The following is a 64,863-nucleotide window of genomic DNA, read 5'->3' as shown; positions in this document are numbered from 1 at the left end:
TTTTTCCATGAGCGATTATAGTGTGGAAGTTATATTTGTTTGTGGTCTTTTTTTTCTCTCTGTGGCCTGACCTGAATCACTTCCTTCTTGGTTTTTCTGTTATGTGTGGTTTTTTGTTTGGTTTTTTTTTCTTTGGTTCAGCTTGTTTTTCTTTCTTTCTTCTTCAGTGGTCTTTTGTTCAAAACCTTTCTGGTTTGCTTTGTTTACAGCAGTTCACAATCTTTCATAGGGTCAGGTTCCTATCTTTCATAGGGTCAGTTCCCTCTCCCTTTTTAAAATCTTGCTGCTGACTTTATTTCTTCAGCTTCATGCGCTTCAACGAAGCCACATAACAGTCACAACAGACTGTGGCAGAGCTTCTTCTGTATTTTTATTGCTAGTACTTGGAGATGTTGGTATTCCTCACTGTTAAACCCAGTGACCAGAGAGATGTGATGTGTCAACTTCCTCGCTGGTGCAGATGGGTATAACCCCTCTGAAATCAATGGGATGGTGTTGATTGACATCCTGGCTGAAGGTACCCTGTACAGCTTCACTTCTGGAAAATGCTTTGAAGCAGGCAAGTGGATAAACTGAGGAGTTAAGAGGCTTAGCAAGGAGTCAGTCAGTAGGAGCTCAGCTTTTATGCAGGGCTTCAAAGGATATCTGCTCCAATTCAGCCCTCCAGACAGAAAACTGTTATTTCTTGGAGAGTAAGAAGTATTGGTTAGATTCAGTGTTTGGCTTAGATGAGCTCACAAATGCTGCTTCAGATGCTTAAAAAGCGTAGGCAGTGGAAGTCTGTAGGTTTTGCAATTCGCTGCACTAATTTACAGTTTTAAGATTAAAGTCTGCTTCATTTTTTAAAATGAGTAGTATACTTCAGGGTGAATACTATTGCATCACCTGTGGATGGTAAAATAGGTTGTGAAACAGCTCCATTGTAGTTTCTCTCGAATTGCTTATAATTTCATAAAAGCCAAGAATCAGTGAAATTTTAGTCTTTATTGTGCTGGATCCCAGTGTCACATGTAAATTAAGTTTGATGTCCAAACATACAGTATACCTAAAAGAAAAACTAGGGAGGAAGGAAATAAAACAAAGCCAGATGATTTAATTTAACAGTACTATACTCTTTTTAACTGTATATATATATATATATATATATATAAAATAAAGCTTGTAGGGTTCGGGGCAGAAGGCTTTACCTTTAAGGAATATGCAACTTGTTACAAAAAGAGGTGGCGTTCTGTCCCTTTCTCCAAATTCTCTCCCCCCTCCCAAAAGTTTATAGTGAAGTTGTTTAGACTGAAGTCTTTAAGACACAGAATACATTCCCATCTACTGTTAAGAATTGCTGTCATAGGAACTGTAGTCTGTTAACAGCAGGAGCAAACAGAAAATACTTTAAAGGGATGAAAGCTTTTATTTTGTCTATTTGAGCTGGATCCAATGCTGCGGCCCAGCACAGGATGGGATTTATTTATTTTTGCTGTCCATTGGTGCATCAGAGATAAATGCTGTAGCATTGAATACTGGATTAATAAGTTTAAATGCACCTTTCTTAACGATATTTTTCATGTGTAATGGAGGTTAAAATGTATGTAAAGTGCTTTGGGGGTCACAAATGATGACATGCTAAAGCTTGCAGATGATTGGATTGTTATTGACATCATAAACAATAAAATTCTAAAGCTCTAGAAGGGATAAAGGAAGTGACACAAGTGATTTGGATCCTTTGAATATGTTTCTGACAGTAAAAGACAATGAGCAGTGTAACTCCCATCAGCATCTGAGCACCTTTCAGGAACTGTGACATCTTGGAGGACAGGATGCATAAGTCTTCTGCTGCAGTACAAGCTTAGTGCTCAGAGCAGACATAGACATCCACAAAAGTTATTTCCTATGAGACTTTATTTAAAGTGACCGGTTTAACAGCTGCATAATTACATGCAGTTCCTAGAGGTTATTATGCTGATATCACTGGATTTTCTAGCACAGCTGCTGTGGGTGATTTGTGTAGTTCAATGGGGAGAAAACTCAGGTTTGATATGCTACTTAGAAGCATGTGCTTGCATTTCAAACAGAGTATTTCTCTCTAGCACTGGAACATTTCTATTCTGCAACTTCATTTCTAGACAGAAGTGTTTGGCTGAAAACCCTTATGGCAACAAATGCATAGCAGATCAGATACTTCACTTTTTATTTCTTTCATAGATATCTCTTGCATTTTTAGTATAGCTTTTGGATATGAGTTCTAATTTTATTAAATTGTAATATGCATAGTATTTCAGAATTTAATTTAATATTTGGGGATTGATTGTTGCATAGCTCATAATGAAATGCATTCTTAGAAATCATTTCTGGTTGTCATTATGCAAGAAAATGCTGAGTTCTGGAGACCGTGTAAATGTTGGTAGTGAGGTAGTATTGGATCTTAACTCAGTTGAGAACATACCTACCCTATTTTAGAATGTAAATGTTCTGTTAATCCTAGTTCAGTAGCTACTGTGGATTATTATCTCATGATCAAGCAGGTAGAAACACTGTCAAATGTTACATGAGGATCACAACAGGCTTATTTAAAGTGAGAAAAACTTATACTACCTGTCTTCTCCTCTTTTGTGAGATCCCACCTGGGGTACTGTGTCCAGTTCTGGAGCCCCCAACACAGGAAGGACATGGAGCTGTTGGAGTGAGTCCAGAGAAGGGCCATGAAGATGATCAGAGGGCTGGAGCACCTCTTCTGTGAGGATGGGCTGAGAAAGTTGGTGTTGTTCAGCCTGGAGAAGGGAAGGCTCTGGGAAGACCTTATAGTGGCCTTCCAGTACCTGAAGGGGCTACAGGAAAGCTGGGGAGGGACTTTGTACAAGGACTTGGAGTGATGGGATGAGGTGTAATGGTTTTAAGGGGGAAGAAGGTAGATTTAGGTTAGATGTTAGGAAGGAATTCTTTAGTGAGACCCTGAAACAGGTTGCCCCGGGGAAGTTGTGGATGCCCCATCCCTGGAGTCATTCTAGGGCAGGATGGATGGGGCTTGGAGCAACCTGATCTAGTGGGAGGTGGCCCTGCCCATGCAGGAGGTTTGGAATGAGGTGATATTTAAGGTCCCTTCCAAGCAAAAGCATTCTGTTATTCTATGGTTATGCTTGCAATATAGGCTTGAAGTCAGTAATGCAGCATTTGTCTCAAAGCAGTAGTAGTGGCATCAGCCCTGACACTTACATTAAAAATACAGGCACAATTTGTGTTACCCAGAAGAGTACTAATCCCTGGTTTTGTTTCTGGTGTATTCAACCACTTCCCTGTATAGAAATTAAAACAAAACCCAGGTTTTAGTAATGGACCTGGAAGCACTTGAAAGCTTATCCTTTGAAGATATTTTTCCACAGAAGAGAGGATCTTCTTAAAACGGCTCTTCTTCAAGCTGTCATTTAGTTTTTGCTTCTGATCAAGCACTTATTGTTTGCTTTTTCCCAAATTATTTTTACAGCTTTGGTCTTCCATGCTGACTTTCTTTCACTGCCTATTTTTGATGTCTACAGAACTGAGCAGGGAATAACATTTCAGACTGTAGATGAGCCTTCCTCATGTGGTATGTCAAGGTAGCATTGCATCTGTACTAAAATGTTGTGTATTTCTTTATTTTCACTTTCAGGGATCATTTTGGTTTTTGTCTTAGCATTGCATCTTTTTGCAAAGCTTTTTTTCAGGCTGTTTTATGCCACTATACCTAAGAATATTTTTGTTGGTTACTTCTGGGAAGTAGTCCACAGTCCTGTAAATATGCCATATGATCTTTCTCTTGGGCAGCTGACCTTGCAATTTAATAAATTAGAAAGAAGTAGATTATCTGCACTTGCTTTACCATGTATTCCATAACCAGCATATCTCTGCTCATATTTTGCTCAACTCTAACTCTTGAATGTCTCCTGGGCATTCACAGATTTCCTTCATCTTTCTTATGTTGCAAGACAAAGGATAATTTAGTACAAATGATAAAGACATGGGAGTTTATAAAAATTAAATTCCTGAGTATTTCATATAATTTTCTTTCTTCAACCTCCTATAAAATGTTATTTTCTTCATTTTGCTTCTGGATTTGGATATATTTCTAAAATTCATAATTAAAGGAAATATTTTCTTGTGGAATGCTCACTTTTGGGGCATTCTTAAAGTCTTTAAATGTGTCTTGTTCAAACACTGTAAGGAATACTTCAATAGAAGCTTCACACTTGTGAGAAGCCTGAGAAAGAAAAGTAGTATTAGCCTGCCTGAAGGACAGAAGTGTGCTTTTGGCAGCAAAAGAGGCTGAAACATAGGTAATTCTTAGAAGGGCATTTTTAGCAATGTAAAGATTACCAATTTTAAAGAATCAGAAGAAAGTCAGCCAGCAAACCCACTTGTTCTTGCATATTTTATTTTGTGATTGAAGTATCTGGCTATGAAATGTGATGGAAAATTGATATGGGGTAATGATTTATTTTAAAGTGACAGCTGATAGCTTAGACGTAATTTATTTATTTATTGTTTTATTGTTTTATTTATTTTACTGTGCTACTACATTAAAAAAATCACCTAAACCAAGACACAAGATACTGGGTCACATTCACTCATGGATTTGGATCCCCGTTACCACTTCTACAGCACAAAGTGCCTGAAAACTGATTTTACCCAACAAGCTGAGCTGAGATTGTACCCACCTTGTGACACCAGAGGAATCTGTATGATAACATGGTTTCGGGATAGCTTCTTCTTGAAAGCAGAAGCTTGAAAGTGCATCTGATAGCTGAACATACTCAACACTGTTTGCCCCTCTGCTGCAGAGGGGTATTGCAGAAACATTCCTACTTGGAACAAGTTTTCCCACCTTTGGAAAGACAGACAGGTTCTCCTGTACTTGCTTGTCTCCATTATGAAGTACTAATGTTGATCTTGCCATCTGTATTACTTCAGTGTGAGGTTGCTTGTACTTTGTGTGTTTCTGAAATGGTTGTGCATAGAGACGAAGGTGTGGTGAAGATATCTGATGTAGACAGAGAAATTCTGATGTGATAATTTGAGTTGTATCCTCTGCTGCACAGGAGAGAAGATGAGTTAGTTTGTCTTCTCACTTAGTTTTACCTGCAGCTGCCAGAGGACAGATTGTTTCTAAGTATGGGAAGCATTAGTAAGTAGTCTTGTTAACTGTTGGTAATTAAAGTTATCAGTAATTTAATCTAACATTACTGAAGTTAGATATCTAGAAAAAAAAGCTAACTGCCCATTGACTGAAGAAGCCAAAGGGCACTTCATCCCACCTATTTTACTCCATTTTTAAGCAGTTGTCTGGAGTCTGGAGGTCCTAATTTCTCTCCACTAATTAGAAAAAAAAACTTGGGTAGTATCTAACACTGGAAGGAATTAGATGGCAATATTCCTTTATACTTTTAGCAAGCCTAGGATACCCTCTGTATTTTGCAAGACTGGCCCCAATATCAGTTTTTTTTTTATTTGGAGGTGGCTTCTCACTGTATCTTATTTCTTCAGTCATGGCACTTCAGGCCTTGCTTAGGTGCTGAAGTTCATTCTGCAGAATGGGGACATGCATATTTCTTACCTTGTTCATTGTGAGTCCCACCTTTCTTTTTCCTTGTCTCCTCCTGAGTAAGCAAACTGCCCTAAATTTTGTTTCCACGTTGCTCCTGCTTTTGCTACATATGTACCCAGATTTGGCATTTCTGGTGCCATTACCCAACTCATCTCTGCTTTGCATGGTGCTATGGATGGGGTTACTGAGGCACTGCTAACCTTGCAGGACTCTGCCCCCAAAGGTCCCTAATGCTCACCTTCAGCTGGCTGTGACAGTGGGACATCCTTTGCGACATTGTAGGTCACTTTTTGCAGCTTCACAGCCTGTTCCTTGTTATGTTGAACAGTCTCTAGTGTCTGGTCCTGTAGTTCCTTCTGTTGCATCCAGTTACCTTCACCTCTGGCCAAGAAGGACAAGCCATCTCCTGACATACGTTCACACAAACAGTATTTAAATTCCTGTTACAGCCAATAGAAAAGTGGAGCTGGGTTTGGTTGTCCACATACATGGTACTGATACCTTTGAGATGCCCTGAGATATAGTCTGAATGGCATGAAATGCCTTTGTGTAAGCAGCTTAACTGAGCTGTAGATCTCCATTGACTGTGATCAGAGAGGAGATGCAAAACTTGGGGACATTGTACATACTCAGAGGAAAGGTTTGTCATAGATCAGTGAGTGCCTGAAACAATCCTAATGAGAGAAGGTTGGGTTATTCCTATTATTTGGTTATTCCTATTTCTAATTAATTCTGGATGTAGCTTTGAGCTGTAGTTTTCCCATTATTACCATGTTGGCATATGGCTCTCAAGGTTTTTCAAGGTTGTGTGTATTCATTATTTTGTATTTTCTGTTTAGATTTGGGGTTTTTTTACACATGAAGAGATTCAGGATGCCCTTTATATTAATGCTATCATGTCATTAAAAAGTTACCAGCACACAAGAAAATAAGTCATGCGAGACAACTTGCAATTGTGTATTTTTAGCACGTGAGTGGGCTTTAAGGAGCATTAACTCCTTGCCACTTCTTTTAAAGTCACTTGAAAGCCACGTGAAGATTGCCAGAAATGAAAGTAGGCTCTTAGGGCTAGGGGCTGTAATTTGTATTGTCCTTCAGAAGTGGCTCATAGAATGTAATTCCAGTTCCATCGGGCTCAGGGTACTTCTACAGTATAGCCTTAGTAAGATAGTAGTATTGGGCATTAAGTCTTAAGAATTCACATCTGACTGGTAGATTATCTTTTTAAGATTATTTTTATTTTAGAGTTATTTGGCACTTCTTGGTTTTTTAGCTTTATGCAATTTTTTCTTCATAATGTGTCTTATGTCTGGTACGGGTGCAAGGAAGAATTCTGTGCCCTGTAGTGTGTGGGTGATAGCAACTCAGTCATCTGTTGTGTTGTTGCTTGCAAATACAGAGGACTGGGCTCAGCATCCTAACACGCTGAATTTTTTGTTGATTTTTTTTCTTAGGAGTCTACCATGTTCTTCAAGTATCTCTACAAAACACTAGCAGACCCACCTCAGTGTTCTTTGTTGTTCTTTCCCAACCCGTAGAAAAGGCAGGGGAGAGAGCAATTTGTAGGCCAGTATGAAATAGGACAAGATGGAGTGGTAGAGAATAATTTTTTCAGTCTGTGTCTCTGTGGTGTCACGTTTTCTTTTTTGGTCATTTTTACTTCATGTGTTGCAGTTAAATGGGCCTTCTGGTTGTTCCTTTATTTATAAACATTAAAAAAATGGTTTGTAAGGAGGCACGTATGTTATTCTTGTGTTGAGCTTAGTTCAAAAAACATTTTGTTATGTTTGGCCTATATGGGTGATATTAAATCTGAGATAATTGCTTGAAGAAGCAAATGTTTTTTAAGGAATAGCTTGAAGAAACATCTCAAATATTGTTCTCCAAGCCCATTTCTGGATATGACTGGTTTTGAAATGCTTAAAAGATGTTGTAGAGTGTTTTTCACCCTGAAGAGTAAGATTTGGGCAAAAGGATGTTACAGCAGTGTAATAATTGTATTGATGGTGCTTCTGCAGCCTGTATGCTTTGACTCCTTCCTTTTGTACCATTCTTGTGTTTTCCCTGTTGTGCTGTACTCTTTTCCTCTGTCACCTTATACCTACATTACTTGCTTTTGAGAAACAAAGTTTGTCCTGTTAAATGCTTGTGCAGTTCTTGCTGCAGTGTAGGTACCTCTCAGAGGTACTCACAAGGCAAAGTGTACTTTGGGAGTCTCTCTTGAGATGCTTGAATTCACCTCAGAGGATTTTAACTTTAGGAATATTCTCTGAGTTAGTGCCAGGAGAAATCAGTCTTTCGCTAGGGAGTCTGAAGAGACTGGTCTCTCCAGACTAAAAATTGTCATTGACCCCCATGACAATAATGGTAACAGTAATGGTATCTATATCAAACTTCTCGCTGTCATTTAACCCATTTTTCTAGAAATAACTATCTGATTAGTGCTTCTTAATGTGACCAGGTTGGTGTTGAACCTTAATTCTACGTCAGGATATGTATTCTGAATACCTTATTGCACTTGGCAGTCACTTAAATCTCTTACAAGTTCTGTTAATCTTAAACTTTCGTGATTTTTTTTTTCCCCATAATTTGGTGTTTTGGACATAAGAAAAAACTAATTTACAGTATGATTTATTTTTGAAGGGTTTTGTATCTTTTCCCTGCTCTGGGTAGAAGTGTTAACACCTTCTTATAATAAGCATGTAACTGTGACATCTGCTATATTTATCCAAAAAGCCATGGGGGTCCTGGAGGCTAGTGCTGCTTTTGACCTCAATTTCAGCCTTTTTCCTTTTCCAGTCTGATTCAATACAGGCAGCAGGTATACTTGTGGAAGGAGAAAGGGAGTGTGGCATCTTGGAACATGGTGTCAGAGTCAGAAACTGTAGACAGAGAAGATCCCTTGCAAAACCATCTTTCCAGATTTTTGTTTAACTTGTGAATGAGAACGACAGGTAAATAGAGTGGTTGGGGAAGTTATAAAGTATATAAGAGTGTTTCGTGGGTATAGAGGAAATTTGGGCCTAACTGATAAGGTTAGGAGAGTTGTAGTTTAGGGTTAATATTTGAATTACTTTATCTTTTTCATGTTATGACAAATTATCAAGAACATTATATCTCAAAAGAAAAATATATATGAATTCCACTTGGGATGTAGTAATTATCCTACACTGTCAAGAGAAGGATGGGAAATTTTCCTTCTATGAGTCTGTTGTTTACAGAACAGGTTCCATACCTGTTGTAATTATATCTGCTGCAGATGGTAATAATGTACAAAAGAAAAACCAATTATGTATGCTAGCAGAAATTTTAAATTTAGGAAATGTAATAAGCTATGATTTTCGTGCAGCCACCTATTGTGCTGAGAAAAAAATGCATTTGACTCAAATTGTTGCTAGCATGGTTGTTTAGCAGTGTAGTGCATGTCCATTTAAAACTGTTGTATGTCCTGCATGCCATGTGGAAATGAAGTTCTCTTATTAACTGGAGAAAAGCCCTACCCACCTTCTCTGAAGCAGTGCTACAGCCACTCAATAATAGTTTCCTTTTGTTTTATTTCTAGTCCAATGAGTAGACTAAAGGAATAGGACAATTTGAGAAGTAGCTGAGGTTTGATCTGAGAGGGGAGTTGAATTAAAAGCTGTTCTTGAAATCAAGCAGAGAAGGGTTAAATGGCCTTGCTTCTTATCTTAGAGAAACCTCATTGTGAAAATGCAGAATAAAAGGATGAAGTCACTGCTTTATCTTCCTCTGTTTTGTTCGTGGCATCTGAGTCCTTGAAATCTTACAATGTAATAATATATAAAATCTTTCTGGTGTATTTGTTTTTTAATTTATTTAATTAATTTCTTTGTTTACACTGTGGTTGAATATTTGCCCCAGTTAATACAAATTTGTGAAGCATTTGAGTTGATGTGATTTTAATTTTTTTTTTTCTGGAATGGCACTTCTACTGCTATCTCTTTCAGCCTTTAATTCAACTCCTCAGACCAAAGCTGCAGAAAAGGGAGCCTGTCCAGCAGAGTTCTGTGCTTCTGCTGTGATTGCAGTGACTCAGCTTCTGTATTGAATGCAGAGGATGATAAACACCATGGCACTGACAATCTTAGGCCTGCTAGTACAAAGATACAAAGACTCAAGTGATCACAAAGCAATTGTTGTTCTCTAAGGGATGAAAACAGCATTTCCAAGAGTGGATGCACTGCTGTCGTTGGAGTTTTAAAACTGCTTTTAGCAGTTTAGACCCATCTAATATATGGCTGCAAGAGATTAGGGAGATGTATTTCTGAACAAAAAAAAGCCCTGATAGGTTACCTAGTTTTGAAAACAGGCCTCCTTATCAGACTGGAGTTAAGAAGCACAATACCTGTACTTCTTTTCCTTGTAACAAGCAGCTTGTTGACAAGATAAAAGCTTCTCATGTTCTTAGTAGCCTTGAAGGGTAGGTTTGTATATAGAACATATGCAGGCATGCCAAGGACCTCACTCCTTCTTGTTGGGCTGTCAGGACATAAGTAGAGCCTAAGAGTTGATCTTGATGCGTACAACCTGTCTACACCATGCGTGCCAAAGAGCCTGTCTCCACTACATTCACATGCTAGAGTGCAGTGCCATGTGGGTAATATACATCAACATATCTGTCACTTGGATCCAACTTGAATGACTGTCATGGTACTCCTTGTATCTTAACCCTCTGGTGACACGTTCTGTAGCGAACATACATGTTTCTGTGTGTTAAACATGCTATAAGTGCTTTCAAGTTAAGGTTCATACAACTTCATTCAAGCCATCTTAAATTTCAGGCTTGAAATAAAGAGGTAATTGAAAAAGAGAAGCATCTCCAGAGCATGTGATCTGTCTTCCTCCAGTGAGGAGCACAGTTGGTTAGGTAGGACTGAAGGTCAGATTTGAACACTGAAAATTAGTTGAGGTGTGTACAGACTACAGAGTTTATTAAAGCTGGAGGAGGTGCAAAATATGTGTCCTCTACCTCTCCCTTCCTGTGTGGTTAAAATTCAGGTTGGCTTCTATACCATAGCTTTTGTAACAATTGTTAGCCATCCAGCAAAATTAATTCCAGTCTTTACTTACATTGTGGTAAACTGGAATTAAATCTGTTGAAAACACATTCCACCACTGTAAAGTTAACCTGAGACAAGAAGTGAAAGATCTCCAATTTTTTGGCAGGATGGGAGGTAACTGAATAAATATTATTTTTTAAATGGTGTTATGATAGTCTTTTATAATTACATCCCATGTATTCGATAGAAGTTGTAGAAAACTTATAGTAGTAGAAATGTAAAAGGGAAAAAAAATTTTGATCCAAAAAATAATGATATCACGGGAAGTATTTAACTGACTTTCTTGTGGTTTGTGCATTGTCCTTGAGTTAGCTCCTTATTAATGGGAAACGTTTTGTTATGAAAGTCAAATAACTTTGAGAGGGGTCTCCTGCTTTCATATATGCAGCTAAAAGTATGATAAGCTGAGATTCCATGTTTCTTGGTTCCCACATGACAGTAAATTCATGCGCTTAATTTGGCTGACAGTGAGCAGTGCAAACTGTTTAAAAGTGTGCAGATTAATTCCCCATAGTCAGAGATTTATCTTTAGGAAGACTTAGCTTGTTTTGACACCACAGGGTTCTTCTGACACACAATCATAGAGCTGCATGCAGTACTTTTGCCATTGTACAAGTGTTGGGAAGGTCAGGTCTGTGCTGGTCACCTGAATAGTTTTTTTCATCAAGAAGGAAAAGGTATGAATCCATGAATCCATGTCCTACTTTGGCAGAAGGCCCTGGTTGTTCTGGAAAATTTTCCTTCTATTGGTAAAAGTTCTTTAGTTTGTGGCAATGCCTGTAGAGTGATAACATAAAGAACTTTGTAACAACAAGAAGTAATCTGACACAGAACTTCCCCAAAATGAGTTTGTTTGCCAGCCTTTTTTACAACTGAGAAGAGTTGTCACTGAGCCTACATGGATACATCCCCCATATGAATAGAGGACATTGAACTGCTTCTCATTCCTCTTGGATGCTGAAGCAAAATGCACACATCAGGGTAGCCCCATGGGACAGAGCTGTGTGGCGTGGGAAGAGGATAATCTGTACCAAGAGTCACATACCCAGTATGTGTAGCAGATGGATTGCTAGTTTGAAAGCCTACTCCTGAATAATAGATAACCATGTTCAAAAGAATAGTAGGCCAGATTTCTTTTAAGTCAACTTTATAACTAGATACTTCTTAGGATGCTGAAGTGTTTATTTCAGTGCAGAGATTTATGATCATGGACACATGTTAGAAGCAAACCCCCACCCTCCTAGAGTGTGCATTATTAAGCTCGTATACGAAGTTTCTGTCTTCATTGATCCAGAATCCTGGCTGGCAAGGGTGGTGAGTTACAGGGCTCAGCACACCCCAAGGGACATGGCTGGGAAGATTTGGAGAGCTGCTACTTACCAGCTCCTTTCTTTAAAGGAGATTTTACATTCTTTCAAAATAGGAACTCTGGTAACTACTCTGTCTCAAAGGAGAAAAAACAGTCCTTGTGATTTAGTACTGGGATGTGAAGTGCTGGTTCTGAGGCACAAGTAATTTCTGCCTTCTCTCCTGGTTAAGGCAGTTTAATTTGAATTTTTGTTGAATATCTTTATTAGATTATGGGCCTAGCTCTAGGCTGTAAACTTTATTTTTTCTGCATAGCAGACTTGAAACTTAATGACGATGACACATTTTGTACAGAAACAGGAGATATTAACTGTGTATATTTTGGTCAGTAATCTATAGTTGTATATAACCTTTGCACAGGAACAACAGGTAAAATAAGAACCTCACAAACAACCTCATTTTAGCTGGGGTTGCCAAGACTACATCTCCTTACCTCTGGTCGTTGATCTCATTACAGTTAAAGGCACATCTCTGAGAAATGATGACATTATGCCAGTTTTGAATCAGAGAAAAAAAAAAACAAATTTAGGTCTCCATCCTGTTTTTGATAATTCCATGCTCCACAGAACTGTGCCATTAATAATCTGTCTCAGTTATCAAAATGCTAGTCACCAACACTTCACATAGTGACATCTTGGGCAAGCATTTCGGATGAGGATGCTGCAAATGTTGGATTATGAAGGTGATTCCTGCAGCTGCATACTCCTCTCTGCTGCTTATCTCCAGACATTCCCTTGACTCCTTCAGACCTGGAAGGAATATGCTGTGCTACTCAGTGGAGCACATGTCCTCTGGATTGAAACCGTGTGAGTTAAAGAGAAACACAGTTTATTAGGGCTCTGCAAACAGTAATACAGTGAAGAGATGTCTTGAGAGCCATGTGTACTACTTATCAGACCTGGGAGATGATGCTTCAGGCCCAAGAGTCAGCAGTTAAATCAGATGACAAAAGACATTTTTCCATTCAAAATTTAGTTGGTTTTACTATTTATGGGGTGTTTTGGCAAATGGAGTATTTAAATCAGTGCTGAGTGATTGCAAAATATGCTTCCCACAGTATTCTCTGGGATTTTGCTGTATCACACTGCCTTTGAAATACAGACAAAGCAGTTACTAAAGGTAAGGAATTCACGAGGAAAATGAGGTTGATATGAGTTCAACAGTACTTAGGCAATGAGCATGGGAGTTCAGATTTTGCTTATGATGCCATTAGAGAACATGAATCTCTCTTTTCCTGGTACTCACATTACAGTGTGCATCAAATGAAAGACCCGTGTTTTGTAAAGGAAAATGTAAACTATTTCAGAAATCATGCCAACCAAAATGTTTTCCTTTTGGATTAACAGGCAGTGAGTCACATGTGATTCATATTGATCATGATGCTCAAATGACTTTAAGGTGGTTACATGATGTCTGACACAGCTCTGCTTATATGTAATGCTATTCCATGCCATGGACTGCAATAGCAATGTTTGTGTGAAGACACCTGTACTAAATTGAAGGACTGAAGTCTCCACTCATAAATTAGTATGGTGGGGAACTTTCTGCAAGTTTATTTGAACTATTTGAGACCAGATAAGTTATACCCACCAGGCTGGGTGCAGGTAGCTGCTGGTGAAGCTATGCTTATTGTGGAAGTGATGTTAGTTTCTTGCTAAGGTCCTGCCTTTCCTCAGGTAGATGCACCAGCCTTCTTAGAGCTTCTGCAGGGCTCTTGAAACTTCTGCTCTGCTCGTGGTATGAACAAACCTAAAAGACTCTTGTGGAGCCACTATATTGGGTATAAGATGGTCTTAGATTGCTGTGGTTGTCTTCTCATCCCTTTATGCAGGGATGTAACTCAGTTGCTCTTTTGCAGGGATATATGTCCCATTCTAACTTTGTGCCTACAGGAATTGGTGCCGCTTTAGATCTACCAGCTGAGACAATTAGATGGTGGTTTCCCTGCCCATATCAGTCGATATATGCTGGGTGAGTTTAACCAGAGATCTGGTAATTTACAGCTAGTATAGGTGGAGGCAGGAGGTCTATCCAGCTGACACATCAAGAGTTGGAGGAATATGCTTCTGTGGACTTATGTGCATTGTCTGCACATCAAGATCTCTACCCTTTAAGTGACATTGTGAAGTGATTACCATCTTGTTCCCTTTTTTTATTGCTATTTCTTAAAATGTGATGGAAGTGCTGTTTTGCTGTGATCTCTCTATGTAGGCAAACCATCAGTATCAGACATTGAATTCATTTCAGCTGCCTTTACACACATTGTTGAGGCTGTTCTCTAACAAGCATTTCTGTTGGAGGCACCATTGGCTTTGGCAGCCCCACCTTCCTGCTCCTGTTTTTTCCTTCTCCATCTCTGGCTTAAATACCCTGCTGCAACTGGGCTCTATCCTCCTGGTAAAGGGGGTTAAGGATCTCTTCCTTGTTGTAAAATATAAAGTAACAAAAAGGTGGTGTTAACTCATTGGATAGTGGATCTGATTTAGCATGAAGTCTTCTTGCAAGGATGGTTGTACTTATTGGCACAGTGTACCAGTAAAGCAGATAGGATGATGTGGGGAGGACTGGCTAAAGCATTAGTCTGTATGAAGGTAGTAAAAGCTTCCCTTTCAACTGGAACTGCTAGTGAGAAAAATGTTGGATATTAATTGGATATCTATAGCTGTTTTAATAGGATGGATGCAAGCACCACGATGCTTTAGCCCTGTAAAAGAGGTGTCTTTTTCAATTGCTTAGAAAAAGAGAAAACTGGATGCAGTCTCTGGAATCTGTTTTTAAGCTTTGTTTATTGTTCCCTGTAATGAATGTTGTCAGAGTGAGTTTTGTTCGAATATTTGCAGAGATCTGTATCCTAGCCAGTCACACTGGGCTGCCTTTGTGGGCAGTGGAGACAAAGAAGCCCAGCTTAAGTTCTTTTAAAGAGGAGGTGAGGTGAATTATGCCCCATCCCTTCTCTTTGGTGTATATTATATCCTGTGGTGACTAGGTCAACCTTCAATGTCTATACCTATAGGAACATCTTCGTTGTGTCTGTGGCACAGGATTCAGCATCTCAAATCATCACAAATAGATTTTGGAAGAGAGTGAGAATATGGGGAAATGGTGTATGTCCCTGCCCCAACAAATGGAATAAAAATACAGGAGTCTGGCAGTTTATATAAAATGGCACTTGCTGAATAGGGAAACTGATTACGGAATGGCTATTTGGGCCCTAGGTCATGCCTAGGGCATGATGCTTCAGCATAATATTTATCCAGTTTCTCAAGAAAAAGATGCTGAGAAGCCAAGTTTGGCTATTATCTCTGCTCTGAAAATTTGCTTTTAGACCTGTGCATGCTGGGAGAGTCATACACACAAAATGAAAATAAATGCGAAGACAGTAAAGTTCTTCAGAACACCTCTGTGCTTGTCTGTTTATACAGCTGTTTGGTAAACTGTTTGACTAAAAAAAAAAAAAAAAAAAGAGTGATAGAGAGAGAGGCAGCCCTCCCCCCCAAAAAAAACCCCCCAACAAAACCTCCAACCCTCCTCCAAAGCAGATAGCCAAGGCATTGTATTAGTTTCTGTAGTTTTGTAGGAGGTGCCTCGTACCTCTCAAATCCATCTCCTTTCTAGTCTTTTGAATACTTTGATGCCATAAAATAATTTTTATGTCAAAGTTGGGTCAGAGAGTGGTGGTTAGTGTCTCTCTGCCCTTCAGAACACTGCTGTTTTAAAGTGCTGTCATTTTTTCATTATATAATGTGACCAAAGACAATTGTCAGCATTTCACTGAGTTTCATTGAACTAGAGTAGTTGTGCATCTGTTGCATAAATTATGGAAATTTTCCCTGTTCACACTGATAGGTAATCATTGGCACAACTGGAATATGCCTGACAAGGAGCACCATTCCTGAATCATACTTAAATCTACATTTTTGTCACCAATTGCAGAATGCCAAACACCACTTCTGATTGCATTGCTGTTGCTGTACTAACTGAAAGTCCTATAATCTACTGCAATTTAGACAGACTTTCTGATTGTACCTTTAAAAAAAAGTCTATGCTGTTTTTGCTGGGGCAGCTCTTCAGGTGTATGAATTGTTGGAGTAATAACTATACTAACAGTTGTATACTAACACATACCAGCTGTACGTGCTACATGAATAGATCCTTTTATATCATTAAAAACAACCAACCAACCAACCAAAAAAAAACCAAACCCCAAACCAGTCAGGATGGCTTTATGTGAATTAAGTTGGAAACAAGCTTTTTCAGGTGCCCAGTTCTCACATACTTCTTAAACATTATTTTCCAGTTTTTCTATCCTTAGAGGAAAAATGGGTAATCTTTATAAATTTTCTCAGCTTCTTGTATCTATCACTGTTTCCAAACAATAATGGCAGTTGTTTTCATTGGACATTTCAAGCTGAGCCTGGTTGCTTTTTTTAATTCTTTTAAAGTCTAATGAGACAAGTATTTGTTCTTTTTTTAAACTGTACATGGCAATCCTGGATGTTGACTACTACTAAAACCACTGTGGAAGCTTAGAACTTTGTAGAGAAATTACGTTTTTTCAATAGACTCTGTGGGCTAGATATGGCAGTGCAGGGAAATGGTTTCAGGCCATGAGAGGTTCAGCCTGACTGCTGTGACTGAACATGTGTGTTCCACATCTGAAGTGCAGCTCTGTGCTGAAGGTCAAGTTCCTTGCTGGATAGATGAGGGAGCTACAGCTGTGGTTAGGAAACCATACATGCTGGGACCATGGCTGATGGCTGTGGGAGACTGGAATAGGATACTTCTTGAAAAGTCTGAATATTTACTGTACAATAGCATTCAGCAAGATGGGAATATGGACGTGCCCCAAACTAATCCAGGTCTCCAGGGACAACTTAATACTCTTACTGTCACCAGACCTGAAAACATCTCTGTTTTGGGCCCTACGCTTGAAATCTCGTTACCAATAAAAAGGCATTTTTTTTCATAAACTAAGATTTTAGGACTTGTAATTGAAAAGGAAAGCTTTGAAGCACTAAATTCATGTAAACAATGGAAAATGTTACAGTCCTCTTGAACATATAAGCTGAACACGGCACTTTGTGAAGCAGACCTAAGAATTGCACATATTTCTAAGGCTCATGCGTTTGGGAGCTGCTGAAGTACTTGAAAGAGCACCTACTAAGGTTCTCTTTGAAAACTTAGATCACTGATAATATGTTCCTGCGTGGTGGTATTGCAGCCTTGGTTGCACCTGAGTGTTTAGGAACCTTTCTTCTACCTCAGACTGCTTCAAGTTCTTATAGGAGCTCTGGGTTTTCAAGATTCTGGTTTTTCAGAATCCCTTTAGGCTGATGAGTTGTAGGAGCCCACATTTCGTGAGCAAGTGTCCCAACAACAGCACTGTAGAGCAAGGAGTGGGACTGCCTTCCTCTCCTCTTCCTCTGGCTGTCTTTCCAAACTCATTAGCTATGTGTCTGTTCCCACACATACATTTAACTGCAGGAGATTTCAGAGAGTGAATCCCAATTTTACAGGAACTGAACACAAAGGTTTAAATACTTGTCTTTGAGAGGGAGACATTAGATATGCCCCACTGAGCTGATACCCGTTTGGCTGCTTCAGATACTCAGGTATTTCAGATAGCACTTTGAATTCCCTTACAGCACTCATTAATTTCTCCAGTGCTTCTGTGTCCTATGCAGAACTGTGCAGAGGTTTTGCTTTTAAGCAAGGCTGCTGTGCAATAGGACATACACAGCCTGCACCAGAGAGGTGATCTGGGTTTCCCTCTCTGAAGGGTGTTGTCAGGAAACTGCTGTGCATTCAGTTGCACCATTGACAGTACTGTAGATATTCTTCCAATTACTGACTCAAAAGTGTTTGTTGTTCAGGTTGTGCAATTAGTACTCCTACTCAAGTACCTGCATGTGTGCACTTCAGTTTATTTTTAGATTGAGCTTAAAATGTATTTTTACTCTGGCCTGAGGGCCTTTATAAAACTTAAGCTAACTGAGTGAATAAACAGGTTAGATTGCACCTCAGATATAATTTAGTAGTACAACACACAGTTATTTATGACTATTGTTTGCTGTTCACTGAGTTTCACAATGGAGTGCATGTACTTCTTTTGGCTTCTTGGAAACCTTGGTACCCTTAGTTAATATGATGCCTGATTAATTTAATCTGATTCACCAAATACAGGACCTGTACATGACCTGTCTCTGTTTACATCAGTGTAACCATAAAATTAAAACAACATAATGAGAATCTATGCTGTTTATGCCTTCTGTCCCAGCTTATGAACTTTCCACCTTCACTTTCAAAAACATGTTTACATAGCAATTGTATGCTTTATGCAACTTAAATGAAAAAATCCACCCAGTAAAGGAGCTGCTTTAGACATGGCACAGCATGCTCTGGTTTTGCAGGGTGCTCTGCTTATTTTGGGCTGTGCAGCTCTGTAGATGTTTACTTGCTCAGGTTTTTATGTACATTTTCCATCGGTTCTTATCAACTGCTGATAATTCACAGAAGTCAGTATGGTGAATATTTGTGTTTATGTAGATGTTCTTATTTTTTCATATAAGTCATTATCTATTTCAGCAGTTCGATAGCTGCAGAGAAGTTAAAAAAATGAGGTTTTAATTGGGGTTCAATCCTTCAGTTATTATAGTAAATATTTTAAAGTTAAAAAGAGCAGGATTAGTCATGTTTCTATTCAGCCTCAAAGGTTAGAAACTCTTTGTTTTTAAAGTTTCCTCAAGTTTCTTGTTGCATTCATGGGCAACCAGAGTTGGGACTTTAAGAAGAAGATATAAATATGTAAAATACAGAGCTTAACAGCTGGGTTTTTAAACTTAAAATAAATATCTTTAAAAAATTGTCTCATCTAGGTATACCATAGTTGTATTTTATCATGCTAAGCAAGGCAGTCTTAGAATCAGCTTGGAGTAAAATTAACTCTTCTAAAATTATTATCTATTGCATAATTTGGGGATTTTACAGTTTTACATGAATTTGTCTACATGTCTGAAGCACTTGCTTCCTACATACCTATTTATGGTTTTGGCACTGGCACAGGGCTTCAGTAAGTCTAATTTTGCTGTATTTCTTAATACTGTAGAAGTACTCAAGATGTACTTTGGTACTTCTGTGTGGAACCTAATGAAAACAGTTTTCTATGTTTGAACCTGAGCAATGAAGTTAACCATATGCCTCAAAAGTGTCAATTCATTGCTAACTCTTAAACACAATGAAGTTTTATTCTGGGCACGATAGCAGACATTCTAGAATTGGGGCTATTTTACGTTAGTATACCTAGGGATTTGCTACATAGTGAGAGCAGTGTACATAGAGTTTCTTGGCTGTTTCCTTGAGAACACATGCTTTCTGAAAGAGGAGTTTGAAAGCTGTTTTGCCATAAATACCAATTATTTTCTTTGCGTGGGTTCTCGCTTTCATAGTTGTGATAACTGTTGCTTTGTGCTTAGTGGGCCAGCTCACAGTGCTTATTGTAGAGGGTAATGAATGATGTTTATTTGTGCTGTATGGTTGACCACATCTGGGGGTGAGAACATGGTGGCAGCTAATTGTCCTGGCAAATGATCAAGCTGCTATAAAACAGGATCTTGTGTTAGGCAGGAAAGTAAAGTCAGAAGGAACTGGTCATGCTTTGCTCCTTCTGCTGGTTTCTGGTGGAAATGACAAACATTAGCTGTGGATTGATACTGAGATCTACTCTGTAGCATGCATTTATTTAAGTCATGCCTCTCTCTAGTCAATTTGCAGTTACTACTTGTAAGTTAATCAGTTGTGGTAATTTCCAGTTTGTAGAGTTGTGGCCATCTGCATTCACAATTATTTTGATTCTGGGCCACTTATGTCCTTCACTTTTGAACTGATCGTGACAGTAAATGTTAAGAAAAAATAGCCCTGCTATTTTTTGTTGGTGTTCTTGGCATCAAGCAGCTTCCTAGATGTGGGACTGCTGCTGCTTCTAGTTATAATCCCAAGTAACCGGGCAGTTACCTTTGCTCTAGGCTTAGTAGCACTGAGTAGAAAAGGCTGCTTATTCCTTACAAACCAAGGAGTACTTTTGAGTGAGCCAAAGCAAAAGGAGTAGGGGGGGCAGAAATAGCATCTGTTGGACTGATGAGAAACCAATTGCTCCAAAAGGTTGAACAGATGAGACTGACAGACCACCAGTGAGATACCTTTCCCTGCCATTCCCATGGCCTTGGTATTGAGGTTAACAAGAATAAAAAATGAAGTTTGTATGTTCTGCCAAATCTATTTGTCAACAGTGAGGTTTTAAAATAGAGCTTAAATAGTATTCGTATATCTGTGTTTAAAGAGACTTGATCACAGCTCTAAATAACACAGCAGATTTGTGGTATTAACTAGTCATGTGATGGAGAACAGCTTTTGAGGGCTTTTGGTCTCTTCTAGTTTTGAAAACCAGTTTATGACATCTGACATGGCAAAATACACCTGCTAAGACTAAGGTTATGCAATTGACTACTAAGCTTAGGTATAGGTATGTTCCTAGCCCCCTCCCTTGTATCACTGTACATAACACTTGTCAGGACATAATAGATCCTATGACAAATAAACATGCAATAGTATAATTTGGGTTTCATCTGTACAAACTTTGCTTGTACCTGAATGAGTTTGATGAAATGTACATTTTTTAAAAATTTGCCTTTTCCTTGCACTTAAAAAACGTTCTCTCTACTGTTATTTTGTGAAGAACATGTAGATATTGTTTATTTTACCCTTTGAAAACATGTTTAAGAAACAGGCAAACTGAAGGACAGCTATATTCATATATTTTGCTGGATGAGATAGGAAAATGTAAATTAAATAAATAAGCTTTCACCTTTTTTTGTCTACTCTCTATAGTGTCACTTACTAGACCAGATGCCTTGAAAGCTTAATGTCAGCAGTAGGTAGGAAAAAGAGGTGCCCTGTTCTATTATTTGGTTAATCCTCCAGAAACAGTTGAAAAAAACCCCAAAATCATGCTTATGTAATCAGGAATTAGATTCTGTAAAAAGAGAAGGAAAATATGGTAGCTTAAAAGCTTGCTATGGGATTACAGTTGTTTTTAGCACTTGACAGCTAAGCATCTTTTACTGCTGTGTCTCTGAACTCCTATAACTGATAATTTAACTGCCAATTCAGTTGTGTGATGATTGATTGCCATGAACAAGTCCTTAAAGAGCAATACAGATTTCATCTGGGTTTTTCTCCTAGCTGTAGTGGTTTTTAGCTCCTCTGTTGCTTTGTGTGTTGGCACATCGTGATGTATGTGATAAATATATAACAAAACAGGGTATTCATAGAAAATGGTAAACAAGGCATTTGCTAGCAAAGTTTTTTTGAGCACACTTTTAGATGTAGAAGGCTGTGCTGGTCCTGTGTTTCACAGCTGAACTTTGTTATTTTTATTTTGCTGGAGAGTAAAAAATGCATAATGAACAGATTAAGATTTGATGATTTTTTTTTTCTCTAGAAGCACTATTCTATTTATAACTATAATATTTATAACTCTAAATCCTTTTTTTTTTTTTTTCCTCTTGTCCCTCCCATGTGTAACAGCTAGCCGATGGCGGAACCTCTTCTCTACACCTGTCTCCTTGGCTTTTCCCTATAGTCCTGTTGCAAGACTCACCCCATATACCAATGGCTTTAACAGTCCCAGCTTCTCTAAAACCTCCAGTAAAGCAATACTAACACCTGAACGGACAGGTAATGCTTATCTTTTCATTGATATATGGTGCTTACAAAATTGCTTCATTTAATCTCATCTTGATAGTGTTTAGCAGCAGTACCGATGGGATGATTTTGTAGACTGTCATCTCACAGGGGAGATTTTTAAAAAAAAAAAGTTGTCTAAAAGTTGGCAATTAACTGGTATAATGTACCTATCTTCTGTGTCACACAGCATGTTGCAGGAGGGCCATGCTAGTAAGCAGAGCCTGTCTCTCACTAGTGGTTTACCTTGAGGGTAGTTGTGACTGTGTCAGCTTAAACAGTTCCCAGCTTTGCCTGCCCTTTACTGCTTATTTCTCCCCCACTGTGATGCCTCCTTATGTCTACAGAAACATTTGTGCAGCTGTGCAATTAAGTTGCAGGGAGAACTTACCTATTATGAAAATAGCTGGTAGAATCATGGTTGTTTTCAAGCTAGCATTGTTGCTGCAATCCAAGGTTTATTTCACATTTGCCACTTATTTTCCAGGGACACAGGAATTTTTTGAGAAATACAAACTTTCTATGGGCTGTAAATTGCAAAGGGTTGGATTTTTCCTTCTTTGTTTATGAGTGTCAGGAGCCAGTTTGTATCTGTGACTTCTCTTAAGCTGCAGTGGCAGAGGGGAAGATAATCTTCTGGGGAAGAGGTATTAACATTTTATTGCTTGCAGGAGCAGGTGTGGTGTAAGGAAGTTACCACTGGTGTCACACTGATCTGTGTGCAATTTTCTCTACAACACATAAAATCAGTGCAGAAAGCCTTGTTGGAGATAAGGACACTGCTGGTGAGATAAAGCTCCAGACTTGATGCCTAATGTAGCTCTCTACATGTAAATGAGATGTTTAGGTTCCCCTATTCTGTGGAATGTAGTTCAGTTCTTAAATGAAGCCATCTACTCCTGTTTCAGATACCCTCAGGTACCTTGTTCAGCTTCCCACTACTGCTCCAAAAGGGCACAGCTAAACATCAGCAAAACCTCAAGAACCATTGTATCTTTGCAAATTTAAGAAAGCAAATAGATTTACTCCTTAAAATGCTCCCAAAGCAAAGAAATCCCCTGGATATCCTTTTCTATTGGAGCTATTGTTAGAGAAGAGCTGAATTTGGGATGAATTTTAGGTGGCTGCTTTGAGCAGTGCTGGAGGATGCAAACACATCTGTGATACAAGCACAGCTGATGAGCCATCATCATAACAGTTCTTGCCCTGCAGGCTGTGGGCCTCTAGTGGTCTGGGGGGTATTAGAAAGTAATTTACTGTTTTATTTGAAGAATTTTTCTTAAAAGTCGGGCAACAACTAACTCACACAACTAGTTGCAAATAGGTTTGTATTTTCCTGTCATGCAGGAAGAAAGTAGAGTCCGGTGCTCTCTCCAGAATGTAGCTTCATGAAGAAGGCAGGACTTTCTCTGGTATTCTGTAATACGAGAGACTCTGTCTTGATTGTATTCCTTGATTTATCTGAAGATTATGGACAAATTAAAAGAAAATACAGTAAAATTCAGGCAAGTGGCTCTGATATGGAATCTGAGTACTGAGCAGAAGTTGGTGATCCATACACAATTGCATTTCAGAATAGACTACAGAGAACACAGTCCCATGAGGATTCAAAATGCAGATGTGTTTATACTACAGTAACTAATCTGAGCTGTAACAGAACTGTGTTGGGTAAATTATTCATTGTCTGGGCTACATGATGCTATTCTGGGAGCAAGCAGAGGAATTCAGAATCCAGTACTGCACTTATTACTTCTCATGTGTATCAAAGCACTTTGCAGTTTGCTAGTGGATTGCACTACACATGTCAAAGTCTATTTTTAATGCAGATTATATTTTAAGCTACTGTAACACAAAGGGTAGATAATAGGGATATAAAGTTGGTCAGATGTATTCACAGACTAACAGTCATGTTTTCTTGCATAGGTTACATTTCTAGGAGTTCTCCTTTGAGCCCACAGTCATCAATAGACAGTGAGCTGAGCACCTCGGAGCTGGAGGATGATTCCATCTCCATGGGATACAAGCTGCAGGACCTCACTGATGTTCAGATCATGGCTCGTCTACAGGAGGAGAGTAGGTGGCTTTTCTTCTTTTCTCAACAGTCTGAAGGTTTCCCATAACAAACAAAACTGCTTCAGTCTGGTCTCAGTCTCAGTGGGTCTTTCTGATACAGTGTTCCCTCTTGAGTGCTGGATGGAAAAACTCTTCATCTGCCCAGGGAAAGTGCACACAATGTTTGGTTCAGGTTAATTGTGCTGGATCTTCCAGAAAGTGATGCTTGTGTATTTCTGAATCCTAAGTGGCAGCTCCATACCCATTGAGAACATGTAGTTTTAGGGGATTCCTAATATCGTCCTATATTAATGACAATTATTTTATTTCTGGGAAGGAAGGATGCTAAGGCATTTTTCTCATGCCTGCATTTTGTGAGAAAGGTAAAAATAAGCACCTCTCTTGGCTTTCTTTGCCTCTACTTGATTTTCTTAATTGTTGGATGAGCATTAAAATAAATCCCTTTTTAAATCCTAAATTGGGGCATTTAAATTTAACATTTTGGTTGAGAGTAGTAATTATACACAAATCTAAGCCCAAAAGCTTTTTTGGTATAGATTATAGTTTGTCTAGATAATAATTATTGGAAAATGTCATTTTTCATAAACAAATGGCTTTTTGATTTAGAAGTCACTCAGACAATAAGTGCAATAGTATGTGGCACATCAAGGAGAAGATGATGAGATGAAAAACAAGAGAAATTCAGAGATGGTGACTGGAAGAGAATACAAAGTAGTAAGGAACTAAATGCAATAAAGAAAAAATGTGAAGAAGAAATTAGAGCTGTGGTCTGTCTGCAGGTCTGAGCAGGCCAGAGCAATAACTTGTCAGCATTCAAACTTAATGAGTGTCTGGTAGCACTCTTTTTGCTCAGCAGAGAAATTAGCAAGTGTGAACTTCCCAGGACAGTCAGCTGATTTACCAGCTAAAAATTATGTGTGGTCTCAATGTGGAAAATTTCTGGTGTTTTGTCAAAGTTGTAGTATCAATTTTTAAATGGAATTATTACTATAAAAGATTCAAAGGATTGCATTACTTAAATGATAGCACTCATCTCCTTCAGAGTAAGATTTAAGAGAGACTTTGGTACTCAGCTCTTTAAGGAAAAACACTGTATCTTCTAATCTATGTCAGGTCTAATAGTTGTACATCATCATTTTAGTAGCAACTGGTACAGAATGTTTGAGCACATGGTGGTTGTTGTCAACTTAATCCCTTGGATGGTAATAGTTTTATATTTGCATGCAGGCACGCTGTCTTCACAGCCACACACAGACAAAAAAAAAAGAAACAAAAAAAAAGAAAATAAAAGGGGTGGGGTATGTGGGGGGAAGCATATTGAGAACTTCCCATAATGCTAGCAAAAACATCTGTCAAATCTGAGGGCTTTTTGTAAATCCAAGAAAGTTGTTATCTGCAGCTATTGGTGGAATTGCTCAGCTCCTGGAAATGTGATGTAGGTCCCCCTTTTTCCCTGGCAACTGCACAGGTGGGAAAAGGGAGGGTGTACAAGTGCTGAGGATGTTTCACTCTCACTTGACCCAGAGAAAAAATGCTCTTCCAGTGCTAATAGTGGGAAGGCTTTCAGTACCTGCTGAAGAAGGGGATGGTAGGATGTGTTCATGTCTAAAACACAGCGGTGTTACCACTAAGCCTTGCCTGTGAGACTGCCTGCTAACAGGAATTAATTCTGGTTCAGGAAGGATGGAGAGTTATATCTACAAGAATTCTAAATTTAGGAAATGTCATTGTCAGCATTTTCATTGCATAAGTATAAAAAGATAATAGCAATAACTCAGAAAACTAATTGGCTTGCATGAGTATAAAAGGATAATAGCAATAACTTGGAAAACTAATTGGCTAGGTGTTAATTCTTCTAATTTAGGGTGTTTAAAAATGCTCAATATTCATGTAGTCTTGCTATTGGCAAGGAATTAAGCACCTCGTAAAAGCAATTAATCTTATTTTGAGAGAAGCATCTAAAACATCTCACAAGTACTGAATTTTGAAGATGTATATATGTACGTATGTATGTATTTATTTATTATTAGAAAGGGATCTCAAGTGAAATAGGCCAGGCTTAGGTGCCTGGAAGGTAGACACTCAAAGTTAGATCAGATGAATCCTGCCTCAGATCTTCAGCTTGCTGATATGGTAAATCCAGTTCTTGCTCTAGAATTTCGCCTGCCTACTTACTTGCTAAGCTTTCAAGATTGAAGTGCATGCTAAGAGTTAATCACATAGCAGAAACTAAATCCTCCTCTTCTTGGTATTTGCAGGCCTTAGGCAAGATTATGCTTCAACTTCAGCATCTGTGTCAAGGCACAGTTCAAGTGTCTCTCTGCAAGCAGGAAAGAAAGGGACGTGCGGTGACCAGGAGTACGATCGCTACAGTCTTGAGGATGAGGAAGAGTTTGACCACCTCCCCCCTCCACAGCCACGGCTGACTCGCTGCTCCCCCTTCCAGAGAGGGATTCCTCACTCACAGACTTTCTCCAGTATCCGGGACTGCAGGAGGAGCCCAACCTCCCCCCACTTCCCTTCAAATACTTATCAGCAGCCCTACTACTCTCCTCAAGCCCAAACTCCAGAGCAGCAACCAAACAGGATAAATGGAGGTGGGTTATGTGGTATTTTCTCTGTGCAAAGTGCCAGTGCCATTTTAAAGGTCAAGTTGTGTCAACAAGGTGAAGCAGGTTTTGGTGTGTGATCAGTCCCTCAGTTCTGACAAGCAGTTTAAGGCTGTGCAAATGACTGAGGTGTGTGTTACTGTTGAGTAGTTTGTCACCAAGTGTAATCTGTGACTTGGTTATGCAAGCTGTTGCTTTGGTCTGTTTTAAGTGCTGCAAGTGTGACCACAAGGGAAGAAAGAAGAAAAAGTAGAGTATCTTCCAGCAGGCTAATAGTTTGTTACAAGAAAGGATGAGGCTTTCAAGCTTGGCCTATGCATGTCCATCATGAATACAGTAAAATTCAAAATAAGGTTTTGTGCTTTTAGTTCCCTTCCGTTCTCCTGAATTTGCTGTTAATGCAGTTATGCTGTAAACCATGATGAGTGCTGATAGCAAGGGTCTACACTCTGTCTCCTGTTCCAGACTGTTAAAGCCATGGGAGATAATGTCAGTCCCAAACTGCCCTGAAGAGCCATTGTTGCTTTTTGCGCTGCATTTGAGATGTATTCCAGAGTGTCTGGAAGATTTGTGTCTTGGTGCTTACTCTCAACTTAAGTTTCCCTCTGTTGTTGCTGTTACTTTCCTTTCATTCCTTATTATGGTCACAATTTTCTTCCTCCAGCTGCATCTTATTTTTCTTTTCCCTCAATCTTTTTCCCAAGCTAACTCAAAACAGTTCTCAGACACGTTCCTGTTTGTAACATTAGAGATTACAGCTCACCCTTGGGCAAGAAAATAAATGTGGTGTTGTTCAAAACAGTTGCTATTTATGGAGCACTACAGGTATGCATGCTGCTTTCCTGACAAATAAGATGTGGCAGGCTGGTGCCAAAAGCACTTGCATTCAAAGAGAGATGTGGCATGGAAGTATAATCAACAAGTAGCAGTATATAAAGAAGGATGAAGTTAACAGAGGGTAGAGCAAGGTAGGTGTTTGGTGCTGCATATGTATTAATTTCTGTTTTTTCTTGCTGGTGAGCTACAGAAATGGGACAGCCCTCATAAGCTTGATAAAAATGTTGGTGAGATAGAAAGGAAATGGAGGATAGGAAAGAAGATGGGCAACATGTGGTGCTGTGATCTTTTATATGGTCCCCAAATGCTTTTTAGGTTTGGGGTTTTGGTTTGTTGGGTTTTTTTGGGTTTTTTTTTTGATATGTGTGTGTTTCATGTCAGTGTAAATGTAAGCATTGGATTCTCACATGGAAACCCCAAAAAGTACTTACAGGACACTAAAAGTACTAGACTCCTAGTTTATTGACTAGGAAGCAATAAATGTAAAGGCCACCAATTTTACCACTTTTCTGCCTTTTTTCACAATAACGTTTTGTTGGATAATGTGGTTGGTGTTGCTCAGGTTGACACACGTAACTTCAGTCACATGCTTGCTGGGTTGGCAGACAGTCCTATAGTAGCCAGTGCCATTATCTTTAGAGAGGATTTATCTCTTCAACTTCTGCACCTTCAACATGAGTCTGATCCATTCAAGTGGCAAATATTGATGGTGAGAAACATTTTCCTTCGACTGTGTTCTGTTGGCAGATGAGGAGTCAAGGGTTTGCTGTACTGTGTGTGTCTGAGTAGTATTATGACAACATCTCATTGGCACTTCTCATCTTGGCAATAATTTCATTGTCTGTCAGGAATTCCTGCATGTTGAAATTGATGTAAGGTGCAGAATAAAAATTTGCCTGCAGCTCAGTATGATAGACAGTGTGTTTTCACACTGTTACCGTAATCCAAGGCAAATGAGAAAGAGGGGTATGATAGATGGGCAGGGGTTAGACTATTTAGTTATGGCTTTCAGTATATGATAGGAGCATCATCCATAATTAACCAAAATCACACATGACACATGCTGTGCTGCTCTCAGTAGTTCCAAAAGTCTTCCCCAATCTCTCTTCCCTTCCAGTTTTGTTCTTGGGTGTGCAGTCAGCTGTCTGGCCACTGGTTAGTCTGATCTTTTACAGACATCTTCATAAAAGAAGAATAAGGGGCAAGTAAATGTTGAATTTTGACACTTATTCTGGGGTCAAAAAACAGTGTTTAGCTTTCACATGATGTCTCCCCAAAACATTGTTTAGCTCAAATACAATTTTTTGTCCTTAGGAGCAAATGGAAGCTGTCCTACCTGCTTTTAGTGGTTTTTTTAATATGGTATGCTAGTTGAGGTTCCTATTCTAACTCTACTTTCACTGGAACGAATATGCTGAAGGTGTGAGAAGCTTGGAGAACTTTAATAAATAGTTCTTCTAGGAGTATCTTGGTTGCCTGATGAGGAGTGCCTACATTTAGATGCTGAGATATGCTCTTGTATGCATACAGACATTTAGTCCTGGAATGGCCCTGCTTGGCTTCACCATCACCATCTGTCAGGGCTATTTAGATGACATGGACAAACCAGTGTCTCTCAAACATCAGGTTGTATCTATACATGGGCACTGACTTGTGTATAGGCAATCTCTCACTGTTGCCAGTGGTTGTTCTTCATCTACAGGATTGCATTTTAGGCAGCAGAGAGATTACCAGCCTGGTGTTTCTGATGCCCTGGAAATAATCTTTTGCCTGTGCTTGGGGTGAGAGTGCTCTTGTAGATGTTTTCCAGCTGTGTTTGGGGCCATAATTTTGAATTTACACATTGTTCTTGACAATGGATTTTAGCAAAGTGCTGCCCCTTGCTGTAATTTTGGCACTCTAGCCTTGTTTTAAATTACTATGCATCTGTTTTAAAAAAACACTACCATACATCTGTTTTAAAATACCACACCACTGAGACCTTCCTCTCAGGCCTGGGTTCTTTTCTCACTTTATTCCATCAGTACATTGTCTGTCTGAATGGTGCCAGTCCCGTTTTTCAGCCAGTCCCCAGCAGCTTGGTGCACTGAAAGGCTCCTGGTAAATGCTGACAGAGAGTGGCAAATGTGTGCACATGTACATGTAAGATGTAAAATATATTGAAATGTGTTTAAGGTGTATTTGGGGCCACTTGTAGCATAAGCTGTAGACATACTTATTGTTACCACTTAAAACATTTTTACCACACACCATTGCCTGTAGTGTGTCTTATCTTTGCTTTCTAATAAATTTTCTTTCCAGTTCTGGCAAGAAAACAGTGATAGAAGAAATTTGCATGAAATCTGTTTTTTTTTTTCCTCTTATTTAATTATGCCCTTTCCCTAAATCACCTGAATTGTCTGTGATGATGAGGTATGTCAGAAAAATTCCATCTATGAACTTTTTAAGGCATTCTGGTTTTCAGGGTTTTTGTAATTGGTTAGTATGTCAGAATTAGATCAGATTAAGCAGATCTGAGAGAGGAAGGGGCTGAAGAGATTTTAAATATCTGTTGCAATTAGCTAAAGTGAGTGTGTCTAGTTAGTGTACGTTTTAAAATTAAACAGAGCTCTTAGTATGCTGGCAATGGAAAGATTTAAGTTTACAACTCTTTCCCCACCCTCTAATTTGAAGTTCATGGTTAAATACTTAAAATGTTGTAATTTACTCTTAATATTAAGAATAATTCATATTTTGTCATTTTCATGTAAGAAGTATCACCATATTTCATAAAATTTGTTCCTGCTTCATATTGTCCATATATGTACATATTACTTGTATGTAAGTAATCTCATTTTAACTTATTACAAAATATTTTTTTATTTCTGTTTGGTCATTTTTTTCCCTTTTTTTAATATGTTGATTTTCATGCCATTTATTAGTTCTGACTTTCTGAAACCGGCAATAATAGAACCATAGTGCTGTGAAAAAAGCCAGAATAATCAGGATCCAGGGTAGACAAGATACTGAAAAGTGAGATTGATCTTCTTGTGTTCATGTCCACTTCCAAGATCTTCAGATAAGCTTACTGACAAATTGTGATCCTGATGCCCCTTATTTCATGTGCTTTTTAAAGTGCCTGTTGGCATAATATGTGGAAATTGGAACCTTTGGGAAATCAGAAATTACTCCACCTAAAGAAGAACTATATTGTAATGCAGAAAAAAGGACAGATGAAAAATACATCCCTTGCTGAGTAGCAGTACGTGCGATCTGGTTACTTTAAATTCATATTTTCCATTAGCTTTTCATGTTGATTTTTAACTTGTTAGTTAGGTTAATACCTTCATAAAGAGGTCATGGATACCATTCACTTTAAAAATCTTGCTTTTATTTTCTAGAAGTTACATATTTTGAGTTAATTTACTGCCTGTTCCTCTGGAAAATTTTTATTCTTAATGATTTGCACATTTTTTTCTGCTCATGACTTTTCATTCAGCAATGAAGGGAGAATTCTCCATAGGAAATTGTTACAGACACTTTATGAAAAAAAAAGGAGGTAAAAATGTTACTTAATCACCTTTGAAGTGATGTTGAGAATAGTGGGTAAAAGTCATGGAAGGGTAATGGAAAAATCTTTGATTTGTTGCAATAGTGTGTGGAGAGAGACACTGGCCAGTGAATCCAGTGTGAGAAAAACGAATAATTCTAAATGAAATGAAATGAAAAAGTGTTCAGTATTAGTAAAATGTAGGTATTGATAATTGTGAAGAATGGTGTCTCTCTCTTAACTGAAAGACTTCATTTTAGGTTGTTAATCTTTATTTCTGTTTCACCATACTGGCATCCCTTTTGTATCAGTTGACAACTTAGGACTTTTAACTAGACCCTGGTGTATTTGGGATGTCATAGATGTTATAAGTAATGTAATACAGATACTAAACTCAAGTATTCAAGGATGAGGAAGATAAATTAATCCCTTAAAGTGAAGTTGTAATTGAGTCTACAGGTTTGTTAACAATTTTGGAACAAAGTGATTATCTATATAATGCAGGACATAATATTTAAACTAGAAAAGCACAGATTTTTTTCGTAATGGGTTTTCCCCAACTTACTTATGCACACAATAGAGATAAGGCAGAGCTGAATTTGCAGGGTTTGTATGAAGGATTTAAATATATGTAAGAAACTTCTAGCTTACCTTAAATGGTGATACAGATTTCTCCAAGACACCAATAATTATGATTCACTGTATCATGTTCCTTAACTTTTGGCCAGGCCTGTGGGTCCTTTGTTGAAATAAAACATTGATAGTGCTTGCAGTGAATAATAATGAATGAATAAATGTGTGTTAAGACACTAAACATTAGAATCAACTTGAAGAAGAGCCTAACTGGATGAGGTATCTTGGCAGAGAGAAGATGATACTTAACAAGAACCACTGCAGAACTCCAGGTCTGGCAGCTCACCAAGTGCACACCTCTTCTGGAGCAGCTTTGCATGCTACATTAATCTTTGGCTGGTGATAGTACTAGGTCAGGGAAATTTAAAAAAAAAAAAAAGCAAAAAAACCCACAAAGAACTGGTGGAATGGTGCAGCCACCAGCAATGCTGAGAACAGAAGACTGAAGGCAGGTGCTGCCTCTTCTGGTGTCCTGCCAAAAGAAGCTGGGCCGCCCATCCCAGGTTGACCAGAGAAGAAATAGTGTTGGGGGAAGAACTTCCTAGGAAAAAATCAGAACTGAAGCAGCTGGGTAAGAGGCAAACTGCTGTCTTTACTGCATCTTCATGGAATGATTGACAAATAAGGAACTCTTTTGCCTGCTTTTTGACATCTTTCTTACCACTGCTGAATATGATCTCTACTGTGGAGTGCTCTTCTCATGGACATTTTCAGTTGAGGGCAGAGGACCCTGTATTTCCCAATTCCTATTTTTTCCTGTGCTGTGGACAACAGGCAGTTCAGTATGGATGTCACACAAGGGAAAAAGCATAAACATGCCTTATAGGTTTTTTAGTCTATTATTCTGCTGCAGTTATGGGAAACAAGGGCAACCTGTGCCACCTTGATCACTCATGAAGTGACCAGCATGTGTTTATATGCATGAACCAATCTGAGAAGGTGGTAGTCCCCAAGAACTGATTATTAACTCACTTGCATGACCTAGCCTTCCTTCACAGTTTCAAATATCTCTGCAATACCATGCCTGTAGGTCATGCTATTACATCCCAAAGAAGACTGGCAAAGGCGGAGATACATCTATCATCTTTTATATGGCTGCATCTTACTTAAACATCACATTTAAGCCTACATTATAGCTGAGACTCAGTAGTAAATCACAATACCTTTGGGTGCTGTAAGAGGTATAGGTTTGGATTTCCTTGCTGGTGTTAATTTCCACGTCTTCTTAACAGAACAAACTGTAAACAGCTAATGATTTTTTTAAGCATGCCACTGAACCAGAGTAGTGCTGAAGAAGTAGTGGATATTGTATCAAATTCCATTGTATATTATAAACAGGACTATTTGGGCAAATTTCTTCTAATATGGGAATAAAGCTCAACTTGTCTGTTAATTTTCTTGTTAGTCTTGGGAGAGCAAAGAGCTCTACAGAAGGAAGGTTTGCTTCTAGCTGCTTGGAAAAATATTTCTTTTTTTTCTCCTGTATTTCCAGCAAGTTTGTGTCTAGTTACATCTCAGTGGCCTGAAATAATATTAAAATCACATAACTCCTACCTTCTGTGTCTGTATTTCAAGCTCACAAGATCCAGCATTTCATTCACAACCCAATTGTCTGTAGGAGTCTTGCTGTTCTTAGGAGGGGAACAGCTGACAGAAAAAATTTTGAGATGAAAGAGGATGCATCATCCAAGGAGATGAAAGCTGCAAAATGCCAGCAAGACGAATGTTTATGGGTTTTCCCAAAACACAAAACTGGCCTGCTATTTTTGTTACTTTTCAGGGCCATTTATCTCAGCAGAACCAAGGACCCATTAAAGAAGTAAAATAGATGCTGGATGGGTGAAATTTTGCAGGTGCAGCAGGAATCTGCTGCCTGAGGACTGAATGAATCAGCAGAGCAGACTGCTGGAACAAGAAGGGATGAGTGAACACAAGAGAAAAGACATGGCCACCCATGAGATGGAGGAAGCCCAAGCTACTTCTGTGCCTTTTTTCCCTGCTATTGTAGCTGCATCCATGGGGCAGTTCAAGGTGTAGATCATGGCAGTGGTGGCTGATGCAGTCCTTGAGTAGAAGAGGATGTAGAGTCCAAGGAATTCTTTTTATATAGCATGATATAAGGATAATATTAGACAAAAAGCTATTTGATGCAGTACCATCGTGCCTACCACCATCCTGTGGTTTAGACTGTTTTTTTTTTTTGTACCAACTGCTCTAATGTTAACCTAGGATTGCAGGACCTATGAAGTTAAGGGGTGGGCCAGGGCTTCAAAAGTAACAGTAGCTACAGAGGTGCCATATTCATAATTTTCTACCAAGAAGACTTGCAGAATCATGAGTATTTCAGAAATAAGGATGTTGGGTAGCTATAGGCTTGCCATTGTTAGCATCCCCAGAGCAGTTTTGGAAGGCTGATAACTGCTGTGTCATTGCTATATCAGTGATATTAATACCACCTGACTGAAGCATGGTGGTAATCCCTTTGCTAATGTTCATTGCTGTACCACTGAGAGATTCAGCTGTCAATGTCAGTGAGGAGTCATGGAAGCACACTACCTCTTAATTCTGATGAAGGATTACCCTCAGGCTGGTTCTTTCTTAGGATTGGGCTGCCATCTAGTTTCCAGGAACTTTTCCTGCACTGAACTCCTCTCTCACTTACCACCCAGACCTACTGTTTGTTTTCAGAAGTATTAAAAATGTAGTCTATTTAATTTATGGGAATACTTCAGCTATTTCCTAGATAGCAGTAATTTTCTATGTCAGATCATCTGTGGTAACTGAAAGTCCACCTTAATTGAGATGGAAAGAAAGGGTGTTTCATCATTACAGGACTGGGGTGCATGATACAGATTCAAGGACAGATAATCACTAATAACTGGGACTCAGGACGCGAGGATATTAAAAATGTTGGACCAAAACAAGGATGTTTTTGACTATTTGCAGGATTCCGTACCAGTTCTTATCATGAGCAGTAGTCATTAAAAAAAAGCTGGAGTTGTAGCTTTGCTGTGATTCAGTTTGCTGGATTTATATAGGCATCTTGCATTTTGAAGTTACTGGTGGTGACTGCTAATACCTTGTATAGATAGAACTGTACTTGTATAGATAGAACTGTACTGTCACTTCTTGTTACTCATCAGTCGTTAGCAGCTTTAAGGATTAGAGGAGCTCAGGATGATGCTAAATAGGTTATTTATTTATATGGACTAATAAACAGAGACTCCCAAGTCCATTTGTTGGTTCCATGGACTGAGCTTGCCCTGTGTGAGCTAAGTGGTCAATGCCAAGCCAATTGCAAACCATGTGTGTTGTGTTGTTCCTGTGCATAAATCCAAAGCAATCATGAAATGCCCATCTTCACGGTGGAGAGAGCAGTTGTAGTTCCCCGTTAGAGGACTAGCATAGCCTTGCTTTCTCTTGTAGTGTGAAAACTGGAAGCATGGATCTGGAAGCATCAAAGCTTATAAATGTCTGAAGAGCAGGTGTCAGGACAATGGTGGTGTCCAGTGACAGGATAAGGGGCAGTCGTCACAAACTGGAACACAGGAAGTTCAACCAAAGCATAAGGAAAAATTTCTTTACTATAAGGGTAACAGAGCACTGGAACAGGCTGCCCAGATAGGTTGTGGAGTCTCTGTCTCTGGAGACATTTGAAAAATTCATGGATGCAATCCTGAACAGCCTGCTACAGGTGAACCTCCTCTGGCAGGGGCTAAATTGGACTAAATGATCTCCATGGTTTAATGCTCAATTAAACAGCAATTAACCAAATGACAGATGCTCTCTATTAATCCACCTCCCCTCCATGATAAAGAAAGGGGAGAGAATAAGGGAGAGAGACTTATGGGTTGGAAACTAAAGTACACAACTTTAATGAAACAGTAATGGTAAAAAAGGAAAAAATGTTAAATATATACAAATATACAGAAAAACAGTACCACGTTCCTCCCACCTTCCCCCTGGTAACTCTCATGTCACCACCAAGGCTGCAGGGCAGCCCTGGGAAAGTCCAGGCTGGACTCCTGGAATCAGCAGCAGTTGGGAGCTGGAGGCAGGAACACACAGATTCAGGCTGACACGGATCAGGACCAGAGGCAGACACAGGGATGGAATCCTCCCAGGGTGCTGAAGCAAACAGGGACAGGGGAAGAAGGGCTGAAGAGAAGAAAAAAGGGTGAAGGCAAAGTCAAAGGGGGTTGGATCCTTGTGATCCTTCAAACTTATACTGAGTATGATGTGTATGGGATGGTCAGTTTTGGTCATCTGTCTTGTCTGGTCCTCTCTGAAAGAGAGTTGCAGGTGTTACCCTTTTACTCTCATCCACTTTCTGAAGCATAAGATGTTCTTCAGAACAGAGCAGTGGCCTTGGTTCTGCAGGCCCGTCTCTAGCTATAAGTATAAACATCAAGCATCATCAGTCCTAGAAGCTGACACTGACTGAGAAACTTTCTGTGAATTTCAGCAAGTCCAGCTTAGCTGAAAACAAAATCACAAGACAGAAAATCAGCTCTATCCTGGCCCAAGCCTTCCCACCCCTAACATTTTGTAATTCTGTCTCCAGCCAGGAGCTGGAGCCTAGGGCTCAGGCAAGAGCTGGTGGCCTCCATACTGACCACAGTACTGGGAGAAATGTAGCCATCTCAGCAGGGACAGCATTTATGCTCCTGAACATGGCCATGAGGCCAGCATTAATGGTGTTCTCAATAGCAACAAGTGACTGCTCTTTCCTGAGAGCCATGCTTTACTGAAGTCTGTCAGCTCACAGGAATCAAGTGAGACCAGATCATTCAGTGTGAGCCTTTGTGTCCCTACCAGTCTCTTGTGATGATACAGAACTGGGTTATTTCCCTTTAGCCCTATGGCCAGAAGAGGACAAAAGAGCTTCACCTTAGTTTACTTAATGCTGTTGTGTTTGGGAAGTTTTCTCGAGATGTCAGATTTCATTTTGGCTTCTCTCTCCAAATCAAGTGTGACTGGTGTTGCAGACATCATCTGACCTCTTAGATACTTGACTTAGCTATTGAACTTCTCCCAAAACATTTTCTTTATGTGAAAGGCCCTACAGGTGTGTTCTGAAAATTCAAATCAAGTACCACAGGTGGGACTGGAGTGACAGCCACCAGATCTGGCAATCATGGTACTCTACCAGGGCTCCAAGCAACCAAACAGTATCAATACTTAGCAGGTTTTGCACATGGCTGCCTGCAGAAATTTAACGTGCTAATAAGGGTAGGTACCAAATGGAAATTTTTAGCAACTCACTGGCATCTGAAAGCAAGACTTCAGTCACTTAGGATGAATTAATCTCCCCTGTTTTCAGACATCTCTGGTGTAGGTACTGGTGTCTGGCTTTGTCACTGTAGCCTTCCTTTGTATTCACTGCAAAGAAACAGGCACATTTAGGGCATGATTCATCTGACCTACTTTACACATTTACACAAAGCTCATTCTTATTATGACAATTCAGTGTTTAAATCCTTCTTATTCCCAAAATGTATCACCTATTGGTATCTTTAAAATTATTTGGAAATAATGGTGCTGTTACAATAGTCAGAAAGGTTTAATTTGTATGTTGTTGATAACATGTTCATAGTTTTCCTGCAGAGCAAAACCTTCCATTGTGTTGAAGTAATTTGTTTTGATTTTGTTCTTCTGCAGAAATTATTCAGAGGCTGCTTGTGTTTGCTGGAAAGTCTGAGATAACTGAATGCTGTCTTCTTTTGCTTCAGATAAACTTAGAAGAAGCATGCCCAACCTTGCTCGGATGCCAAGTACCCCCACCATCAACAGCACTGCTGGCTTTGCTAGTTCTCCAGTCACTGTGAGGAACAGTCAGAGCTTTGACTCCAATTTGCATGGAGCCACTAATGGGATTTCGAGGATGCAGTCGTGTAGTAAGTACTCGTGTTCTTTGACTGTGTGCTAGGAGACAGTGGAATGGTAAAATGAATGTTCTGGTCACTGACCCTCTGCTTTATGAAAAATTAAAAGCAGACTGTGTTCCTTCTGCACCACATTTTGATATAGCTCATTTTTTTTAAGGGTTCTATTTTGAAAAGCAAATTCTTCTGATCTTGTTATGCAATATTGAGAGTTTCATCAACTCTTTTTTTTCTTTGCCTATTCATATATTGCACTAACTTAAAAATTAAAATTAAAATAATAAGTAGTAGTAGTAGTAGTACTGTTGAAGCACCAACAATGCAATTAGTTCATTTAAGCTTACATTTTTAGTTTTGATACTAGAACTGAAAAATACTTTTCCTCGTAATTTATCCAGTGCTTATTTTACGGAAATACGGTCCTAAAATATATGACCTCTTTCCCACTAAAGCTGAGCCACTTTATTCCCAGCAAAGGAGGTAAAGAGAGGGTTATGTTGTCAAGTATAATAAACTTGTTGAATCAGGGAATTAAAATGACTCTCTAGTTAGTTTAATTTAGGTGGCTTCTTGGTGGGGAGATGGAGGGAGTATTCATCTAGTGGATGTTGAATTGTTAATGTAGAGTGTGAACAGGATCAAGATCCAAACCCATGTTTTGTAGCACAGTGGCTGAGGTACATTGAGAGAAAATGGAAATGGAAAAAGTGGATTTTGTTTGACATGGGCAGGAGAAAGGATTAAATATATGTCTCCTGTATCCTGTGAGGTTTTGAAGGGAGGGGCAGAATGTTTTCCTGAGGGTGTTTTTTTAAATTGGTTACATTTTTGTTTTAATTTCAATAATTTAAGCTTTATGCTTAAACATCAAAATCAGACATTAGAAATTTTTGTTGAAATTTTATCATCAGCTAATAGTATTTCCTATATAACTGTTAGGGTAAGTGTTCCATAGAAATATATTGCCAGTATTGTTTAATTGAATGAAACATCTGTATTTTCTCCTGTGTCCAGTGTGTTACTTTATGTGCTTCAGGCTTTTGACAGTTAGCTTTTTGCTATGTGGACTGTGAAGCAGATGTGTGTCTGATGTACGCCAGAGGGCAGGATTGTGTGGAAAATCCATATATAAAGGTTCTGGAACCTGTTGTATTGATTTTAAATTATGGTTTACATAACATCAGCCTTAGAATATACTGATTTATTAAAGACCTTTTTTTTTCACTTTTATAGACGAAGCTTAGATTTTTGTGATGTTTTATAGTGTTCCTTAAACAACATGGTTATCGCAAGTAACTTCACAAAAATCTAAGTGATCTAACAGTGATTAATTTATAACTTCAGTAATTTGTCCTGAAGTTCTGATTGCATAGGTAGAATTAGTGTGTTTTTAACAACCAAATGAAACCTCTTTGAGGGGAAAAAGAATATGGGGTGGGATTTTTGTTCAGGGTAAGGATGGAACATCATACCGTAGTTACACGGAATATAATACAATATTGGATTCAAGGGGTTTTCCAGCAGTTTATAATCGGCAAGTGAATTGCATAGTGATGTGGTTAGGCCTATTCAGATCTCTCTAGAAATCAGCATTACTGCCTGGTCTTACCTGTTTCATACTGACCTTGTTACTTGCTTTCCTACCACTCTTTGCAGTTCCATCACCAGGACAGCTTCAACACAGAGTTCACAGTGTGGGACATTTTCCAGTGTCTGTCAGACAGCCTCTCAAAGCTACTGCCTACGTAAGCCCAACTGTACAAGGTAGTAGTAGTAGTAGTAGTAGTAGTAGCAGCAGCAGCAGTAGTATTCCAGTGTCCAACAACTTGCAGTTATATTCTAACACTGGGATCCCTATGCCAAACAAGACTGCCAGTCAAGGGATTGTAGGGCGCAGTGCTCTTCCGAGACCATCGCTGGCCATCAATGGGAGTGGCATACCCAGAAGTAAAATTGCACAGCCAGTTCGAAGGTAAGAGTTAAACAGGCATTCCCTATGTGGATGGCTTTGACTTGCATTGTGGGTTTGGTTTTGTTTTTTTCTCCTGAGTAGGAAGCTTGACTGTAAAAGAGAACCGTTTCTAGCTCTCTATACCGAGGCACTGAATGGGTGAAGATTTCAGTCCAGAAAGAATTAGGGGCAATGTCTCCTGGTAGTTTCTAGTTGACATTGGTAACTGATAAAAGGTAACCATATATAAATAAGAATGGATCACCAGAATGGATCACCATCTTTCAGTACTCAAAACACTCAAAACTCAGAACAAATTGAAATACTGTATATCATTGCTGTATGTGACTTGCTTTCTTCCAGACTTGTGCCAACTGCTGTTTCAAGCTGACAGGATGAGCAAATTTTAGAGTATGCAAATAGAAAGAGTTGCATTCCTCTTGTAGTAAAAAGCAGTAGACCATAAAAATGCAACTCGTGACATTACAGCATTGTGAGGAAAGAAACATCCTGTATAGGATGGTCTTGGGTTGAACTTGCATCTGTTGAGTTCCAGCTGGGACACAAAGGCAAACAGAGAATCCTGAAGTATTATGTATTTGAAGTGAACTCTGCTGTGAAGTAAATGCATTTTTGTATTTTTTTCAAGAGAACTTTTTCTCTAGATGCTCTTTTTTTCCTCCTGTTTTTTTCCTTTAATGTTTTTTTAGGACAAGCAATAAGGTAAGCTCGAGGAAAGAAACTGTTTTAATCGCCTTATCACAGCTGGGAGTTAAACTCTTAGATCTATGTTCTGTAATTAATAGGTGATGAAGTTTCTCAAAGACAAGCTTCTATCAGCTTCTCTGAGCTCTTCTAACTATTTCTTCCTATAACACATCCCTCCTCATGTGAGGGCCTGCTGCGTGACCACCTGGTTTTTGTTGGATGAACTGTCACTGTCAGCTCTCACAGTTTGTATGCTTTTCACTAGGTACTGGCTGGATCCAGAATAAATTCAATTGCTTGCATTCTCTCTTTGGTTGAGTTACTTGGGGATTAGACTGATGTGACAGACAACAGATTTTGACCAACTGTGGTGAAACTTTGATAAAGAGCCATCAGGTTTTTTCTTTGATGAAGACTGTACCCTGAGATTTCTATTATGACTGCCTTTGCTCTCTGCTGGAAATCTCTCTGTTAGAGTTCTTTATAGCAGAAGGTTTTCTTGCTTTGTTTCTTTTCCCTTTACTCAACTCCATGTTCTCCTGCAAAGCTCTTCAATCTTTCATAGCAACATGGGAGGAAGAGACTTTCTGGGTCATGAAGACATCCTTTGCTATTTCATAACTTTTCATACAACAAGACAGTATTAAAGAAAAACAAAATTGAGACATTTCAGTGGGAGGGTGAGATACTGTACTCTCAACACTGTTTTTATTAGAAGCTGATTCAAATCAGCAACAGGGCTGTTGTCATGGTTCAGGCCCAGCTGGTAACAACCAAGCCCTCTGCTCACTCACCCCTCCCACCTCACTGTGGGACAGGGAGAAGCAAAAACAACTAAAAGCTCCTGAATCGAGACAAGGATAGGGAGGATTCCACTCACCAGTTATAGTAACAGGCAAAACAGACTCAATTTAGGTGGAAAAAACCCCAAAACAGTTAAATGTATCATCAGTCAAATCAAAGCAGGACAAAGAGAAAACAAAACCAGATCTTAAATATCTTCCCCCCACCCTTCCCTTCCTGATTTCTCTGTCTTCTCCCCCTCAGAGCACAGGGGGATGAGGAGTGGGGGTTTGGGGTCAGTTCCCCACATGGTGTTTCTGCAGCTCCGTCCTCTGGGGGAGGACTCCTCACAGTCTTCCCTGCTCTAGCATAGGGTCCCTCTCCTGGGAGAGAGTCCTTCACAAACCGCTTTGACATGAGTCCCTCTGACCTATCACCTCCCCTGCTGCAGGGGCCTCCATGGCTGCAGGTCCCCTTCTGCCCTACCATGATCCTTCAGGTACTGCTCTGTCGTGCTCCTCCCTGGGCTGCAGGGGACAGGCTGCCACCTCACTGCAGGCTGTGGGGAAATCATCCCCCTCATTCCCCTCCTTCCTCACCAATCTTGGAATATCTCTGTTCTGCCATTTCTCTCAGCTGCTGCTCTTCTCTGCCTTGCTGGTCTTTTTTTTTTGCAGTTTCATTTTCCTTGTCTTCTGTAGGTTTCTGACAGAGGTGCATCCATCTTCACGAATCAGGGCTTGGCCTTGGCCAATTGTAGGGATTGAATTGGAGCCAAGGGAGTTTCCATCAGCTTCTCACAGGAGCCCCTCCCTGTGGTAACCCCACCCACCCTCCCAAAATCCCACTGCATCAACCCAAACCAGTTATTTATCCACCTTTAAATGTAGTTTAGCAGCATCATATGTTGCCATAGACCAGTATTCCTTGAAGACAGATGGTCTTTGCACTGTGGGACTGGCAAGTTCATAGGACTCTAAAAGCACAGGCAGATGTTAGCCCAGCCTACAGTTCTTTGAGACTCCTGTTTCATTTATTTATTCACTTGGAAAACAGGGCAACTGCTTCATATGGAATTTTCTTGGAAAGAATTCGGCCATCAACACAAATTTTCTCACTGCTGATCTTTGTCACTGTGAGCATTTCTAAGGAATGGTATTTCTGATTCCCAGTTGAAGAGTCTAGCCTCTGTTACTATACGGAAAATTAAAATAATTTTAGTAATAACTTGATTTAAAGTAAGAAAAGTCTTATGGTTTTGGTTTTGGTTTTATTGATTAGATGTTCAGGGAGAAATGTACATTCAGAGTAAATCTGTGTCTTTATGCCTATGGCCATACTGTTAGGTAGCCAAGTTATTAACATGCTACCCGATGATACTTAAATGGGGTTGTTAAACACTTGGTATTAGGTCCTGCATTAGGGAACTTCAGTATTTATGGTAAGGGGTCAAGCATGTGACAGAGTACATTGAATAATTTGTGAAATAAAATTACAATAGCCAGGATAACCAACTTGGCTAAAGATGAACTTTTTTTCACCTGTCAACATTTTACCCTGCTGGGACCTGCAGAAGTAATGATGTCTCATTGGAGGTGGCTTTAATTACACCATAGACCTTTAGATTTGCATTAGCACGGAGCCAGAAATATACCAGAGTGATACCTCCAAGCAAGCCAGTGTCACTGCAGAAGTAAATCATGTTTGTTACCTTGGTATTTCATATGAAATATAACTTATGCCTTTTTTTTTGTCATTCATTTAATACAGTTTCCTTCAGCCTCCAAAGCCACTTTCGTCACTCAGCACGATGAGGGATGGGAACTGGAGAGATGGCTGCTATTGATGAGGGATGCCCATCAACAGTGGAAAAGAAAGAATGCAGATTTCATTACCCAGCTGGCTGGGTAACAGTGATTTGGGAAAGGAGGGTCACACAGTATTATTTCCCCTGGGATTTTAGTATGTAGCCATCCATAATGCAGTGTCATTTTTAAAAAACAAACATCTTATCAAATGCTAAATATTGCACTTAATCAGTTACCTGAACAGCTGCATTGTTATCAGATTAACAATGGCAGTGATGGCATTTGGAACTGAAGAGAGTATTAAATATGTGCAAAGTTCCAGAATATTTCCTTGGAAAGAACTGGGAGATAATGCTTGTCAGGCAGCTATGCCTGAAATTCTAAGATAATTTATTCAGTTGTAAATGGATCATGCATTTTACTTTGAACTGGGGGGAGGAGGGGCTTACATATGTGCTTGAATTTTTTTCTAGTGTTTCCAGTACATTTTATTTTGTATACTTAAGTTCATTTAAACTTGCTTGAACCTTGAACAACAGAGAGATAATTTAACTTTTCTGTGCCATAAATAATATTTTTGAGGTAATGTACTTTTCTAGCACTAGGAACATACCTTACGAAATTGTACCATTGGCAATACAAAGCAGCATATTTACGTTGCAGAAGCGCACACACACACACACACAAAAAGTAGCATTCACTGGAAATTTCCAACCATCTGGGTCAGCATGGTTTTGTTAGTCTTTCACCGTTGGTTCAATTGTTAATTTATTGTCATAGTGTTTTGTATTTAAAGTGGCAGCATAAGTCACGTTGCACTTACAAAGATACAGTGATCTCTAAAACTACAGTTTGTTTTCTGTACTTTATTACAAAGAATAAAATTGTAACGTTTTATTAACAGTTGCTTATGGAAAATGAGTTTTAATGTGAATAAACCTTTTTGATAGATCTTTTACAAAATCCAATTGCACTAATCAATGCTTTCTTATAATGGCATATGACTTAATATTTGATTACAACTGTGTATACTGCTGTTTTGGAATGTTTCAGAAATAAAGAATCTATTTCAGCAATAACACTGTTCTTGAGTGTACCATGTAAACACTGGGAGACTTTAGCAACTGACAACTGCTTATTACTCAGCATTTAGATTATGCTGGGTTTTTACAAATAGTAACTTAAGTTTATCTGAAATTTTTTTTTAATTAAAAATTTTAATGAGGTCATAGTATGTTTAAAAGACAGATAAGTATATTTTAAATCAATCTTCTGATGATCTTTTTTCTTTTTTCAATTTGATATTCAGATTTTGCAAGTGCAAATGTGACTTGCAGTGGGAAATGGGCATTGTATACCAAGTGAGGCTTTCACTGTGGCTCTGAATTTGCTGAAGGAGCTGTTGTTCTATTAATCCAATTGAAGTCCATTTTTTTGGAAAACAAACAAACAAACTCCAAAACAACAACAAAAAAACCCAGAAATGTTGAACAGTGTATCAAGAAATATTCCATCAAGGAGATTACCTCTGTACAGGTAAGTGTTTCATCAGAAACTTTTCTTCGTAAGAAGATTTCCACAAGTTTGGAATAAATTACTGCTGGGGAAAGCAATTGGTAATTTGTGGCCAATCTGTTGTCTACAGCAGTTTATCTTCCTTACAGACTGATTGTGGTTGCGGTGCAGAGCCAGCTAGGGGATGCTTTGCTGTTCATCTGTGACAAGGAGGGCTGCAGGGCCTCCCAAATGAATAAGCTCCCCTGGCTTCTGGTGCTGGGGAGCTAGCACAATCTTTTCCATAAAAAGTGGCTGGAATCCAGCAGTAAGGATGAGTTTCTGCTCGTTGCCAGCCACAGCAGCCCTGGCCTAAGCTGTCTCTTCACTCTGTTCCCGAGTTGCCAAGATTTTATCCCTGTTCCTACATTATGTGAGGTACCACAGCCCCACGTTACTCTGAATTTTGAAAATAGGAGGTAATACCGAGTTGTACACAGGAGGGCAGTATATACTTTGAAAATATTTTTTTTGATAGTTAAAGCTCTTCTGTTTTCCAGGCTCTTAGTTTGAACCCAGTGATTGTGTTTCTTCCCTGTACTGTTTGTGTATGATGTCAACGTTTTAAAGGAAAGTGCCCAACTGTTTGTAATTTGGATTTTTAAACTTCAAACTGTGTCATGAATTAGGAAAGTTGAGTATTCTGGGTATAACGAGCTCTTTGAGAAGATGCAGTTGGTTTTCACTTTTTAATTGTCTTGATCCCTTGCAACGCATTCTTTCATCGTATCAGGATTTGGTAACCTTATAGCTTTGCTGTTGTAAGAGCTTCTGTCAAGCATCTGTCACATCAGGCTTTAGGAGGAAACCCAAGGTGTGGCCAACTTAGTTTCTTTTCTACACTTGAAGAAACAGAGCCACTCATTTCAACTCCCCCTGTAGCTGGGAGTGCTGCCTGTTTCCCCTGAGATTAGCATTGACAAAGCAGATACAGTGCCCAAAGTTTCATGTTCCTCAACACTGTCCCAATGGGAGCAAATTGTGTGGAATATGCAACAGAAAATCACTTCTGTCACACTTGATTTTGTGAATAAAAAACTCCTCCAGGGCAATTGGAAACATCAAGGCCATGCAGTTTTCTTTAGAAATAGACTCAAAGTTGTATTTCACAACCAGAATTTCATTTCTAAGTATAAAAGAGCACTTGTGAATTCTCTGCCCCTGCTTTTGTTCTTCCCTTTTGGTCCACGAATTCAAAGCCCACTCCTGAGTCTTTCTTGTGTCCCAAAGATGACCACCTCCTTCTGTCCAAACTGTCTTGTGCTCTGCTTAGCTTTCTCTAAGGCTTTTTCCCCTTCCCTTTTTTTGTCACTGGGAGTAAAAACTACATTTGCAGGCATTCAGACCCATAACTGGGGCACTGTCTGACTTTTCTACAACCACTCTGGTTAAAGCCCTGAGTACTTTCCATACTAAATTGAAGGTACACATTGCCTGCTTCATCCCTGTCATCTCCTCACCTGAAGTCATCTTTTGCCTTCAGCATGTGAGATCTGTCCAAATAAAAGTAATTTCCCTGTCTGCTTTGGCTGTGTCACTGCTTGGGTCACTGGTATGGTCCTACTGATTTCCTCTTCTCTGTGGAATATGGCTACTTGCCTCTTACAAAGCCAAGGACACGGTCCCATCCTACTACATGTTTGTCATTCAGTGGTGGATTTCCCTGTCTGTATCCATGATGCCAGCCTGTGCTATGCCTGCTGCAAGTAAAGCATATCCTAGTGCCCTTCTGTAGTGTCCCTCACTGGGGAGAATTCCTTATTGACATAAAGGACTCAGGTTTGTTTCACTCTCAAGTCCTTCCTCAAAGGTTTTCTTTGGTGCAGTGCCTCTAAAAGCAGAACTACAGTCAAACAGAGAGTGTCTTCAGCCTGTTAATGAATGTTGCCTCAGCATTTTTCCTGCTATACCTAAATCATCATCTGTTGGATGCATGGAGTCCTGTGTTTTCCCTTTCCATTTGTACAGTATGAATCCCAATATGATTCAACATTACAATGCCTGTATGATAACACAAATACTAAGAAATAGCCTCTTTTTATGAAAAACATTATATAAACATCTGCTATAAATGATGAGTAAGGCTTCATAATTAAAAAGATTCAAGGAACAACACACTCTCTCTTAAAAACGGATTTGTGGTATTCAGTCCTCAGGCATGACTTAACAATTCAGAAATTCCGGATAAGAAGGGAAATGGCTAAGCCTGGATGACTTTCCCTGTCATCTTTGTGATGGAAAGGCTATGCCCCTCTGGTCTGGTTTAATTTTCTTGTTCCATCCGAGTCACATTTCATTTGCAATACCCCCTGCATCCCGTCTGCTCAGCTATCTTTTTTTCCCCCTTCTTTCTACATATCAAACTCTAAATCTCCTCAGATTCACAGCTTTCTTGTGACCTCTGTCTGGTTACGTGTGCTTTTGTGGCTGGTAGGGTTCCTGACTTCCACCTGCAGATCCCACCCAGATGTTCAGTCTGGTGAGCAGGTGCATCTTCTGTCTTCATTGGGACTTCCAGCTGCTGCCTGCCGAGGTAAGCAGTTAATTTGAATTATTACAGTGAAAGGGAAATTAAAGGACATAAAGAGAGTTAATGCCAGGGTGGGTGGTCCCTCAACAGGGCCACATCTGATCGCTCTCTGAGCTGTCCAGGCTTCCCGTTATTTCCAAGTGCAATTCAAGGGGGTGGCTTTAACCTAAAGAGGTCCAAGAGATTATCTTTCTATGTGTGCAGTTCAACAACACTTGTTGCAGAGCATTGCATGGAAAGAAGGAAGGGAGAGGTTAGATAAGTTCATTCTGGAAGCCTCATTCGTCTTTTATATAAGCCAAGCACTTAGGTGGTTTTGGCCCTTCCCCATAAACAAACACAAAAATAGATACCAGGAATCCTTTAGGGCCTAAATGCTAATTTTGGCATAATCCCTATGACATTTTTGATTGCATTGCTGAAAGCTTGGCAATACAAAGCAGCTCACATCCTGGTGCAGCACTTGTGGCATATTTTAAATGTCCATTAAGGGGAACAGAGAAGGAAGGTTGGAAGGTTAGAAGGCATGGTATGAAACCTCTTGTAGCTGCCATTTTCTGAACAGTAGCTCTGTACTTTTTGAAATGTCATTATGATGTATTTTTGCAGAACCCAGCTCATAGGGCTCCCCAGTCCATTTAAGAGTATGAGTAAATATGTCCCAGTTTCTTTTCATGTTTTCCATGCTGCATGGGAGGTTTTAAAAATCTGGGCACAATAAATGATAGGGTACTTTGAGCATAGCATTAGCTGAAAACTACTGTGGTTTCTGTGTCAGAATTAACTCTTGTGTACTTTACCAAGGAGTCTGTCCTCATTTGGGTAGAGGCCCATCCTCGTGTCCATCATCTTGCACTGTGAGCATTATAGTGCCCAGTTTTGCCTTTTGGAGTGTGATCCTGATGTTAGTACCTTTTGTTCTTCATTTTTAATTGGTGTATTACCTCGACCAAAGTGTGAAATTGTAGCAGGCATGGGTACATGTATACAAAAGCAACTGATCATCTTGGTTTCCACTGACTCGTGAAAAATGGATAGGCATATAGATTGGGCTCTGTGAATCATGCTAGTAAGTTTGGAATATGAATGGTGGCCAGACTTCGTAGTTTCTGCAGAGAAATATTTTAAAAGTTAGTATCTTCAATTAACAATCTTCCTTGACATTTTAGAGGTGGTGAGAAGCTTGGAATCTCAACACAAGTCAAAAGATGTGCACAATTCCCAGATACAGCTATCAAAAATAGTAGATAACGGATAATGGATAATAGATAATGTTCACAGACCATGGAGTGACTCATCCTTGAAGAAAAATGTGACAAACATGCAGAATTAAGGCAACTGTATTACTGCTATCACTCTCTCTCTCATCAGTAATTTGGTGATGCACTACTGAATTCAGCCCTCTTAATGGAGAAGGGTGTGGCATTTGAAACTGGTGGAGCCAGGTAAGTTGGTCTTGTAGCTGGGAAGAGAAAAATCCCTTCTTCATAGAGTAGATTTGGCCATGAGGTGTGGAACTGCAGTGAGGATCCAGAGCTCTGCAGCAGCCCCCTTGCTGCCCTGGAGTGCACCACCTGCTGCACGTGTGGTACCCTGATGCTGTCTGCTGCCCCCTGCCCAGGTACTAGAGAGTGGACTGGCCCTTTCTTTGCTAAAGTGGAGTGCTTAAAAGAGGCTAATTTTGGGGGCAGAGTCCAACTAGATGATCATACTCCAACATGTTTTTGTTCTGTGAGCATAGCCAAAACATAATGTTTTGCCTTTTCAGACATGATCTTACTGTTACGTAGATCTTTCTCTGTGCTCATGCATTTAGTATTGAACTTTTAATTGTGATTATTTTTTTTTAGTAAAAAGAATGAAAATAAGATTTCTTTTTTTGTTTCTGATTGCTTCACTTGCTCCTGAGATTTCTGCTTTTTTTCCCTAGAAAAAGAAAATATTATTCCTTTGTCCCTGTGGCCAGACCTATAGAAAGAATTAGCCTGCAGCCAAATTCCCTGACTGAGGTCTAGCAATTCAGCCAACCTTCATACTTTGCAGTCTGCACGCAGATGTTACTAAACAAAGTCTGTTATCTGTATCCCAGGCTTGTTTCAGTACTAGAAGCAGTAGAAAACGTGATGTGGATGTCAACTACAACACCCCTAAACTGAACTCTTTTGAACTAGTTTTTGAAATAATAGAAAATAGAAAAAGATACTGGGATGTTCCTAGTACTTTGCTTTTCAGTTTTCCCTACATGAGGTTGGAATGGTTTCATTGCATGATAAGTGTTTTTTGAATTTCACCACACCAATGAAAATGTGTTGAATTCATTTTTAGCAAAATGTGTAGTGACTACTGACCCCTTTATGAGATACATAATGGTTCTAGCATCAGGTTATAATCCATTTTCTTTACATAATGCTGCTTATATCCCACTCTGTGCCTTTGAAATGTAAATAATTGAAGTAAAAGCTCAAGAAGAAATATCACCTTTTTAAGCCAAATAAAATGATTAAAAATTTGTTTTGATTTAACCCGTGTTTTTCTAGGTAGTCATTGACTGCGCTGAATTATGTAACTGATTATGTACACAACGGGAAGGATTATAACACAACAGGAAAGATTTTCCTATACAGAAGAGAAAGAAAAAAGCATCAGACAAAATGGTGTTGCTGTATTGATGGCTTACTGATCGTGGCATCAGAGTACACATTAAATAACCTACTTCTGCCTCCAGAAAAGGAACACTTTCAGCACATGATCTTTTCAGTCAATACGAATACACAGTCAATACACATTGGTGTTGTAAAACAGGACCCATCCCACTTAATTTACAGAGGCATCCACTTGGGTGGGCACAGATGGACTTGAATCCTTTGAAGCACGCTCTCATCTGGTGGATGTAAGCAAAAGCTGATCCAGAAGTTATGTGTAGTGTTAGTGAAGCTTATCTCGCTTTTCAAGATATCCTTACCTAGTTCAGTGCTATCAGCCTGGTGGCTGATAACTGATAGCAAATCTATGGCTTGTCCACCCTTGAGATTTGTAAGCAAACTCAGTGATACTCTTTGATGAGGAGCCAAATGTAATCTTACAATACAGGCATGTTTCCCTGAAGCACTGGGTACTTGCAGTTCCAACTGTATCCATCTCAAATAGTACAGCCTTTAACACCTCTGAAATTAGATGTTTGGCAGTTTTATTCTTCCTGACATTCTTCCATCCCATTTAAAAAGAGCTTTAATTATTCTGTTTCTACAGGGTGGTACAGAATCATAGAATGGTTTGGGTTGGAAGGGACCTTTAAAGATTATCTAATCCAACCCTCTTGCAGTGAGCAGGGACATTTTCAGCTCAAGCAGGTTGCTCAGAGCCCCATCCAACCGGAGCTTGAATGTTTCCAGGAGTAGGGCTTCTATCTTAAAATCTGTTTCAGAAAAACAGTTTGTACACAACGGCACTGAGTGACAATGACTTGGAATAAAAATCACTGTCTGGACAGTGAATTTTTTTGATATTCTGTATTTCTGTGGAATTCCAGACTCAGTGCACAGGAAATTCTGTTAAAAACAATGTTTTAGATTGTTTTGCATTGTCGATGATTCGTTTTCCAAAGGAAACAAGAAGAAAAGTGCTATTTATTTAATGAGTTATTCCAGACAAGTGGAATGATAGTTTTTCACTGGCACCCAATCCTTGAATGCAGATTGAATGTAAATGCCAATATTCATTAAAAGGTTTCAGATATTCATAAAATTCCTCTTTAACTCTGTAATGCAGCATAGCAAAATAAACTACATCCTAAGGGAGGACTCCTTTGGGGGAATCTTAGCAGTACACCCAAGAGTACTCTCACAACCTCTGCATAGACTAAACCAACAGTTTGCTTAAGAAATTTGTATCTTGTTTTGAAATATAAATCACAGGTGCTTGTCGGGTTTGCATAAGCAAAGGTGTACTTCCAAGAAAGAAATGTAGATGTGGAAATCTTGGAGTGTTTCAGCGGTGTTTCTGAACATAAACTGCTAAAAAGAGCTTCGTTTTCTTCTGCATCATTTTGTAGCCTCACTCAATATCCTGTCTACTTTATATCCTCACTGTGAACAATATGTGATAAGATGAAAGGCAGTTTACGTAAAAGCAGGACATCTCCTTGAAGAGAACTTGGAAAGTACATCTCCTGTATATTCCTTTAATCCTTTGTACTGGAGTAAACTGCTGGTTTGCCCCTTCATTTTGAGCCTTTTCCTTAGCTCCACAGAACAGATAAGTTTGTTGTGAAATGGTTTTTTTTTCCCCTTTCCTCTGGGAGAAAAAAAGATATGGGAAAAATTGTCTCGTGACATGTGTCAGCTTGCTGACAAAATCACAAAACAGTGAGAATAAACACAGCTTATGAAAACTTCAGTGCCACCAGAAAACCTGCCTGACATGCCCACACTTAAATGTCTGTGCTCTAGTTGTGTCTGTGAGCAAGTAGGACTTTCTGCAGTACAACCCAAAAATCTTGCCTGAAGCAGCTGGTGGTCTATGTGAGGGCATTGCCTGAGCTGTGTTTGTGCACCTTGTGTCAATAAAGCTCTTCCAGCTGCAAGAGAATTGCAGAACAGATACTGAGACAGGAAACCTGGGTTGTCCTACCCAAGCATCTTCTCTAGGGATGATAATTTTTATGTTCTTTCCAATTTAATCTCTTTTTAAACAGTCCTTGCTTTAACAATCTTGCCAGGTACTCATAAAGCCTCGCATAGCATAGGCATTTGTCAGGTCTTACAGGAACTACAGTGAAGCAAATAAAAAATTCTGATGCTAATGGAAACAGGTGACTGTATAGCAATGAAGAAAAGCAATGGAATAATAGAACTTTCTAATTTAAATTTGAAAAAAAATTCTTCTACGCATCTATCCTGTGAAGATGGGATTATTTTGTGCCAGCAATGCACAAAATGAGCAAAGGCTGAGTCTTAAGCATAGGCATCTCTAAGGAAAAAACTGCATTCAGTTTTGTTCCTTATTCTGCAGTTTGGTGAAGTTTTGAATCTTATGGAACAAAATGGGACAAACAAAAGTGAAAGTAAAGGTGAGGATCGGAAATAAAGCTAATTGCTGGAAATAATATTCCTTTGAAGAAAATGAAGCTTCTTATCATTTCATGTGCATCAACAGTCTGCATTTTCTCACTCACAGAGGGTACTAGCACCCTCCCAGCACAACAAAGGGTGTTTAAAGCAACCCCTCTGTTTGTTCTCTCCCCCTTCTAGGACCCTCATGTTTTTATCTTGTTGGGTTAAGTGCATGTTTCTGAGAATTAATTGCCTTTTGGCTTCATAGCTGTTGAAATAGTTTTGTACAAGGAAAAAGTAAAAATTTTTCCTATCACTATTCCCTGAACAGTAGGAACGTGTATGGATAGGCCAGGAACTTGATAATTTTTTACCTGACAAGCTGTATTTTGGGCTGGCTTAGCTTTTTCATTTTGTTATTTTAAAATCTAATAGAAAAGAGAAAACTGAGCCAGTTCACTTGCTTTACTCTGTTTCCTTTAAGCTGTAAACAGAGCTATCTTAAAAGATCTCCAGATACCTTAAAAGCACTATAAATGGTACCATATATCTCATTATCTTACACATACTGATTCTTATCCCGAAGGTAGTGGACTTACCTGAGATGTTCCAGAGACAAGAGGATATGGATATGACCAGGATTCAGGTATCAGAAAAGCTTAGTCTAAAATGAGGAAAATTATTGTCCCTTAATGTCCTTTTGCATTTGTGCCAGATGCTAATCCAGCCATCAAGACTGAGGGCAAGAGAGAGGATGGTTGAAAACTGGGAGAATTGTGGTTCATCTGTATTTATTATTGCATTACATTAAATTGAAGTGATTCACAAGTGTAGTAGTGAGCCAAAGCATCTGGGTTAGGACACTTAATGTTCTGATATTATGTGTTGGATAGCATGCACTTTTCATCACAAACCAAACACTGTGATATTTTTGCGTGTGGTCTTCTGATGGCTGTAAACAAAATTACCTTTCTGCTTTCTGATGTTCGGTGCAATGTTACTGCAGAATCAGTCCTGTTGTTCAGCTGCTATGCATGTGGCGTTGATAAGGAGGTAAAACTGGATCAACTGAAGAACAAGTCCCTGCCTTGAAGAGCTTAAGAACCTGAAAAGCAAGGAGAAAATGCAACATAATACTAAGGAAAACAAACTAGAAGTATTTTTATGAAGCAGTTCAGATACAATTTAGTTTGTTCGGACTTGAAAGAGAAATGTCTCTGGCAACTTTCTTTGGTATTTTCTTTTTTTAGTATTGACCTCTTAAAAGAGTAAGTAATAGCAAGAGTGATTGCATCTACTATGAATTGAAAAATGGCAAAAGAAAAGGAATAAAATGCTGTTATTTGATGTTTTAAAATCTTGTGACATGCTTTTTTTCCTAGTGTGTAAATTTCTGTCCTGCCTGGCCTCTTAGCCCCTTCTAAGTAGTTCCAGACAAGAAGCTTCTGGCCTTTTTTTGAATTTGCATCAGCAGAGGCTGTATGAGCAGAGATTAAATCTAAACCTGGTGAAAGCCCATACAGGTAAAACTCTCCATGAAGGAGTGCAGGGGTGGATTTGATTGTTGAGCTGTGTGCCTGTGTGGTACAAAATGAAATGCAATGAATTTGACATTCATTTCCCCTTGGAAGGAGTCCAAAGAAGAATGCATCCTGATTGCTAAGCAAGACAGAAACACCTCCAAGGAGTGCTCTCGTTAGGGATAACTGATTAAGAAATGCTAATTAAATCCTTCCCCTTTCCTAGACTGTAGGTTCTTGAATGAAGTCTGCAACAGAGATGACTCTGCTCACTTGGGATTCACAACCACAAATCCTCTAATGAGGTTTGACACCCACATATGTTCTTAGAAGCAAAGTTTATGCTGCTAATTAAAAAGGGGCCAATGAGCCAAACCCTGACCTGGAAGCCAAATGGCACAAACTGGCTTATGGCCACTATGCAGTTGAGGGATAAATCCCTCTGGAACAAAATTGATCATGGCAAGAGTTACTTGAAGCAATCTTTGTAAAGGAGCCGGGGTGTGAAATAATATGTGGATACTGTGAATGACTTGTGGACATGCTGCTTAAACTCCTACTTATCAGTAAAAATGTATCTTGTAGGAACTGGGCAGAACTGTCAGCCTTAAAAGATAAGCCTCCAAGCCTCCAAGAGAAGCAGCCATCTCTGTAGCTATCAATGGTTGCAATGCTTCCTGAAGAAGCAATGACCCTGATTTCTAGGATGTCACAGCTCATGTTCCAAGGGAGTGCAACTGTCTTGAGGTTCCCTCAGCCTCTCCTATTAAATTGGACAGAATAGGCTACTGAAAACTTCAGACCCCAGAGAGAACACAAGTTGCTGCATAATAACCACTATTTGAATAATAGTGGTTGAGGGAAAGGAAACATTGTGTTGGGTTTTTTGTTTGTTTGTCTCTTGGGACTATTTCCATACTTTAGATTAAACTGTTCTTCAATACAGGAATTGCCAGGTAGTTTAAATGCCTATAGTTTCTCTTATTAGCTCTATTTCTTAAAAAAAAAAAAAAAGCTTGGAAAAATCACCAAATACGCTACTGTAAAATAGTCATGACAAATGTAGGTACAAGATGTGTTCAAGATGTAGATGAAGTCTGTGTATATTACCACAGAAAGGATCATGTTCTGCAGAAGGATCTGAAAAGCATGTGTTGTAATAGCTTTTTTGGCTGCTACTTTCCTGGAAGTGGCTGCAGCTGTTAGAGGTACTCAGCATAGTAAAACTTTATGCAGATGTTAGTAACTAAAATCAGCAGACAGAACTTGTGGTTTCTGTCTGGGTTTTTTTTTTTTGTTTTTTTTTTCTGGAAATAGCTTACAAGAGTTGTAATTATTCTTTCAAAATGTGACCAGGAGAGAGAAGATCACGGAAGGGAAAATTAGCAGTCTCAAACCCTTGTATTAATTGCTTCAGTGTTTTGTTGCCATACTTAAAAACATATGCCAAATGAACATGTTTCTTTCTATTGCTCTGCAGATGAAAACTGGAATGTCATAGCCAAAGGCAAATAGATTCATCCACTAAATATTTTGCAAATGCTTTCATGGAGTACTTCTTTATAAAGGTTGCTGGGCTTTCAGTTTTGAAGAGAAAAAATACATGCCTGCAGTCTCTTCAGCCTGGAAGAAATCAGTGAGCATTTTACTACCTGAAATGATGCAAAGTTCCTTCTGTATCCAAATGAAATCAAGCCTACTCTAATCAAGATGTTGCAGAGCAGTGCCTCAGCCAGAATACCAGGGGAACGTTCCAGCAGCCAAAAGAATAATGGAACTGAAAGGGTTTTCTTTTTCTACTCCATGGTTCTGACATTACCAGCATCAGGCACCATTGAGATATTGGGAAACATTCTGCTTCTGAAAACTCTACATTACACAAGCAGAAGATGATGTAATGAACATTGCATCTTAAAAGGGTAACCTTAAAAGGGTAACTCTGTGTGCTATCATTCCTCATTTTTTAGGGAATTCCTATTAGAATTCAATAAATAGAAACCTTGTCTACATTGCTTATTATCCTAGAGCCTTCAGAGTCTGAGGGACTTCATAAGCAGCTCAGACTCTTTCTTCCTGGGCAGGACTTTACATAGTCTCACAACACCACTGGAGTGACAACTTCCGAGATGGTTGTGGGAGGGCATCTCTGACAATAGAGTCCTCTTGCTCACCTGATAGATTTTGATACAGGTTTAAACCTATTTAGAGCATGAGTATTGCTCTAGTGGCGTTGTTTTTATTTGGTTTGCTTTGTTTTAATGACTCCACACTGATTAAAATGTTTCCTGTTTTCTACAAGTTTACCCCCTTACCTCACAGTTGACCTCTGTGTTTAGCTGAATCTCTGGGAAGTCATCTCATCAGTATCTGAACTGCTTAGGAGAAGGAAAGTAAGAAAAATACCCTGGTATTATATATATTTTCTTTTCCTAATAGCCCTTCTCACTGGTAAAAATATATACCTTGCTTCTCACTTCAGTAGCATATTATTGACCATATTATTTTAATCATTTAGGAAAAATAGCTCAGGGAGTTTTGAATCTCATATTACTAATAAAGAGTTGTTAAAAACTAATAAAGTTTAACAACTAATAAAGTTGTTAAAAATCAGCAGGTTTCCCAAGAAAGGTAGGGGCAAAAGTTTGTAAATTGATGGCGAATTCCGGTCACTAAAAAAGAGAAGAAAACACGTATGCATCTCAATACACTTGACAAGATTTTTCAGTGGCAAGGACTGGTGAACTATGAGCATGGAGACTTGCTCTGAGCTTGTCATACTCCATGTCCTACCATCATCAGAAATTCTTTGCAGTATTAAACTTCCGTAGTTCAAAACCACTTTGTCAGACCCACGCAAACGAGATTTGCCAGTAACAAGGGAAACTACCCCAGGGATATGTTTTTGAACATTTATTCAAGATGTATTTTGAGTACTGTTTCAGCTTTCCTTCTTAGATATTGGCAGAAACATGATTGCTTTTTCTGAGGATGAGCAAGGCTCTATAATCACTCCAGATGCCAGGGAAATTAATGCTGTGAAAATACAGTTGCAAAAACAGTTTAGAGAGCTTGTACTCTGTGAAATGAACATTTCATGGATGTTGTTTCACGGCACACGGGATGTGAAATTCTGTTTTGAAGCCTCAGAAGTGGCCCCACCTATCTGATTCTTTTAATAATTGTAGTTGGAATCTGACCGAGATACCTCTTAAACAGCACTAGTATCACTCCTATCCTGAAAGCATGAAAATAGGTGCCTAACATTAATTAAAATGTATATTTAATTAAGTAACAATGAATTTCCATCTCTGGATGGGCTGTTCTGAACCTGGAGAGTTAAAGATTTGATCTCTTTTTTTCCAGTTCCCAAATGTTTTTAAAATGCTGCTTCTTAAAAATTGAGGTCCATACCTTTTACTGATATACATCCCATTAATTCAGCAGACTTCAATGGAGCTACTGTTCTAATGAGCTTGTTCTGAGTGTCTTAGTAGTCCTAAAATAAAATTTAATTTCCTAAGATGGAACTGGGGCTCTGCTTTTTTGTTTTTCTGTCCCAGAGAACCAAGGGACATGGTTCACATCTCTCATGCTTTGAGAAAGCCCCAGTGTACTTTGCTAATGGTGATTAGTTAAGCTTTTTAGCAGCCATTCAAGGAAGAACAGTAGCAGTTCTTGGCATTTTACAATAGAGGTCGGAGGTACAGATGGCAATGTCCAAGTCTCATGCAAGTCTCATGACTTCTGGGCTTGTGCCAAGTGCTCTGCCGTCTGGAAAAGCTGCATTCACATCAGAGGTCACCATCAAACAATCATGATGTGTCTATCTATGAGAATCTACATAAATAAAAAACGAGTGCTGCTTAAATATTTGGTCATCTCTGGCATGGGTGCTATACTAGCATACTGCTTTTTCAGTGCTAAAAATAGTTGTAGAGCATTTTTCTAACAGTCTCAAAATTTCTTCTGCAAATATCAGTTTGCTTAATCACATGCTGGCTTATTTTGAGCTATGAAAATGAATTTTAGAGTGGAGGTACTACAACACTGTGTAACTTTGTTGCTGCAATAGAGAAGAGAATGCCACAGGCAGCTAAATCTTCCTTCCACTTGTTGGCAAGATTGCAGATTTATGCAAGTTAGGTCCTTGTAATCATGCAGAGATGAGAAGTGCTGTAGAACCTCTGGTACTTTCTGGTACTATAGAAACAGAAACAAACAAACAAAAAACAACAAGTGGGGACACTTGCACTGCTATCTAAAGTCCTGGAACATCTTCCCCCTTTCTAGAGGAAGCATAAATATATAAAAAGGCAATCCCTAAAACCGCTTTAAAATCCATAACTAGAAACAAAACTCTTCTTGTACTTGAATGCCAAGAACTTGCTTAAAATTACTTTTTCTATTGTGAGCTATGAAACTAGCTTTCAACTATAGAAAATGTAACACAAATAAGATTTATACATTTGAATGCATACACAGGTCACCTACATTTTTCTTGCTCGTTTCAGACCAAAACCAGATTATTGGTTTTTGAAAAAAAAGGAGAACACATAGTTAGTATAAATTATTTCTTTAAGTACCAGAACCTGAGGGTTCAGTAATTCACGATCCCTGATTTTAAGTGTTTTTTGAAAAAAAAGAGAAATACTTTGCAAGTTATCTTTTCACAGCTCAAGGGGAAAGCTCCCTCCCTTCCTTTCACACCAGCTATTCTTGACTACTAAATTGTCTTCCTGCTTCCTCCCTCTTAGATTTCATGTTTAAAGCTGCAGAGAGTTAAGATAAACAGGAGTTGTCACACTAACATATGACTCAGTAATATTGCAAAGCTTTGTTGACTTGGGGTGGGGTTTTTTACTAGGACTAGGAGTAATGCTGCATAGGATAATTGTGGGGTGGTTTTGCTTTTTTTTTTTTAAATATTGGTAGCTGTCTGTGGATGCTTTAATTAGAACTTTGCTCTTAAGAGATCTTTACAGTCTTACTCTTTAAGTAGATGGCTGACATCATTAACACTCAGATAAGCTGTACATGACTCTCAAATTTCTTCACCTTTGTTTTAATTTTCATTTATGTGGTTGTTCAAATGATCCAAGAGTTGATATTTATGTTTGCATGTATGCTACTACAGAAGAGTGAGCAGTCTGTTGCTGGCAAAGTATGAAAGAAGAAAAGGCCTAGTTTTATGATCTGTGTCCCAGGATCTCAAATATCCACTCAGAATAAACAGGAACTTTTAAAGCTTTGTGCATGACACACACTCCCCTGGAGCACTAGTAAACTGCACTGCATTTTGTTTGCCCAGAGGATGGGAGGGAGAGTAAACACTTACAAGTCTGAAAGTTTTGATTCTGAGATAATAGGATACTTTACCACCTAAAGCTTAAAATACATGACTCCTTCCTCTTTGGATAAGTAAAGTCCTAGTGTACGGAAATTAAAAGCTATAGGATTTACGAATTGTGGTATTCACCCAGTCTTGGTGGTTCTGATGAAATTTGGTGAAATTTAGTGACATTTACCACAATGTATGCCTGAGGATCTTTCATACTCTGTGAAATTAATCATATTACCTTTAGGATAGGGAGTACATCGTCAAACATTTGAGAAAAGTCAACTATATTGTTCCCAAAATAATACATGCCCAAACGGGACCCAACTGGCTATAATGAAAGACACTTAGTCCTTATCAGTAATAGCCAAAGTAAACACATCTTTTAGAGCAGATAGCAAATACTTCACAATACTGAATTCCACCAAGGGACACCCAAAACAGCAGAAACACTTTGGTGTGTGGTTCTTTATTTCCAGTTTAAGGAGTACTCCTATCAAAACTACAAGAAATGTGCCTTTGCTGTGTTTTATTATGGTTTTAATCTTCAACAAAGCTCATCTGCCCTCCTGTCAACTCATTTTTTGTAGGGCTCTTACTGTGTTAAAGGAAACTAATGTGGTTTTTTATTCCAACTGTATCTTTCCCATTTACTGGCTATCACAAATTATATTTCAGTGACTATGATTTGGTACATGTTCTCTTGTAGCCTTATTTTTTTTTTCTTTACTCCTAAACACTCTGCTAGTACCTTCATTCAGTCTACTTTCTTCTGCTCTGGTGAGACCCCACTTGGGGTACTGCGCCCAATTCTGGAGCCCCAACACAGGAATGACATGGAGCTGTTGGAGTGAGTCCAGAGGAGGGCCATGAAGATGATCAGAGGGCTGGAGAACTTCTGCTGTGGGGTCAGACTGAAAGAGTTGGTGTTGTTCAGCCTGGAGAAGGGAAGGCTCTGGGGAGACCTTATAGGAGCCTTCCAGTACCTGAAGGGGCCTACAGGAAAGCTGGAGGTAGACTTTTTACAATGACATATAGTAATAGGACAATGGGTAATGGCTTTAAACTGGAAGAGGGTAGATTTAGGTTAGACATTAGAAAGAAATTCTGTAGTGTGAGGGTGGTGAGACACTGGAAGAGGTTTCCCAGGGAGGTTGTAGATGCCCCATTTTTGGAAGCACTCTAGGTCAGGTTAGATGGGTCTTGGAGCAACCTTATCTAGTGGGAGGTGTCCCTGTCCATGAAGGGGGTTAGAGCTAGATGATCTGTAAGGTCCCTTCCATCCCAAAACATTCTATGTTTCTATGTTTCCCTTTCTTTGATAAAAAGATTTACAGAGAAAACACATTGCACAGTCCTCTTCTAAATAAATCCCACCTTTCTTACCTCTTGTCTAGTGAAGGTCACTTAGATTTGTATCACCTGAGCACCACCACATCAGCTTTTCCAAATCTAGAGAAGTTCTAGCATGGTGCATCAAGGAGGACTGCAGGTGCCTGTCTCAGGACTGTGCTCCTCTTTTCCAAACCCTGGCTCCATTGCTACACCATGCACTGGAGCTGCTTCCACTGCCTCCCTTTCCACAGCCTCCCCCTTGCGCATCACAGAATTTAATGCAAAACCTGTTGCAAACTCTTCTAAAACTGTTAAAACATTTCACATCGCTGTGTTCCTTCTGCTTCTTGTGGCATCCCTTTCTGACAAGCATTTTTCCATACTGACAACTGGATTTCAGTCTGATATTGATATTCAGGTGCAATCTTTACTTCAGGTACAGATGAGTGCATTGCTTGCTGGTTGAGAAGGTGACTTCAGTTCTCACTGCAGTCAGGAAAGGTTCTTTAGATTAAATAGTCATTTATTACTCACACTGGTTGAATAAGAGTTTTATTTGGTCTCATTTTCTCTTGAAAGGCTAAAAAAATAGTAAGTTGTGGAACTGTTTTTGACTTTTGTGCTTCAGGGCTAATCTGGTGCCTACCAAATCAAAGGAGATACTGTTTTCAAGGGGACTGCTGATGCGTTTAATTTTGGAGCAAAGATTTAGCTGCAGGAATGCCTCTTTTTGTTCTGTTGGGCTGTGGCACTGGAAAGCTCTCTCATCTCTCAGTTCTATATACATTGCAAAGCACTATTGGATGTGAGTAGCCTAAAGTTTGTAAGACGGACACAGGAAGATAGGAAACTCATTGGTGGAGATAACTTTGTGCTTATTTTCATTGCTTCCATGTCTTTTAAAGCTTCTTAAGAAGTATTTGTTTTTATTAGTTTTAAGTATTTTATATAAAACAGTGGCTAAATTATACAAAGAAAACTCAAAAACCAACAGAGGATTCTAAATCCAAATCTAGATTTAGAACTTAAAGGGTAGAAAGGAAAAGCCTTCCAGCTTTGAGAAGGTAAATTTTCCGTGTGACTACTACTGCAGTGCACAAACCTCAACAAGTGAATTAAAATGAGTGAATTAATTAGTGAATTAAAAACCTCTTTTCTTGTCAAAATTAAGGTACATTTCATCCAAATGCTGCTTGTGTTCCTGGTGATAACTATGGAATCTGTTTTTATGCATTCAAAAATAAGGGATTCCATGTCATTTGACATGTTTCTGTGGGAAAATTTTGAAAGACTTAAATGGCACTGGAAGATAAACTTTCTCTGTCTGCTTTGTACATATATTCACATACAGTATTTATGCTGTTTCCATAGTAAACTTTTTATATCTGAAGCACAATTTCTAAGTTACTCTGGACAGATTAAAGCAAATATGACATACTGTAATCAATTTTCCACTGGAATCTGTGCAGAAATTACACGCTGATTGGCAACAAGGGAGGTACTTAACATACTCATTAGGTAGCAGTAAGACATTTGTCCTCATTTTTATAATTTCATCACATTCTTGTTGTCAATGCACTGCCAAATTACGATTTTTGTTCTTAAACATTAATTTGTCATCACTTGCTGCTTTTCCTCTGCACAGCTCTGCACAATTCCAAGTATATTCTTTCATGGATTCTGCTTGCAAACTGTTTACTTCTGACTCCTGGAGTTACATGAACCTCTTATTTTCCCAGTAGTTAAAGTCACTCACACTTTATGCATTTCTAAACAGATATAAATGGAACATATCCAGTACTGATGTGTACTTTACAAAGTAACAGCTATGTGCTGAAGCAGTCCTTCCTTAAGAGCTAACAGAGAAAAAAATCAGGTCTGTCTTTTGTCCTTAGAGCAAAAAACGTTTCCTAGGAATTGAGTTATCATTTATACCAGAATTCAGTGCACAAAAACTATAAATTATCTATTAAAAAATTTTATAAGAAGGGGGCCCACACAATAAAGAAGTTTATGTTTTGTTTTGAAGCTAATAATGCTTCTAGGAAATTACACAATATTTAATTTTCTGGGTTTTATAGAGACAGTTTTAAAAAGATTTTAAGATCTTTTTATCTTTAAAAATCTTTTAAAAGATCTTTAAGATCTTTAAATCAAGGCTTGCCATTAATCACACTGGCTAGCTCAACCTGACAGCAGTACAATAGCTTTGTTTTTACTATAATATATGCAAAATATATGGAGGTACATTCACAAGAGGTTCCTGACTTTGCCCTCACCACTTTATGTTTAAAGTAATATTTTTAAATTATTGAATATATTCCCATGAAAGTCAGGCATCTAACTACAGTATCTAAAACATTCATTTCATCTACTGATGTAGTCAATGGAAGGAAATATGTATCAGGAAGGTGATTTAGTCTTCCTGAAATTCTTAGTTTTCTCCGTTTACTATAGATAAGCATTAAATATTTACATTTCTGCCTCAGTGTCCTCAGGTAAGTTCTGATAACCAGGGATGATGAAGCTTGGCTGTATTACTGTACATACAGATATTATTTTAAGGAGTGGCATGTTCTAGTAAAGTGATAGATCTAAGGCAGACAAAGCATATCTTGGGAAAGAGTGATCTTGCAGAAATATTTTACACTACTAACAACATTGCTGCAGATGAAGAAACCATTGATTAAAAGACTCTGAGAAAACAGAATAATTTTTAGGAATCAGAAAAGCAAAATCAAGACAAATTTTCCAGTACATAATAGCTCCAGGGTGGGAGGATGGCCCTTGAGATTTAACTTGGAGTAATGAAAAACAAGAGATTTTCCACCATGGCACAAGAGGATAAGGACTGAGTGATTTTTAGAGAAAAGACAGTACTGTAATTTTATCTCTTATTGAGAAGACTAACTATAGAAAATGGAAATTCTTAGCACTTAGATTAAAGCAAATTAAAAAAACTTATTCTGAAAAAGGTGTCCAGGTATAAAAGAAAGGTTCAACAACAGCTTCCCTGGGGATTAACACAAGATTTTAATTATCAGATGAAAGAGTGATCTTTACTGTGGAAACCACATTTTGCTAGCCCCCTTACCCTGGTTTTCACAGTGAAAAGCGAAGAAACTCTTAGCTGCTATCAGTGTATAGAAACATACGTGATTTTTTGTCATTGTAAAGCTCTTCTTTTCAGTGTTAACACACAACCAAATCCATCTTATTAAGAATTAGTTCTTCACATGGCTGTATGAGTTCCTTGCTAAATTTCTATTTTGAAATTCCCTGTGGCTGATGTGATTTCTTGCTGTTTGGTGGTTCTGGAGTTTTTATTTTCAGTATGTTTTATCATTCACTCCCCAGAGCTCTTCTGAAATACGTGCTTTTCATTGTTACACTTGAAGTTTGGAAACTGCAGTTTTCCCTGGCCCAAGACCAAATTTTCTTGGGGTGGGGTTTTATCTGGAGAGTCCCTGCACCAGTCATCCTTTAAGTCTGAAGAAAACATGGAAGGCAGAGTTTTTCTAAAGTAGGTAATTCCTAGGTACTGACAGGGAAACAATGAAATGTATCTGGAGGCTGTATGGTTGGTATTAAGAATATTTTTCTCTCTTCAGGATGAGAGTCACAGATAGGAAATGACACTGGTGCTTTCCTTTTCCTTTCTTCACTTGATGCACCTTGAAGAGAAGGTATCTGTCTCTGGATCTTCACACAGGCTGGGTTGTACTTTACTTACCTAGCTCCACTTTTGGGTTTTTCAAATGGGGAAAAGTTCATCCTGAAGATGCTCTTGAGTCACTACCACCTTTGCACAAAACAACTGTTCAGCTTTGATTCCTTCACTACCATAGAATCATAGAATCATAGAACCGACTGGGTTGGAAGGGACCTCAGAGATCATCGAGTCCAACCCTTGATCCACTACCGCTGCAGTTACCAGACCATGGCACTGAGTGCCACATCCAGTCTCTTTTTAAATATCTCCACAGACGGAGAATCCACTACTTCCCTGGGCAGCCCATTCCACTGCCTGATCACCCTCTTGGTAAAGAAATTCTTTCTAATGTCCAACCTAAACTTCCCCTGGAACAACTTAAGACCATGCCCTCTTGTCTTGCTGAGAGTTGCCTGGGAAAAGAGACCAACCCCCACCTGGCTACACCCTCCTTTCAGGGAGTTGTAGAGAGTGATGAGGTCTCCCCTGAGCCTCCTCTTCTCCAGGCTGAACACCCCCAGCTCCCTCAGCCTCTCCTCATAGGAGCTGTGCTCAAGTCCCTTCACCAACTATTCTTTCTCTATGATCAGTAAAGAGAAACAGGCACTTCTGTGACACTGTTCAACTCATGTAAAGGTTGACATGCAGGAACCCGTTCAGATGTCTAAACATATTTGCCTGTTGCCATAGGGTGTCTTGAGACATCCACATGAGACCGGAAAATAAAGGACAGGACTTCTGGGAGGCTTCTGCTCTTCTCTAATGGAAAGCAGGAGGCTTAACGTGACGGCCTGTTGTATTTAAGATATTGAATGGAGTAATAAATTCTCAATTTTTCATCACTTAAGCTGCTTAAGAGTGGGATTTAGTAACAGACTCTAGAGGCATGAATGTAATGCTTGCAAATGAACTGCATGTCTAAGCTCCCACTATAGTCAAAGCACATGTGATTACTCCCATTGATGATTTCTGGGAAGCTAGGATGTAATTTAACAGAACTTTTTTCAGAAAAAAAAAAAAAAAGATTGATGATTGTAATAGTTTTTTGCCTGACTTTTAGAAGCCAAATTTTAGAAGCCAAATTCTTCTATTAGCAGGCATACCAAGTAGTGTTGTAGAGATTAGTTTCATTTGAAAACAGTGGAATTATTTATTGAGAAAACTTTTCCAACCTTTTCCAGCTGCTAGACCTGGACTTGGCTTTAAAGTAATTGATCTAGGACCAGTTAGATGAATCTGAATTAATTTATTCTA

At 39.0% G+C, this 64,863-nt stretch overlaps 1 protein-coding gene across 1 annotated transcript; it reads left to right on the top strand.

The window, feature by feature from the left end:
- Window positions 1-23,768: 23,768 nt before the first annotated feature.
- SLAIN1 (SLAIN motif family member 1) lies at window positions 23,769-42,610 on the top strand. The gene is made up of 4 exons (XM_030463612.1): window positions 23,769-23,829; window positions 37,170-37,334; window positions 38,979-39,294; window positions 42,535-42,610. The coding sequence occupies exons 1-4, from the start codon at window positions 23,769-23,771 to the stop codon at window positions 42,608-42,610; spliced, it is 618 nt and encodes a 205-aa protein (XP_030319472.1).
- Window positions 42,611-64,863: the final 22,253 nt, after the last annotated feature.

The sequence above is a fragment of the Calypte anna genome, chromosome 1 (genome assembly GCF_003957555.1).
Source record: "Calypte anna isolate BGI_N300 chromosome 1, bCalAnn1_v1.p, whole genome shotgun sequence".
Lineage (NCBI taxonomy): Eukaryota > Metazoa > Chordata > Aves > Apodiformes > Trochilidae > Calypte > Calypte anna.
Note: the sequence above shows the minus strand (reverse complement) of the source record. Positions and strands in the feature narration are given on the sequence as shown.

What these genes read in the sequence shown, in the direction of transcription:
- SLAIN1 (XM_030463612.1), top strand. Translation starts at nt 23,769, where the DNA reads ATGGGATACAAGCTGCAGGACCTCACTGATGTTCAGATCATGGCTCGT. An exon ending in TTCGAGGATGCAGTCGTGTA is followed by an intron (nt 37,335 to 38,978) that starts GTAAGTACTCGT and finishes CACTCTTTGCAG; the next exon opens with TTCCATCACCAGGACAGCTT. An exon ending in ATTGCACAGCCAGTTCGAAG is followed by an intron (nt 39,295 to 42,534) that starts GTAAGAGTTAAA and finishes CATTTAATACAG; the next exon opens with TTTCCTTCAGCCTCCAAAGC.